At 47.6% G+C, this 72089-nt stretch overlaps 3 non-coding genes across 3 annotated transcripts; 2 read left to right on the forward strand and 1 right to left on the reverse strand.

Annotated features, from left to right (window-relative positions):
* Positions 1 to 22675: 22675 nt before the first annotated feature.
* Trnas-gcu (transfer RNA serine (anticodon GCU)) lies at positions 22676 to 22748 on the forward strand. The gene has a single exon. It is a non-coding gene; the product is annotated as a tRNA-Ser (tRNA).
* Positions 22749 to 41234: 18486 nt separating this feature from the next.
* On the reverse strand, positions 41235 to 41306 carry Trnar-ucu (transfer RNA arginine (anticodon UCU)). The gene has a single exon. It is a non-coding gene; the product is annotated as a tRNA-Arg (tRNA).
* Positions 41307 to 41644: 338 nt separating this feature from the next.
* Trnar-ucu (transfer RNA arginine (anticodon UCU)) lies at positions 41645 to 41716 on the forward strand. Its single transcript has one exon. It is a non-coding gene; the product is annotated as a tRNA-Arg (tRNA).
* Positions 41717 to 72089: the final 30373 nt, after the last annotated feature.

Below are 72089 nucleotides of genomic sequence, written 5' to 3' on the forward strand. Positions count from 1 at the left end.
CCCTGCCTCGATGCCGTAATGTACAGTGCATTCACTAGAAAACTAAAATTATTTGATGGCATGCCCCTTCATGTGCATTGATGAACGCGCGAAGGCGCTCAGGAATACAACAGCAGCCTCTGTTCCTGTGTCTAGAAGGGAACCTGGCACGTCATCATAAACTATCAATGGAGAGTCACCCCATCTAAGCAGTCAATACGTGGTTTATCTGGTAGACTATCCATTCATCAGTGGCTCTTTTTAGAGAAGAGCTATACTAACCTTGTCGCTCCAACTTTCGCCGTCGCAAACATTTGACCTTCATTTGCCCGCAAAAACGCCTTAATGAATCACGTGAATCGGCGCACAAAGCTCCGACTCGGCCGCCGGCAGTGGTTTGCCGCATGCGTACTCTGCAAGTGGGTCGCCGCCTGACCACGTGACTCGCGGAGCGCCTGGAAAAGAGAAGAGCCGCTGTAACTTAGTCAGAACCAGCTTGGCCATGAATGAAAGGATATCCTTGCCATTTTCTTTGTGGATTGCGCGGGAGATGGAGGATTTCATCTGTTGTCGGCAAGCGGCCTGCGACAGACAGACAAATTTTTTTATTAGGATGGATCGAAACCACACGGTTGAAGGAGTGGGTGAATGATATCTGGCCATGGTTGCCCACACACGAAGTGCCACAACGCGGCCAATATATCTTGTGCCGTCTACGTGGTCTGAGCCCGTCCTTATATAAGTGGACCCTCTCGGGATGGTGTTTTGCGCGAAGCAAATCTAGTGCGTCGCAGTACCGAACAAGATGGCTGATTGTTGGGGCCATGATGGTTTTGCAGGTGAAGCATCAGACCGGTCTCGGTCGCGCAGCGGCAGAATCACCGTTGGGGCGGCTGCCATGCTGGGATTTCGGTTGGTGCCGGTAATTCCGCCATCGAGCAACTACGTCGTCTGTTAAGCGTACCCTGACCGCGCCTTGTTGAGGAACACCTGAGAACCTAGGGGCAGCCCAGGAGTTTGGGGTCGTCGCACGGTAGAATGGTAGTTGATAATTCCTGTCTTCATCGATTACATTGATAACGGCGCTCCACATCTGGATCACTGCGAAGCGTAATTTGCCGCACAGCGATCATGACCTGGGAGCGGAGTAATGAACCCTCGGTGTGAAGTCCATATGCCTTCTTGTTTTCTCGGTGTCCTTCATGTCCAGGAATCCAACAGACTATTACCAGTGCCCCAGAGTCCGCCCTGAGTGACTCGTATGTCTGTTTGGTAGCGTGGGCGGTGCTATTGCGGCTCAGTGGACCAATGAGACGATTGACTGCATCGGTGCAGTCAGTCAATTTATGCACTTGGTGTATCCATGTGCAGGGTGATCGGTGACAACCTGGCGTGTAAGGTGAAGTCCTTTTTTTATTGCATAAAGGTGAAGTCAAGTTTAATATCAAGTTCGGCGTCCAGTGAAGTAGGTCGAATGTTCCGGTGGTCATCGGGTTGGGCACTGCAGCCAGTGCCGCTATGCCGTACTCGGTACGTCAAGGTGCGTCTGTAGAAATCTCCAGTCTTGGATGGTGTCGGGAACCAGCACGGGCAACAGCTAGCGAGGCCCGCTACGGTACGTGCCACTGGCGCTGAGTTTTAGAGGCTGCCGGTTTTTGCGCCGAGTAAGCACGTCCACCCATGTAGGTACGTGCTTCTGTATAAGTGGCGGGTCCGGCGGAGGAATGTGGCCATCAGCAGTCGGTAATCGGCGCCCAAGTAGTGTGAGCTCATGGAAATCGCGGGCAACTCGTGATCGGGCAAGGACTATATCTTCAACAGTAGGAAGCCCACCAGGGTGGTAGAGCTCGGTGACCTTCACGTGGGTTGCAAGCCCCATGATGACAGGAAGGGCTGTCCTGTAGGTCGTCTCCAGCTGTTCCGTCGGACGTTTCTCGGGACTGAAGCAGGGGGTCCCGTAGCAGACGTTGCTCACCAGGCTGGCATTGAACTAGTCGCCGGGCGATGGTTCGAGACGCTCCACCTAAGGCATTAGAAAGTCAAAAGAGTGGAAGTTATTATGCGTCCCTGAGGAACTCCTGAATGATCTTCAAATTGCAAAGTTTCTTGGCGGCTGGAGTGGATGCGAAAAGTGCAGTTGGCCGCAAAACTCCGGATGCAATTGTTGAATTTTTACCCCGGTAGGCTTCCGCCAGCGCCTCAAGAGCAGCTGCGTGAGAAACCGTCATATGATCTGCTGAGGTCCAGTGCGACCATGACATGTAGACGCTTAGGATTTGTTTTCCGTAGCATACGCTGCACGGAAGACATCAAATCTTGCATCCCCAGACATTGCCTGAACCCATTTTGACACGGGTGGAAGTACTCAACTTCCTCCTCAAGATGGCGATTGAGGCTGGTCACTGGAAATCGTTCGATTATCTTCAAGACGTGCGAGAGATAGGTCGAACATTGGCCATATCTGACTGGTCTTTTCCTGGTTTATAAATTGGAGCTATTAAATCAGGTTTGAAGCTGGTGGAACTTGTCCGCGTACCCATCTTTGATCTTGGCGTCATGAAGCTCTTCCCGTAAATTCGGTGGAAGGTTTCGAAGAATTTTCCAAGTGAAGCTGTGTTTCCCTTCTGCACTATTATATTTATTGGCTCCAAGGCCTTTGTGAGCTTTGATATCGTGAACAGAGTCTCCATAGGCTGCGAATGGTCCACCTGGGGAGGAGCATATCTATCAACAGAAGATAAGGTAGATGGTTGCGGAAAAAAATAGAAGTTACTTCCGTCCCGAAGTGCTCCTGATCAATATCGGTGCGAAGCATCAGCGCCTACACTGTTCCCTGGAGCTTATCACATCCCCAAAGACCGGAAATTCAACCGAAGCTTACCTGCTCCAGTGTGCTGTGAAAAGGAATCAAATTATTATTTCCTGCGCTGGTGATGGGGTGGTTTCGCAGAATGTCGGATCTTTTCTGTTCGTCGCCGTACGCTAACTAAGTCGTGAATAGGGACGTCAACCGGCGACGTACGCCTCCTGAAATTCGTCCCTGTGCTTTCAAAGATTGGCCAGCTGACGATCTGGTGCTGGGGAGTCTCCTTCAGCATCCCAAACGATATTAGCGGCTTCAACAGCCGCCAGATTGCAACCTACCAATGCTAGGCAGTGTTTCTCTCGTCCGTCGTGACATGCAGGTTCGTTAGGTACAGGGTGTTGCGACGATAACTGGAACACTTTAAAAATTTTTCCAGAGCGATCCGCCGCTCTGTTCGCGCTCAAACTTCACACAAAGGTCGCATTTTGTGGTCCATTTTGTTTGACACCGGGAACAACAACGGTACTTACGTGTTTATTCTGAAAATAAATAAAAACGATTTTCGACTATGGGACAATGGCCGCTGATTTGGACGTGCGAGCCAGCGCAAGTTGATGTTGGAACGACGGAACCACCTGCAGAGTGAAACGCATGTTTGGGATTCACGCACGGAGCCAAATGGTGGAGCACACGATCAGAAAATGCACCTAGAAATGAGCTAACAGACGATCCGAAAACCCGGTTTTCGGGCTCGCACGTCCAAATCGCCGCCATTTTCTCATAGGCGAAAATCGTTTTTATTTATTTTCAGAATAAACAGGTAACTACCGTTGTTGTTCCCGGTGTCAAACAAAATAGACCACAAAATGCGACCTTTGTGTGAAGTTTGAGCGTGAACAGAGCGGCGGATCGCTCAGGAAAAATTTTTAAAGTGTTCCAGTTATCGTCGCAACACACTGTATGTCCCTGAAAAGCTGCCAGTGGGTGAAAAGCACGCGCATCCTATACTTCTTGTCTCTACCGAAGAGCTGGATCCAGATCGGGTAGTGATCGCTGCTCCACAGCATCCACTCGCGAAACCATGTGGCCAGAGCGTCGGCTGTTGCTCATGTCAAGTCTCGGATGGTATCACGTTGTCCGAGCGTTCTCTCCTAGTCGAGTCGGTGGACTAAGTTCGTTTAGAAGCTACAGCGCCACCTTGCGAGCCTTTTCCAGCAGTTGTAGTCCTCGACCTTGCGAAATGTGCTACCTCCCGCGCCTTATTCTGGGCATGGAAATCCCCATCGAACACCACCGCATCATGAGGGTAAAAAGACGGCGCATACAGCAGAAATTCACGCTCGTGGAATCATGCTGAGCGGCTCCTGGGCACAAGTATATGGACGCAACAATGAAGTTGTGACGTCACACGCGCAGCTGACCTTCCACAACATCTTGGACATCTCCACCGAACGCGGCAGTAGGGATCTGGCAGTGTGCTTCTCTCTTGAGGAGGTAAATGATAGTCTGGCATTCTAGAACATGCTGTGAGGATTCTTACCAGGATTAACGTGTCATGTGGGTGCCGTATACGCTCTATAGCCGTATAAACGGTTTACGGTACTCAGCGTTGCTTGGAACAGAATCCCCAATAGCTTGGTGTCCATGCTTTTGATGCGCTCATTCGGTTCGACTGGCGCCCCCGCGGAAGCCACTACAGTTTCACTGCAGAAGTAGAAGCTTATCGCTGTTTTACACGGGTGTTCTCCCCATTATGTGATTTCAAGCTTTCCAGTGTTTCAATAGGAGTAGCTCTTTGAGGATCAGACAAGGGATAAATTCTATTACTATGGATCTCACTGCCGAAACTGCCCAGGGGTAATCCGGGCCCGTCAAGCTGTTCCCAGCTTTTTTTGCTGGTTACCTTGTGTAATGTTTATTAAGCAAAATAAACTGAAATTGAAAATGAAACTGATACAAATCAAGGACGACACAGTCGTTCCTGCCTCTAGAGTGAGAAGGTCCGTGCACAGAAAACACGGGGCTTCTGCACAGTGCGGCGTCCCTGTTCGAGATGGTAAGCGCTTCAGTTACGACTGGTCCGTTTTGTCTCTGTTCTCAATCTTCTGCTTAGCAGGACCTTAGTCAAGCTGCTTCTGAAGGGATCCCAGATTGCGTCGCTTGGAGGCGATCTCTTCCTGCGACATTCTGACGCTTTCTGGCACGTGTGGTTGCCTGGGGCGGCGTAGCGCCCTGTGGGCCCTTAAGGCCTGCTTTCTCCAAACTGCGGTCGACGTAGATGCTGCCGACTGTTCAGCCATTTCAACAGAATTTCAAGCGCAACCTTCGGCAACTGGCGTCACCACCCCGCGAATATCCCCCGGTTAATTGCTTCACTGGAGCTTGTCTACCAAAGCCTAAAGATAGCCATGTCTAGGCACCGGCCTAGGCACAGCCGTCATACCTGGCTTAACGGTTAGTGTATACCTAAGTATGATAATTACAGCGAAATCAAATGTCAACCAAGACAAACCAAGAGGTATCCAGTCTAAAAGGAGCTTTCGGTTTGCATAGCCACGGTTAGATTAGCTAAGCCACAGTCACAGCTTACTAGACGGATGATTCCCTTTTACCCATTAACCTTTTATAATGTAATAGAATCCTCAACGCCATCCTAGAACTTCTCATAAGCAGTACCTCCATCCCAAAATGTGAAAGCGCCAAAGGAGCTAACAACGCAAAAAAAACACACGCTTACTGTAGGCCGCAAGATTGATATTACGCACAAAATTACCAAATAGAAAATAGTAGACTCCACAATAGTAGTAATATGGTTCAATAAACTTGGATGGTAAAAAATAACACCTTGAACTAATCAGTACGCCTCTTCTGATTCTCTACTAGGTGGAACTTCAGGCGACAACTGCGGGGGCTGGACGTTCGTCAGCAGCGCTTTCCCTTTTTGACGCGCATTCACTATTTCGCGCGCACCTACGCTCCTTAATTTCCGGTATTTATATTGCGGACGCAAAAAGAACCGTCGTCACGCGAAGCAATTTCAATCAACGTGTTTGAGCATTCTGCAGAACTATTCCATTTTTGTGATTGAATCTAGCCTAGCTGAAAAAAATGCGCTCGGCGAAAACCAGTCTATCCTTCGTGAATCAAGCAGCCCGTTCCGCAAGGAGAGAGGCATATATGTTGTTATCACTTAAAATAGGGAAATTCTGTCATGTCTCATAGGCTGTATTTTATATAATTTAGCGACGTTTTAAGCTAGGCGCTCGAAAATAAGGCGAAGCACCATGAATTTCCCATAGGAAGCGTCATTACAAACAGCACTGTGAACATTTCGAGTAATCCGAATAATAAGGGCGGACAGAAATTATGCCGCAAAATTGCGGTTACGCGTCAAAGCCGGTCTCATGCAGTGAGCTTATACTACCACGCTTCGATCCTTACGAAGAAGTTCAAGGAGCATTGCAAGACAGTCAAATAAAAATTACACGAAAGCTAAAACTTCGTGAGTGGTGGAGGACACCCAAGGGACAATAATCATGTCGTCCACTGAAGAAAGAACATTTTCATCGACGCCCCCCAAATCCGTTTTGTCCCATTCCAACCTAGACAACAACCCCCGTGTCAGGAAAGGTGTGAGCGATAGCCAGGTTCTAATGTTTGGTACTGTTCGTCTAATGAAAACTGTTTTAATGGAGGGTCCTAAAAGAAGTGGGGCACCCAACAATGGGCGACTTGGACAGTGCAAGGCGGAGTTCACAGGGAAAAACAGGAGGACGCGAAAAAGATCGTTTTGAAATAGAGAACAGATGGCAGTATGTTTTTCGCTCAGTACAAGATGCAAGAAGTCTGCATTGCTGCTTTACAATTACTTGTATACTGGATTATGTGCATAGCATTCATTCGTTACTTGCTACCGAACGCTTCAAATGTGGAAGGATTTAACTTGTAACGCACGTTTCTACTGAACGCATTGTACTAGCGCAAGGATGGAACACACGAGGACGAAAACCATGGGACCAACGCTAGACTTTCAAAGTCCTATTACTCCATGTATTTTTTACTGTCCTCCCCAACGCCAAAAATATAAATAAATAAATAAATAAATAAAAAAATAAATAAATAAATAAATAAATAAATAAATAAATAAATAAATAAATAAATAAATAAATAAATAAAAATAACACGCATTCATAACAGCACTATAAAAACACAAGGAAGTTGTCCTAGGAGCGATTGGTCCTCGAATTTGTTCCCAATCTAGAGAAAGCAATAAAAAAGTAGGATACAGGATGCAGTATTGCTATCGGTTCGCTTAGTCGGTATTCTATGATGTGAAGGATTGAGCGCGAAACCTGGAAATGGAAAAGGGAAATAACGAAATGGTTCCGCGAAACGTTTAAGATGGCGACAGAAAAAGTAAACAATAAAAGTAACAATCTAAGCTCTGCCATTAAATGTATGCTACTTCATGATCCGTTGAAAGAAGCTTAGTCAGGTCTATATTGAGAGAAGGCGACCTCTTAGCCTCCAACGTAGCATCCCGGCTAAACCCGGTAATGGCGCCAAATTCTCCCCTGGTGAGCATGGGGAAAAATAAGTGCGTTGTAATTGCCATAACAACGCCGCCACCATGTTGGCCTTGGAGGCGTTGTAATTCTCATGGCAACAACGCCAGGAGGTCCAAGTAGAGGGAATATGGAGTTAATCTTGTCGCCCTGTCGGGTCAGTAACGCCACCTTTGATTATGCCAACCCAGTCCCGCCCGCCCTGCACACCGGCAACCGCCGCCTCCGCGGCGACAGCCGTGCAGCCGGCTCAACGACGCCATGCCGGCGTACGCCGCTTGAGCAGTAACGACACTAGCTCAAATTGGACTTAGCGTTTAGTGCATTAGTGTGTCAATTAGCGTTAAGTGCGCGAACGCGACGTGCGGTGAGAAACACTGAGGAGCAATACAAAATAGACAAAATTGTCATCAAGCACAGCACACACACGACGCCAGTTTTATTCTCCAGCTCACCTTTACGGCACAGGTAGGGTTTCTCGTTTGTCGCTTTTAAAATGCAAAATATTTGCTTGTTGGTGTATTGGCGCCCCTTTTTCTGCATCATCATGTCCGAGAAAGCAAACACGACACGAGAATTCCCTAACTGCATGAGACGCGCGCGTTGCCCTTTCCTGGCGGCAGCGGTGGCAGCGGTGACCGTTATCGCGCATGCGCTCCGCCAGTCGCGTCGCGTAGAGGCAGAGAGAGATATAAAGTAAAAAAAGGAGTGTTTCCCCAGGTACGCTACGTTTTGGAGCATGATAAGAGAATCAAAACTGGCGAAGAGAAATGTCGGGCTCACACTGCCCCGCACGGTGAAGAGCAGGAGTTCTGATTGCAACTCTGCATTAACAAATGTCTACAACCAGCCGGATACTTTCTCGCGAACCCATACTCCCTTTAGTTTTTCTTCGTGGGCATGTCGTTGGACGGCGTAGTACGAAAGGCTTGCCGTGGGGAGAGAGAAATCGCTCACCTTTCACCTGTAGCTACCGCAACAGCAACATGAGTTGCACAGAAGTATATTTTATGTCTGGCCACAGAGTGTACTTGTGCAGCTCCGAGGCAAATATACGGACAGCGATCCCATGTATTTGTGTTTTTTTTTGTGCTCGGGCAATTTTTATAGCGGAACTTGGGACGTGCCTCTGGCGATTATGCCCATCAAGAAACTTCATGATGGCGTACAACGCGATATGAGCGGAGTTTCGCGAGAATTAGAAAAAAGCAGCTAAACCTCGTATACTTCGGGGATGATTCGCTGCTTACATTGACGTTCTCTACTTCTCCGTCAGGTCGATCGGCAGGCCTGGCGCATGGCTCTTTGCATTTTGCTTTATTCTGCTATCTGCGTCTGTTTGCCTTTGGACAACAGAAGTATGTTTACCACGCACCACTAGCGCCAGCTGCTTGAAAAGAATAGCATTGGCTTAGCTGGGCTATGCCAGGATATACTTAGCGTGATCTAAGGTTCAGCTGGTTCAGCTGGTTATTCTTAGCTTTCATGGTTTATTATGCTTGCTGCTGCTTCAATGACACACACACGGTAAACGCATTATGTGACACATGTATATTTCTCAAGCGGCTCCGGCACAGCGTCACCTATCGCCTAAGACCTAAGCTGGTTCAACAGGCACACGCCGGTGTTGCTGCGACGCCCCAGCCATCGGTTCCACACCCGGCCACCGCTCGCATGATCATCAAGTGAACCGGGCCGCCACGTGCGGAACGGAGGTCGGCGAAGACGCTAGGCGCGTGGGGTGTGTGAGAGACGCCGAGCAGCGAGCAACGTTCTGTGCGCCGTGCGACGTCACTGCTCATCGCGCATGCGCAGCACGTGCCTGAAACAGCCACACGAAACTGCTCAACATCGGCCAGTGTAGCTCACGCTTCAAAAATATCACAAGTTGAAAAAAAAACCCAGCTATCTCTCTTGAGCTCTACCAACGCACCATTACCTCTTGTTGGGACCCCCGCATTATTTGCCTTGCTTCAAGCTTTTCCACTCAAGCGACGTCGGAGCAGGGTAAATAAACATGTTTTATTGCGACGTACCTACAACTTTATGAAGAGGAATCAGCATATGAGATTGGCTACATTTCCTGCACCGTGAAAAGAACAAAGCCTGGTCAACCTTGATGCCAGTACAAACAAGGTCGTTTTACCTGAAGACCGTTCGTTAGTTACGCTGAAAGAAGAAAATTGTGGGAGGGAGAGTCGATTTTGCGCCCTTCCTAGATTGTTCGAGATCACGCCAGACCCACTAGGCTGCGCTCGCGGGGCCATCTTTTATCTATTAAAGAGCGATACCAGGAAGCAGTCATTCAATTCTGTTTAGGTTGGAAGTTGCGTCGTCTATCGGTCAAGTGGAGAGTACATGTGAATTCCAGAGCGGTCAATGCGAAAACCGATTAAAGGAACCCTGCAACACTTTTCGTAAACGCTTTCGCTCTTTCTTTCGCGTCTTGAAGCACTGCAAAAGCTACAGTTATCACCAGCACGGAGCGGCACAGCGTGATTTGCTTGTCGCACCAGATACGCCTTCAATTTAAGCTTTGTTTTTGCGGCTTTGTTTGAATTTGCTATCGAACAGCGTTCGTTGCTGCAACTGAAGGAAAACCGGCCTACAGCCGCTACATGGCCTTAGTGATGTAATTCGAGCCGCCGAAGAACGTCATGACGGAAAAGAGAGAAAAAAATTCCCGCGCCTTCCCGCGAGGGGAACACGAGTAAATGCAGAGCATTGGGGCCTCAGTACTGATTGAAGGCAGTGTTGCTTCCATCGCTTCTTCCGTGATGCTGGAATAGCAGACACGAGTAAACGTGGGCACGAGCGTCAACCAAGGAAGGAAGGAGCAACGCAGTGACTGAAACACGAGTGACCGCTAGCCGCTATATTTGCAGCGCGCGCAGTAGAGGGAGAGCAGTACGAGACGGAGAGCGCGCATGCGCAAGCAGCGCGCGCCCTTCCACGACCCACCGCGCTGCTATCACGCACCTGTTAGGCCGAGACCGCGACGGAGCGAACGGGCTGACTACGACGCATGCGCGCGCCAGCTGCTGTTGAGAGAGAGGAGAGAAGGAGAGGCGCACCTGCTGCGGACGCGAAACTGTTGACACCGTCCGACGCAGGAACAGGCGAGGCTAAGAAATGCTTTGCATTTAAAACCTTTAGAGGCAGTTTACAAGTTATCTGAAGTTCACAGAGCACTAATTTTTGGCTGAGGTACTTCGCGACCCCAAAATCTCAGTACTGGGTGTGTGTGGTGACTATATTCTCGAAGGATTAGGGTTTTCAGAAAAAAGTTGAAAAAGTGTTGCAGGGTCCCTTTAATATGGGCGGAAGATCAGCTCGGGTATATTGCTGTACGAGGTAATGGGCGGGGGACAGGATAGTGCCACTCGGGCACGTTTTCCGGTGTAGACGGGTTGATTGCCGCTCTAGAAGAAAAGAGTTTCACCTTTCAAGCGGGGTTCCCTTTTGGGTGGAATACTAATGTGAGTGGTTTCATAACACCGCTGTTATCGTTGTTGTATTAGCTAAGGCGCAAAGGTGAAGGATGCTGGTCTCCTTTTGTGGGGGAGTCTGCACAGGTCTATTGTGAACATTAGCCGAGATGCATCCCGTAAACTTAACCGCGATGAAGCGGAACGGAGTAGTGTTCATAAAGCATGGGAAACCCCTTGGTAGTAAAACGTGGCCTGCCTACTGATTAGTGTCGCCTATAATTCAGCGTACTTAATCTGGAAAGTAACCATCCACCGTCCAGATGCCACGGAAAACTGCAAACACTTTCAGAAGCACCACACGGCGAGCGAACGCGCGATGGCTTCGAAAGGCTGGCAGCTGAGGATAACGTTTTTTAGGCAGATATATGTTCCCATCGGGGGGTTGTGCTGTGGGTTTTACTTTCGCAGCTATATGCTTGCTTTTGTCTGAATGTAGGGAAAGAGTACAGTTATCTGAATGGCTGTTTTTTTTCGTCATTCCCTTGGTTCTGTTGACTTGACATTATGGAAACGTAGAGCACGGGCCCCTCACCATCGCATGTTTTATTTTTTAAAGAAATGGCCCGAAACACCGTCATTCATGACGGAAGACGGAAACGTGATGGTAAGAGGGCGGGAAAAATATGGCCCAGAAATAATACTTACGGCATCATGTGAATGATAACTTAGCTAATGATATCCTAGATTAAGTGAAACGACGTTTTTCAGTTGTTTCCAGTTGAATGTCTACTTCCTTCACCTATCATACCAGTTTTTAGACGCGATGGCGCCGTGACGGCACGGTGACGGCTGTATGAGTTATGCCTAAGGTGGTAGTGTATATGTGATGGGGTGGACAGTCGAAGCCAACCTGCTCCAATAGCGGTCACCTGGGCAACTACCTTAACGAGTTAACGAAACTTTTCATTGTATTTTTATGCTATCTAATCCTAAATATATTGGCGTTGAGATGTTTCTGCATCCTGTATACTTTACGTTTGTTCACTAGCAGCCTTTTTCGCTTCAGCATGTTATACTTCGGCATTAAAGTAAAGGCGAAAGGTTTTTTCCTCAAATTAGGCGTTTAGGTTTACGAAAATCCATCTTAATTAATTAATTAATTGTGGGCTTTAACGCGCCGACGCAACGCAGGTGATGAGGCGCGCCGTAGTGGAGGGATCCGGGTTAATTTTGACCACCTGGGGATCTTTAACGTGCGCCGAAATCTCGTAGAAACGGGCGTTTTAGCTTTTCGCCTCCATCAGAAAAGCGGCCGCCGCAACCGGGAATCGAACCCGCGACTTTGAGCTCAGCAGCGCAACGCCTTAGCCACTGAGCCACCGCGGCGGGTACGAAAATGCATCTGCCGTGAGGCTATGCAACCAGGGGGACGCAGAATGACGTAGTAATTATTGATGTCGCTGACTCAATTACCTAAAATTTAATACTTAACTTTTTAGTAGCTTCATTAAACAGCCATGTTTGTATTGAAAAGTTGGACGCAATTGTGTTTCCACGCAGTTTTATTCGGCAGACTTCTTCTAGCCCATCCGTATCCTGAGATATCGAACCGCGAAGTTTAATCACCGTTCGCATGATTATGCCCGCAAGCCAGTAAAAACCGGTGCAACGCTCCTTCCTTCTGGGACGTGCGTGCTGTGTGCGGTGTTTAGTTTGACAACAGGGTGGAGGCATGGGAAAAAGTGTGGTACCCTTTCAGTCTTGGCTGGCCTTATCGCAATCTGCAGTACGCGGAACTGCCATCGAAACACAGAACAAAGGGGAGGAGCTTTGCGCCGGTCTAAAGCGTCGGGCATGCGTAATCATGGGCACGGCAATTAAACTTCGCATTTCAATATCTTGGAGTACGGATGCACTAGAAGAATTCTGCAATGAAACTGCGTGGAAACACGATCACGTCCAACTTTTTAATACAAACATGCCTGCTTACTGCAGCTACTGACAAGGTATTTATTCAATTTTACTTAATTAGGCCACCGACATCAATACTTACCACCTAATTCTTTATCCCTCCCGGTCGCAAAACCTTACTGTAGAGCTGGTCTTCATGTAAATCGAAGCCCCTAATTTAAAACAAAACCGGCTGACTTAATTTCGGTCACTGTGTATATTTGCTAAGCTGATGTCTGCACTTTTTGCAGCAGGGAAATAGCCAAGCGGGTGTTTCGGTGTGACACCCCCCTCCCGTTGCTCCCCCCAAATTTTAGTGCTGAACCCCCTTCTCTACTCGTTTCGAACTTTTTCGGGAACTGCAACAATATATATGCTTTTTTGTTGGAGTGTTTGTTTATGTGCCCTAACAAATAAACTCCTAGAATCAAGTCTTCGATCACTTTTGAATCAAGTCCTGAGAGTTTGGTGTGCGCTGGTATTTTTATGCAGATGCTACAGAGTACAAAACAACTAACCTTTCACCTTTATCGGAGCCGAATGATGATTAAGATATTTTTTGGCTGCAGGATCTGCTTTGTAATTTTTTATCACCTGCGCCGCAAAAATCTGTCCAACAATTATTTCTGCCCATGCCACTGCTTTGTACCGCGTCAGCGGGCGGTAGAAAACTAAAGATGGTCACAGCAGTGGGGAATTTCGAAACGCCTTTCACTCTTTAAAAAGCTAAGTAAATTTCAAGAAAAGGTGGCACATGTGTGAAGAATTGCAACTTTAATTTGGTAAGGTTGGATATTTATTTTCATGAACTTTGCCTAGGGCATTACTAAGGCGTCTCGTTATGGGCACTTCCGCAAGTTTTAGGTAACATTCTCTTTTTAGGTTTTGGGTCATATTCAGTGTGGCTTTCTTTCTGACTCAGTTTGTCTTTCGGTGCCTTACTTCCGGGATTCAAAGAATCGGCTGCCGGGGGAAATTATGAACACGTGATGTAAATAAATTCTTGAAACGTTTTTTTATTGTAGTAGAGCTCAAAGTAACGCAAACGTTAGCATTGTAATGATTAAGCTGGAAATTCATGAACCTAAAACACTGGCATAGTGGAGCGGATATAAATGAAGATGAACTTCTTCAACACCTTTGCTGTTTCTGTGATTTCCGCAAAACGTTCTCATTTCTTGAATTAAAAGCAAGCGATGGTGAACTTTGCCTAGGGCATTACGAAGGAGTCTCGTTATGGGCACTTTCGCAAGTTTTAGATAAGATTCTCTTTTTAGGTTCGGGTCATAATCAACGTGGCTTTCTTTCTGACTAAGTTTGTGTTTCGGTGCCCTGCTTCCGGGATTCACAGATTCGGCTGCCGGGGGAAATTATGAACGCGTGCAGTAAAATGGAATTCTTTAAACGTTTTTTATTGCAGTAGAGCTCTAAGTAACGCAAACGCTAGAATTAAAAGGATTACGCTGGAGATTCACGAACCTAAAACACTGGCATGGTGGCGCGGTTACAAAAGAAGATGGACTTCTTCTGCACCTTTGCTGTTTCCGTGATTTCCGCAAACAGTTCTAGTTCTTAGGCTTAAAAGTAAGCGATGTAGCAGTAACGCCTAGTTGTAAGATACTTTTGTTCTACAAAGTACAGTATCCAAATGAAACAGGATTAACAAAGAAGACAAATCGAATCTGCAGATAGCAAAACAAGTACTTGTTTACCATTACGTATGTACAGGCAACCACTTTTTTTTATTTGAAAACCGCAGCGTGCGGGTTCTTCTGTCAGCTTCTACATTTTGTGGCCAAGTGGGAACCATAAAATGCGGCCGTTTGATAAAATCCTTCTCCGCAGCTCATTATAACGCATGCAGTGGCCCTCACTTTGCCAGCCTTTGCCAGCCTTGCGCGAACGTCCCGGAGGAAGGAGTATTCTTCTAATGTAGTGGACGCGTGTGCCAAGATTATAAGTGGTCTTCGGAAAAGGCTGCATGGAAGGGATTATATCGGGATGAGTCGGCATAGTTTTTGTCGACTTGGTGTTTTTGTGAACCCATTTTACTCCCAAATAACAAGGGCTGCCCGGAATCTCAGTACAAGTTGTCTTCGTTCAACCTATTCGTGAAGTAAAATTTAATGTACGTCAAATTTTCTTACTCTCACAGATATACTCAACTTTTTCGTGCACCATTCGTGGCTCGACTACGGTACTGTAAAATGACTGTGAACATGCCGATTTGAACAAAAACTTCAAGAGTATTGTTTAAAGATGGCTTGACCTACAATCACTGCTGTATATGTGCCACTCTGTCATTTTAATATCGTACAAGGACAATATCTGGTACAGTAAGATACAACAAGAAATAAGAGTTACCGTAGGCATACCGTACGCGTGCCTGAGTGGGTATTCGACTGGAGGGCAGATGGGGCTCCAGATATAAAACTACGGTACTAGCGTGGTCGTTTTCGTCCGTCGTCAGTGTGGATATGCGTAATGAATTTTAGGAGTTCGGTTGCAGAAGCAAAGACAGCTATCTGTGTAAACGTTTATAACTGCGATGGCATCTTCAAGCTGTTTTAGCCTTTGAATAGGCCCCGAAACGTTACATCAAACCGCTATTTTCGCATTTTTACCAGGACAATAATGGCGGCCGGGTTGTTATGAGATCTGTTCGCCCCCGCTGCTTCCGACAAAACAAACAAAAGCTGTTCTTTTTTATTTCTTGCCGACATCGCATTGCCTTCATACCAATGTACAATTGGTTGCGCACATACTGTGATGAACAAACCACGACCGGCACTTCTAGTTAGGTGGCTAGTTAGTACCGCAGGTTTTAGTAGTGCCTTCACTAGGACAAATTTAAAGTTTGGGAGCGTTGGCTTATTGCGATACGACTAATTATTTATTTGGGAATGCCCAGCAACAGGGCTAGGCCTTCGTTGAGTGGTGCACCAGATGTACAGGGCGACATACCGAAGAAACAAACAATGAAGTAGGAATACTGGTGGCAAAGGGCCGTGACATAAACACACACACATCCATTCACGCAGCTCTCTCTCTCTCTCTCTCTCTCACACACACACACACACACACACACACACACACACACACACGCACACACACACACACACGCGCGCGCGCATGCACACACAGAGGCACACATGCATACGTAAACACACAAGCACACAAGTTACACACACATACATAAACACAGAAGCACAAGAATTACACGAATAAGATATGAACACTGCGTTCGGGTGAATTAGCGTGTACGGACACACGGTTCATGAAAAGGTACAGGCACCTGCAAGCACTCATGCTTTGAACATTCTAATAGTGTTATCATGCTGGAGCAAACAGATATCATGAAATCCATGCCAAGCATATTTAAATGTACAGGCAACACATACGCGCCCATGAACACATGCACACACATACAAACAAAAACAGGAGATTAGGATACCTGATCTACCATACCGAGAGGGATTGAAAATCTTTCGATTCTTGCATTGTTAAGAGCAGGTTTAAAAAGCTTAATATTTCCTGAAAAGACATCTAATGATACACAACAATCAATATTATACACGCATTACACGCGGCATAGAGGTGACAGCATCTCTGTAGTATTTACATCAAAGCGCAAGTGGGGATGCACTGCTCGTATGGGTGCCTTTAGCCGAACAGAGCTCACTAGTTTCGGGCTACCGAATCTCGAGTGGATACACTAGAACAGAAAAAAATACATGGCTGTTCGTGCGTCTACATTGTAATTCTTCTAGATTAAGCCGCTTGAGGACCCGTTGTAAGCGTATTTTACCAACGTTGGAATCAAAGGTTTTCCGCATATTTTCGTTGCAGTCGTAGTATTTCGGCTCTATTGACACCCACAACAATTACTTTACGAGAATGCCTCGTTGGTATATTTCGCGCTTGCTTAAAAATCTTCCGCGACGAGCTGTAGAGTACGCACTCTTCAGTTTTTGTTTTACTGCAACCGACCGTTCGGTTGTTTTACTGCAACCGAACGCTATTTAAAAAGTAACAAAATGCCGCATAATTTCGGCACTAAACTCGTCGGGGCGAAGTTTTGGCTTCGCGATCCATTTTCGACGACCCGTCGGCAGACCGACCGTCACCCAGTTTCAACGACGTATTCGGCAAGCAACCTGTCACACTACGCGGAATTTTCATCGGCCGAAATATTTGTGGTGACTTTGGCACGACAGCGCGTTGTGCAACTTCGAAAGTGTGCCAACAATTTGGTAACTTGTCGGTGTCATGCCGGCATGATGTGACCGCTCTTTGATTGAATAAATTGTCGAGATGTTTTTGACAGTTTCCGCCTTGTTTTGCTAGCATAAACAACGATTACAAATAAGCCCTCGGTGATTCTATTTTCCTTTCTACGTTGCATACCAGATGATGCAAAATAAACGCTTGCGCTTTAAAGCTAGACCACAGTATTCACATCGTTTTGGAACCAAGTGAAGACAGTGACACAAAGACAAACTGTAACAGGTTGAATCAAGGACCTTGAAGATGCCCCGTCCTCATTTCTTCCATTGAGGGATAACACTCTTTTGGCATACTTGATATTTTTCAGTAAGAAAAGGGACAGACAGGTAAAATTTCCCACCGGACCTAGATCTCATGAAACGGGACACCACACTTCGAGAACACGGGCACCTGGTTTTTTTTTATATTGCAGTGTTGCCACAAACAACACAACGCCCATGACCGCAGCCCTTGTGAATCCAAGGTCATCGCTAGCTTGCACAACACGTGACCAACGCCTCCCTTATGCCCTGCTCTTAGCGTTTTGAACGATTCTCGAAATAATAGCACCACTTAAGTTCACAGCTTTTCACTGTCCACGCAATCGTGCAACTTGGTGGATAAACTTACGTCTCTGCTTGCTATTTATAAAGGCCTTTCGCGTATTCATGCACTGAGACCTACGATTCTACGCATCGTGAATGATCTCAGGAAATCTCGAAGATTGTTTCGTGTTTTGTGACTATCACACCGTTCAGTGTTTATCCTGACGACGAGGAAAAAAATCAGGCGTATAAATAACCATAGCAGGGTTGCGAAAAGGAAGCACTCCCACAGTTAAGAATTGCTTACAGATATTATTCACAGGTATTGTGCAAACAAGGGTACTTTACGGCCGTAACATCAGGGGAATCAACTGGCCCTTCTACTATAAAAACCACAACGCCCGTGTGTGTCATATATGGCAAAAAATTCCGGGAATAAATGCACCTGAAGTTTTTTAGAGTATTCCTAACCTAAACAAATGCAGGAAAATAGGGACAAAAAGCTTGCCATGCGGCACCTTCAAAAGGTCCCAGTACCCATGGCGTACAGCAATGGCAGAAGAAGATAGGCAATGCAGAAGAAGGATAAGCAAGGCAATGTCATCACAAATAGGGATAAAATAGTCACAGTGGCTGAGGAGTTCTATAGGGATCTGTACAGTAGCCGGGACATACAGGATAATGCCGAACGAGACAGCAGTTCAGAGGAGATAGACATCCCACCAGTAACGACCGAAGAAGTAAGGAAGGCTTTGAAAGAAATGAAAGGGGGCAAAGCACCTGGTGAGGATCAGATAACAGCAGACCTCTTGAAGGATGGCGGAGAAATTGTACTTGAAAAACTGGCAAACCTGTATACGCAATGCCTAATGACCGCAATGGTACCAGAATCTTGGAAGAACGCGAACATCATCCTAATCCATAAGAAAGGCGACATGAAGGACTTGAAAAATTACAGGCCGATCAGCTTACTGTCAGTCGTCTACAAGGTATTTACCAAGGTAATCGCTAACCGAATCTCTGCAACCTTAGATTTCAGTCAACCTAAAGAACAAGCAGGGTTCCGTAAAGGTTATTCAACAATGGACCATATTCACACGATCAATCAGGTGACAGAGAAGTGCGCTGAGTATACTGAACCCCTATATATAGCCTTCATAGATTATGAGAAAGCATTTGACTCGGTCGAAACCCTAGCAGTCATTCAGGCATTACGGAACCAGGGGGTAGATGAGCAATATGTAAGAATACTAGAGGATATCTACAGTGGGTCTACAGCTACCATCATCCTCCATAGGGAGAGCAGTAAAATACCTATAAGGAAGGGTGTCAGACAAGGAGACACAATCTCTCCCATGTTATTCACAGCATGCTTACAAGAAGTATTCAGAACGTTGGATTGGGAACAGGTGGGAGTAAGGGTTAATGGAGAATACCTCAGTAACCTCAGATTTGCTGATGACGTTGCCTTGCTAAGTAACTCGGGGGACGAATTGCATTCCGCACTGGGCGAACAGAGTAGAACCGTGGGCCTGAAAATTAATATGCAGAAAACTAAAGTAATGATCAATAACATCGGGACAGCACAGCAGTTTGAGATAGGTGGCGAGGCAGTGGAAGTGGTAAGCGAATATATCTACTTAGGCCAAGTTGTGACCCCGGATCCCAACCATGAGGCAGAGATAATTAGAAGGATCAGAATGGGGTGGGGTGCATACGGCAGACATTCTCAGATAATGAATAGCAGCCTACCATTGTCGCTGAAGAAGAAAGTGCATGACAGCTGCATCTTACCGGTACTCACCTACGGGGCAGAAACTTGGAGGCTCACTAAGAGGGTTCAACTTAAATTGAGAACGACTCAGCGGGCAATGGAGCGGAAAATGATAGGTGTAACATTAAGGGACAAGAAGAGAGCAGAGTGGGTCAGGGAGCAAACTGGTGTTGAAGACATATTAGTAGAAATTAAGAAGAAGAAATGGACGTGGGCAGGGCATGTAATGCGAAGGCAAGATAACCGCTGGTCATTAAGAGTAACAGAGTGGATCCCTAGACAAGGCAAGCGTTGCAGGGGGCGGCAAAAAGTTAGATGGGCAGATGAGATCAAGAAGTTTGCGGGGATAAATTGGTCACAGTTGGCACAGGACCGAGGTAATTGGAGAATAATGGGAGAGGCCTTTGCCCTGCAGTGGGCGTAGATAGGCTGGTGATGATGATGTGTACGCATGGAAAACTACTCAACTAAATTAATTACAGATTTGTTTGCCTCAGTAACACATACCAAATTCAGTGATCTAAATCTGAAAAAAACGCATATAAAATATATCAGTGTTTTATCTCCCGGGTAACAGGAAGCCATGTATGTTATTTATACAGTGAAAACGACGCATATAAAACCATACAGGTGCTTATCTCCTCATTCTTACAAATTCATCCAAGTGATGCCAACAAATTAAGACATAAATTTGGTTTACTACAGTAAAGCACATTTCCATGTTTTATTTTGGAATTGACAAGGTGCCAGGAGAAGTCAAAACGTTATAAAATATACATGTAAATTCCGCACTAATACTTTACACCATAGCAAGAATATCATCTCACACAAGGGAATAAATTTGGAAAATATACTTTTATATATTTATGTATGCACACAAATATGATGACGAGTACCCGGAGTTTGGATACTGCATGTTAATGCACGCATATAGCCTTCATAAATGAGGTTCCACAGACGTATCGATGACGTATCTGTAATTCTAATTTTAGGTCAGCTGTACTTATGTTCAAGATATTTATATTTTCTTAGGGATAGTCATTCGACAACCTTCTAATTTAAACCTCGGTTCGTTCTAGGAAAAGGAATCAACCGCTTTGTGTGGTTGCGGAAACTGTATGGAGGTGCTGAAGCCCCTTTGAAGTTACATAACTACAAAAAACGCCTGGTCAGTATTTTAACGCTGTTTTATACATCAGAATAAGCCTGGAGAATTCTCTGAGCAGTCCTGCGAATGCCCGCATGTCGAGAACTGACGTTGTGATGTGCGGCTTGGAGAATTGACTCCCTAAAAATCTTCGGCACTACCACCTGCTTCACCGTCTTCCCATTCGCAAATTGGCACTCCCTGTATAAGAGGTCCTCGCTTTCGAAGAAAGTGTAGCGGTGACCTCGCGCGGACCAAGACTTCCTGCCAACTTTTCGGTAACAAGACTTAAAAGTGTGGTCTTTGCGCTGCTCTTGGGGTAGTCTACCCCGGTTGACCTGAGTGCGCGAGGACGGTGGCACGTTGAAGCATGTGGTCGGCAATGGTTCCATTTTCACGGCTGTCCTCGGAGGCTCGTAGATGGCGCATGTGATCACTTTGTCTCCTGATACGCTTCCACAATTTTCGGGACTGTGACCTGGTCAGTACACTTAGAGCAGTTTTCATGCTCCCTGATCACAGTGCGACAGTCTCGCGCGCGGTGTCCAGGACGATCGCATAAGAACACTTCTGTGTTGCCTTTCCCCGGTGTGTTGGCTGCACCCTTCGTAATGTCCGGCGCGTCAGTTGGAAGCTTCCCTAAGTTACCAAAGCTCTGCGTCTCCAGGAAACGGTCCGTGACGACTGCCAAGGCATCCAGGGTGGCACACTCGCGTTCCTTCAAGAAGGTGACGAGTCTCGGGTGGCAACAACAGTAGGATTGCTCCCAGAATAATAAATCGCGGAGACCTTCGTAGGTCTTGGAAATGTTGGCCATTTCCGCCCAATGATCGAAGTAGCTCGAGATCCTCGCCGCAAACTGCTTTCCCGTCTCGCCATCTTCAGCCCGGGCCTTCCGAAACTTCTCCTGGTACGCCGTCGCCGTCAATCGGAACTACTGGAGCAGCGCTTTCTTGACCTTGCTGTAGTCAAGCGAGTCCTCTGTGGTCATACTACCAATCACGGTCAGCGCTTCACCAGACAAGTACATAGTGAGCCAGACGACCCGTTTTTCCAGCGGCCACCCTTGCCCAGTCGCCACGCGCTCGAAGCGCTGCAGGTACGCGTGTAAGTCATCGCGTTTTTCATCAAACTGGGGCAGGAGCTCCTGCGGATTCCCGAAGGGCACATTTGGGTTTGTTGCGTTCCCGGCAGTAACGGTGGTGATGTTTTGCGACCCTTCTTGAAGACGAATCTTCAACTCCAGGATTCGCATTTCTCTCTCAGCAGCTTCCTTGGCTATCTCGGCAGCTTCTCGCCGTCCCTCTTTTTCGCGTTGTGCGGCTTCACGGAGTGCCTCTCTTTCAGCTGCCCTCTCGGCACGCTGCTCCGCCCGCTGGGTGTCGATCCACTGGCGAAGTTCCAGTCCTGAGAGACCCAGCTGCGTCCCGATCGCCACTAGCTTCTACACATCCATGCTAGTCTTCATTGACGTGTTCTCACAGCACTCAACTTTCTGCAGATGTTATGGGTGGTATCCTGGTAGGCTCGCCACTTTTGTTATGAATGGGCTGAGGACCACGCAGGCAGGCAGTAGACGAACGGTGTTTAACACGTCGAAGACTATATTTAACGGGACGGAGGACAAGCCCAGGACGTGAGCATAGTAGAGGTCGGGACGTTAAAGACAGGACGGGGGGCTTGGGTCACACATACACACAGTCTACAGTTCAAAGATACACAAAATAACCTCGCAGTTCACAAGGTCCGAGAGCAATGCCCAATAGGCCAGTCAGCTCACTCTCAGTCGCGACGCGTTCCTAGCCATTTCAACAGCAGGAACGGCAGCGCCCAACAGCCGGAATGGCGCGTCAGCAGTCGGCGCACCAGCACCTCAATGACGACGCCCAGACGACCTCTCGAGCCTTGGTGGAGGGTAGCGGGGTCCCGTCTAAGGTGGCCCAGGTGTCTCACGGGGTATTTCCCACGGACCGCGCCCTGTTCCGCCGCTAGTATTCCAGCCGTTGCCGTCCCAGCCTCCGCGATCACTTCCTCCGCCTCGTCCTCGTCGCTGTCGTTCTGCTGGCTCACCTTCGCGGCCAATCACTGTGTTGGCCATTCATCACAGTCCCCTTCACCCCGAGAAGTCAGAGTGGCACTGGCTACCACTCCCAAGCACAGGAAAAAAATTACATTGTCATAAATACCCCAGAAAGCGGGGAGGAAAATCGCCCCGCCGGTAGCGTAGTGGTTATCGCACCAGACCGCTATTCTGGAGTTCGTGGGTTCGGATCCCACGTGGCGGGCATTTTTTCTGCGCTTTTTTTCTTTCTTTCCAAATTCTTTATCAATGACCTACGATAACCTCTCCTTTGCTTTCCGAGGTTTTCTTGACTGCCAACCCTTATTCCCTATTTCTATATATATATATATATATATATATATATATATATATATATATATATATATATATATATATTGTAATGAACAATTGGAGCAGGGAACGGGATGTGCGGAACCATGGCCAATCTACGCGCGGGTATGTGCTGCGGACCTGCAACGGTCATCATCAGTGCCTGTCTGTGCGTCTTGCAAGGTTATCTCTGGCTTCGCCGTTTTTTGAAGCGACTGCTCTTCCTCGCCTCTCGCTTGGACAACTGATCGAATTAAACACCATTGGAAGTGGTGGAGGTGCGGTTTCAACGTCAGCCAGCACGAATCCTGGAGCTTCGAAGCCGCAGGCTCCCAATGCCCACTACTCCCGTTGACGCTGTTGATCAACAAGCACCAGCAATGCCACAGATCGTCTGCGCTGGTTCCATCCGTCAGCGCGATCCCCCATTCTTCAATGGCGAGGGCGATCATGATGCTGAGGATTGGCTGTCGAGATACGAGCGGGTGAGTGCTCACAACAAGTGGGATGATCCCGCCAAGTTAAGCAACGTCGAGTTCTATCTCACGCAATTGGCTCAGACGTGGTTTTTGAACAACGCACGTGACTTCAAAATATGGGGCGATTTTAAGACCCGCTTCCTTCAAGCATTTGGCAGCCCGGCCGTACGCAGACTACAAGCAGAACAACGCCTCCGCGGAAGAGCTCAGACGCAGGGGGAGAATTTCATCAGCTACATCGAAGAAGTTGTAGATCTGTGCAGGCGCATCGACGTGGCCATGTCTGAAGCATATTTTAAAAGGCATCGATGATGATGCGTTCACTATGTTGCTTGCCAAGGACCCGAACACCGTGACGGAGGTCGTGAGCCTCTGCCAAAGCTTTGATGAGCTGCGCAGGCAACGAGTGCTGGTCCGGCGATCTCTGGGGACAAATGCAGAACTCTCCGCTTTGACTTTCACTTCCGAGCACTCTTCACTTGAGACGAAGATAAAGGACTTCGTCCGCGAGGAAGTAGCACGCCAACTATCGATTGTGCCGTTCGTTCAAGAGCCACGCCAGCGGACGGAGGCACCGCCTTCATGCCTTCCTTCGTCTCTTCAGCGCACCATCCGGGAACAGGTCACCGAGGCCCTGCCAACTAATCGCCAAGTGGTAGCAGCTCCTGCTCCCCTTACTGTTCCCCAGGTAGCTACTGTTGCTCTTCCCCTGGCTTCACCGGCTGCATTAACCGGTCCCCTGACGTATGCTGAATGTGTCACACAGCCACCCAGACCGTTTACCCATTCGTTCGAACCAACCATCCCAGTGACTGTGCCGTCCAGCTATCAGCAAGTCTCCCAATTTCAACGTCCAGTGCAAGTGGTCGCGCAGCAATCCAATCCGTGGCGCACGCCGGACAATCCCCCTATATGCTACTCTTGTGGATACGCCGGACATGTCGCCCGTTACTGCCGCCGTGTGGTGCCGCATCCTGAGGTTTTCAAAACTCCAGGATACACGCCTAGGCACGTTCAGCATCGCGTATCCTCGAGGCCTTCCCCAACGTCATTTGAGCCCGACCAGCCGACGTTCACCAGTCGCCGATCGCCTTCTCCCCGCCGCCGCTCCTTGTCGCCTATGCGCCGTCAGCCTGCTCCTCCGGAAGTGGGAAACTGATACCCGCAGTTCCAGAGGCACGAACTGCGTACTCAGCGAAAATTCAAAGTCCTCGTGCCTATCCACCGAACGTTATAGATGTAGTTGTTGAAGGAGTCCCTGCCCTCGCTCTAGTCGACACCGGTGCCGCCATATCTGTTATAAGTGCTACACTCTGCCGCTCGCTGAAAAAAGTAATGACGCCGCTTTCTGGACTTTCGCTTTGGACTGCGAGTGCAGCACACGTGTCCCCGATAGCAGCCTGTACTGCTCGAGTGAGTATTCAAGGCACCTGCTATCCCATTGAGTTTGTTGTCCCATGATGTCATCCCCATGATGACATCCCCCATTCGTGCTCCCATGATGTCATCCTTGGCTGGGATTGCCTCTCATGTCATCACGCTGTTATCGACTGTGCCCGAGCTGAACTGGAACTTTTTCCACAGTGTGACGTCTCTGGTGACACAAAATTCGTACTTTCCGAAGACGTCGATATTCCGCCGCGAAGTTCAGTGTTAGTGGCTCTTTCTTGTGGTACCCTGCGGGATGGCCCTGTTCTATTTACGCCATCCGACCTTTTTGTTCGCCGAAAGGATTTATTTCTTCCGTTCGCCGTCCTTACGCTGCGTGCTGAACACACCACGATGTTTATTACCAACCTCACAGACAACCCTGTCAGTCTGCTTCGCAGCGAGTCGATTGGCCAAATTGAACCTACCTCCTCCATTCTCAGCTTCGACATTTGCAATGACGCGCCTACCCTGCCGCTAACCGCCCTGACGTCATCCCGTCTCACCGACCAGCTTCTATCCGACGACGTGTTCACGAAGTCTCTCGACACCGCTTTGGATTCTACCCAGCGCAAGCAGCTACCGAACCTTTTGCACGCGTTCCGTTCTTCATTTGACTGTCAACAAGCTCCCCTGGGTAGAACGTCAATGGTAGTCCACCATATCGACACTGGGACGCACGCACCTTTGAGGCAGCGACCTTACAGAGTGTCGTCGTCAGAACGCGGGATTATTAATGAACACGTCGAAGACATGCTGCAACGCGACGTCATTCGTCCGTCACAAAGCCCCTGGTCGTCGCCAGTAGTTTTGGTTACAAAAAAAGATGGGTCCCTAAGGTTCTGTGTCGACTATCGACGCCTTAACAAGATTACCCGTAAAGACGTTTATCCCTTACCTCGGATCGATGACGCTCTCGATTGTCTTCACGGTGCCGAATTCTTTTCCTCCCTAGACTTCGCTCCGGCTACTGGCAGGTGCCGGTGGCTGAGTGTGACCGGCCCAAAACGGCGTTTGTGACCCCCGATGGGCTTTTTGAATTCAACGTCATGCCCTTTGGGCTATGCAACGCGCCAGCCACCTTTGAGAGAATGATGGACAACATCTTGCGCGGCCTCAAATGGCATATTTGCCTTTGCTACTTAGATGATGTCGTTGTGTTCTCTCCTGACTTCGAAACACATCTTGCTCGTTTGCACCAAGTACTGAGCTGTCTCACTGCAGCTGGACTACAGCTCAATCTCAAGAAGTGCCGTTTTGGTGCACGTAAACTAACCATCCTGGGCCACGTTGTTTCGAAAGACGGCGTGTCACCCGATCCCGAAAAACTGCGTGCCGTTGCCAACTTTCCCAAGCCTAATTCAATGAAGACCCTCCGCAGCTTCATAGGGCTATGCTCTTATTTCCGGCGCTTCGTTCGCAATTTTGCTTCCATCGTGGCCCCACTCACGCGGCTGCTAAACGGCGACAACAGTCTATCCGCGTGGTATTCTGAGTGTGACGACGCCTTCACATCCCTGCGACGTCTACTAACCTCACCACCTATTCTCCGCCACTACGATCCCAGCGCTCCTACTGCAGTGCACACGGACGCCAGTGGTGTTGGTATCGGTGCCGTGCTCGTTCAGCGCAAGCCCGACTGCGACGAAAATGCCGTTGCGTATGCGAGCAGAACTCTCACCAAGGCTGAGCGCAACTATAGCGTCACTGAAAAAGAATGCCTGGCGATAATTTGGGCCCTTACAAAGTTTCGCCCCTACCTTTACGGCCGGCCCTTCGACGTTGTCACCGACCATCACGCCCTGTGTTGGTTGTCGTCCCTAAAGGATCCCACGGGACGACTGGCCCGTTGGGCCCTCCGCTTACAAGAATATGACATTCGTGTTATCTATCGGTCTGGACGCAAGCATTCTGATGCCGACGCACTCTCGCGCTCCCCTGTGCCTGTTGATGCTACATGCATCGACGCCACGGATCCCCTATTGTCATCGCTGACCCTCACAGACATGGCCTCCCAACAAAAGAAGGATCCATGGATTGCTGCCATCGTTGACTTCTTGTCGCCAGCTTCAAAGCGAATTCCGTCTAGGTCCATCCGTCGCCAAGCTGCCCTCTTCTCTATTCGAGACAACCTCCTCTACCGCCGGAACTACATGTCAGACGGTCGGAAGTGGTTGCTAGTGGTGCCACGTAGCTTACGAAAAGAGGTGTGTTTCGCCCACCATGCGGATCCGCAGAGCGTCCATGCAGGAGTCCTGAAGACTTATACTAGGCTGCGCCACAGGTATTACTGGAGGGGAATGTACGCCTTCGTGCGCAAGTACGTTCGCGCATGCCCCGAGTGTCAACAACGCAAGACACCTGCCCCGAAGCCAGCTGGCACGCTGCAGCCCTTGCCGTGCCCCGTTCGTCCATTCGAGCGAGTCGGTATCCACCTCTACGGCCCTTTACCACGCACCCCTTCTGGCAATCGCTGGATCATTGTGGCTGTAGATCACCTCACGCGCTACGCTGAAACAGCCGCGTTGCCCGCTTCCGCTGCGCGCGACGTCGGGGGATTTATCCTCCGTTCCCTTGTTCTACGCCACGGTGCACCCCGGGAACTGCTCAGTGACCGGGGGCGGGTATTCCTCTCTGACGCTGTTAAAGCGCTTCTGACCGAATGCAACATTGTGCATCGCACCACGACCGCATATCATCCGCAAACGAACGGGCTCGCCGAAAGGTTCAACCGTACGTTGGGGGGACATGCTTGCGATGTACATCGCTTCGGACCATTCGAACTGGGACGTGGTACTCCCCTTTGTGACGTACGCATACAACACGCAGGTACAGAGCACAACGCGTTTTTCACCTTTCTTTTTACTTTACGGCCGCGAACCTTCTTGTACCATGGACACTATCCTACCATACAGCCCTGACGCTTCCGAACGACGCCATCTTTCCGAAGTGAGGCATCATGCCGAGGAATGCCGACAGCTTGCCCGTTCGTTCACGGCAAATGACCAGGGTCGTCAGAAGCAGCATCATGACCAGAGCCACTCCTCGCCCACTTTTCATGCTGGTGATCTAGTTTGGCTGTGGATACCTTCTACAACGCCAGGTCTTTCTACGAAGCTGCTCTGCAAATACCACGGCCCTTACCGTGTCATCAGTTCTCCATCACCTGTAAACTACGTGGTTGAACCGTTAACTCCGTCAGCCGATCTCCGCCGTCGTGGTCGCGAAACTGTTCATGTCAGCCGCTTAAAGCGATACTACGACCCTCTCGTCCTGGACTCGCCGTAAGTCACCAGGATGGCTCCTTCTTCGGTGGGGGGTGATTGTAATGAACAATTGGAGCAGGGAACGGTATGTGCGGCACCATGGCCAATCTACGCGCGGGCATGTGCTGCGGACCTGCAACGGTCATCATCAGTGCCTGTCTGTGCGTCTTGCAAGGTTATCTCTGGCTTCGCCGTTTTTTGAAGAGACTGCTCTTCCTCTCCTCTCGCTTGGACAACTGATCGAATTAAACACCATTGGAATATATATATATATATATATATATAAATATATATATATATATATAGAAAGAAATCACGGCAGTCTAAAACGCCAAAGAAGGCATAGGGGAATGGTTTACAATTTTTTTCCCGTTAGTGACGTTACATTATTACTTTTGATTAATTACGTGAGAAAGAAAGAAAGAAAAACACGCGCCCAGAGTGGGGACCGAAACCACGCCTTTCGATTAGATCTCGAATGCCTTACCAATTCGGCTATCTGGGCGACTGTGTTCTCCTTCACTTTCTGGGGTATCTACATTTACTACAACTGTATCTGACGCTTGAGGGTGGTAGCCAGCGCCACTCAGACTACACGGGGAGAAGGGGACCTTCTTTTCAACCCCCAGGGCGTGACTCGATGGTCTACAGCCTGTCATAAGCGGGTAACTGGCGGGAAACCCTCTTATGCTACCTTGGCATCAAAGCTGCCAGAACCGAGGCCCTCGCTAAGCTTTTGCACGATAATATGGTTCGGAATATGGTTTGGATATATATATATATATTGTGAGACCAGTGGTAGCTTCGTTTGTGGAAGGTCGGAACGCTGAATGCAATGTCCCAGTGGAATGCCATCTTCACTGGCGCTCGGTTGCGGCCATGGCTTCTTCATCTCTGTATATACTCATCATCACCGATTCTTCTACCTTCTCGAACTATCATCATCGGTAACCTGGTTCGGTCGCCATCTTGCCGCCTTGCAGCTCGGCCTGCGAATAAAGCGGTTTGTGCGTACTGGTCTGCCTCGCCTACCATCGGCCTTACAAGTGGTGGAAGGTGCGTTTCGGTCCCGTAATCCACCTCTCAAGCTGCCCCACTGGAGCTCCGTTCGCGTCGCCGCCTAATGCCGGAAACTACAGCGATGACGCTGGAATCGGTGAACGCCACGGCCCCACCAACCCCCCAGTGCATCATAACCCGCCCCCAGCGTGAACCTCCTTTCTTCGCTGGCCTTCGTGACGATGATGCCGACGAGTGGCTGGACAACTACGAAAGGGTGAGCGTATTCAACCGCTGGGACGATAACCTCAAGCGGCAAAACGTTTAGTTCTCCCTGACCAAGGTTGCCGAGACGTGGTATCTAAATAACCGGCATACCATCACCGACTGGGCCGATTTCGTTGCTCAGTTCCGCCGGAATTTCGGCTCTTCTAAAGCTCGGAGCGACAGCGCGAAAAAGAGACTCGAGACCCGTGTGCAACAGGCGCATGAAACGTACACCTCATATATCGAGGACGTTCTGGCACTGTGTCGTCACGCCGACAATAACATGCCGGAAGCTGACCGTGTACGCCACGTTCTAAAAGGAATCGGTGAGTTCGCGTTCACCACACTGGCAACGCAGAACCCCACAACCGTGTCGGACGTGATCTCCACTTGTAAGCGTCTCGACGAACTACAGTCCATCCGCCTACGTCAAGACACGGCTCCTACCCACCATCTGGGAAATGAAGACCTGCGTGCGTTGTGACGCTCTATAATTCGCGAGGAGATGCACGCCAATATTTCCCAGTGCGCACACTGTGTCCGCGAAGCTCCTTCTGTGCCTGGCCTACGGGATATTGTTAAGGAGGAGCTCGCGGCTATGCCCGTACTTCCGCCTCTCACCCAACCTGTTTCTGTGGCAACGCCATCCTACTCAGATGTGGCTGGTCGGCATCCTCTACCGCTCAGTCCCATTACGACACGGGCCCCGCCCGGCTACGTGGCCGCCATGCCTCGATTGCATACCACGCCGACTTATTTCCCGCCACACCAAGACCCCAACGTTGGCCGGCCAGTCTGCTATTATTGTGGCATCCGGGGCCACATCTCCCGATTTTGTCGAAGGCGCCAACGTGACGAACGACGCGGCTACGCAGCCTACGAACGCGATTATGTACGTCCGAATTACTTCGACTACGTGCATCGTACGCACCCGTCTTTCTCACGCCGTTCACCATCGCCACCTGAGCCACCAACCGACTTTTCTCGTAGGCCGCGCGATACGCGACGCCGCTCACCATCGCCAGGCCGTCGGGCGCTGTCACCCTTCGGCCTGCGACCTACGTCACCGACCAGCACTCGGAAAACTAGTTAATGCAGTTTTGGGAGGGGAAACTGCATCACGTGGGAAACTTACAATGCCTCCAGAGAGTCCATCGAACATGTTGTCAGTTTTGGTTGAAGGTGTTTGTGTAGATGCCCTTATTGACACTGGTACCAGTATTTTGGTGATAAGTATAGAATTGTGTGCCCGACTACGCAAGGTTCGAACACCCTACAGTGGACCTTCTTTGCATGGCGCCAATAGCAGCACGATCAGGCCATCCGGACAGTGCACGGTACGAATTTCAGTCGGTCAACTTCGTCATCACGTTCAGTGTGCAGTGTGGTCACCGTGTGCGCATCACCTCATCTTGGGCTGGGACTTCTTGTCATCTGCATCCGCCGTCATTTCGTGCCAGCAACCGCAAATTGAACTCGCAGATACGGAGGACACCAACATTCTGGAAGAAAAGCCACAACTGAATTTGACAGCAAGTGCCGATTACGTTTTATACCCGGGCCACGATACAGTCCTTTCAGTTCACTCAACCCAAATTCGTGACGTTATGCGTTAATCGTTCCTTCTGCGCGTTTTATTCCCCAAGGAATCATTATCGCGACCTGCTTTGTCCGTTTTGCACGTGGGTCTGCGCCGCTCATTGTTACAAATACCACTTCTGAGACGATACTCCTCCCTGAAGGCACCACGCTCGCTTCCGTTGTGGCTGATGACGGTCTGTCTCTGGTTCCCCTCTGCTCTGTGTCTTCCGTTCCCCTGTCTTCAGATTCCGGGTCCTCACGTCCCACCCTGGTAACCACGATTAGCGAAGACCTCACGGTGTTCGAAACGAGACTCCTACTTGAGCTGCTCGAAAAACACAAAAACTCATTTGACTGTATCTCTACCAACCTTGGACAGACGTCTGTTGCAGAACATCGTATTGAGACAGATGGGACTCACATTGTTCGCCGCCGCCCGTACCGTGTGTTGTCGTCGGAACGGAAAGTCATAGAAGAAAACGTCGCGGACATGCTTCAACGAAACGTTATTCGACCTTCCTCGAGCCCGTGGTCTTCTCCTGTTGTTCTGGTGAGGAAAAAAGATGGTTCCGTACGCTTTTGCGTGGACTATCGGGCTTTTGAATAGGATTGCCCGGAAGGATGTGTATCCGATGCCGCGCATAGATGACGCGCTGGACCGTCTACAAGGGGCTGAATATTTCTCTAGTCTGGACCTGCGATCTGGCTACTGGCAGATCCCCATGCGCGAGTCTGACAAAGAGAAAACGGCGTTCGCGACTCCAGACGGCTTGTACGAATTTAACGTAATGCCTTTTGGCTTATGCAACGCCCCAGCCACATTTGAGCGCATGATAGATACGGTCTTTCGCGGGCTTAAATGGAAAACATGCCTGTGTTACCTTGACGACATCGTCATCTTTTCGTCAAGTTTTGTGGAACATCTGCAGCGTCTGGACGAGGTGTTGACTTGCCTGGCAAAGGCTGGTCTGACTCTGAACACCAAGAAATGTCGTTTTGCTAGCAAATCGATAAAGGTTCTTGGTCACGTCGTCAGTAAAGATGGCATACGCCCCGACCCAGACAAAATTTCTGCTGTAGCCAATTTTCCTCGACCTCAGCAACAAAAAGCGCTGCGTAGTTTTCTCGGCCTGGCGTCCTATTTTCGCCGTTTTGTTCGCAATTTTGCTACTCTCGCTGCACCTCTGAACCAGCTATTAAATTCTGATACCCCCTTCGACTGGAGTGATGGCTGCGAAAAGGCCTTCCAAGACCTCAAGCATGCGCTTACTTCCGCACCTGTATTATGCCACTTTGATGAATCGAGACCAGCGATCCTCCACACCGACGCTAGTGGGCATGGCATTGGCGCCGTTCTGTTGCAGCGCGATGCTCACCACCGCGAGAGGGTTGTTGCTTATGCCAGCCGCTCTCCAACACGAGCGGAGACGAATTATACAATAACGGAACAGGAGTGTCTGGCCGTTGTGTGGTCTGTGCAAAAGTTTTGGGCCATATCTCTACGGCCGACATTTCACCGTCGTCACAGACCATCACGCTCTGTGCTGGCTGTCTTCATTGAAAAACTTGTCGGGACGCCTGGGACGCTGGATTCTGCGATTGCAAGAGTACGACTTTACAGTTACCTACAAGTCCGGACTCAAGCATGTAGACGCAGACGCACTCTCGCGGTGCCCACTGATGCCATCATCAAACGACATGGCGTTGCTTCCTCATACACCGCCATTATGAGTTGCACCTGTCGACTATGCACCGGCTGACGACCGCCGCGACTTGGTCGATCATCAACGAGCAGACAGTTACTGCCAGAAAATAATGGATCGGCTCGCTGGTTCGACACGTTCACCGAATAGCCGCCTACGTCGCCAACTGCGGCAGTTCCAGCTCATAGACGGTGCACTGTATCGCAGAAACCACCACCCAAATGGCGCCACATGGGTCCCAGTTGTGCCTCGTTCTCTCCAGAGTCGCGTCTTGCAAGCTTTTCATGACGGCGCCACCGCCGGCCACCTTGGCTTTCAAAAGACGTACGACCGCATTCGAGGTCGCTTCTTTTGGCCAGGACTCTCGACCAGTGTGGTGAAATACGTCGCATCCTGTTCACCCTGTCAGCACCGCAAGCGCTCTACGGCACCCCCTGTCGGTCTCCTCCAGCCTGTTCCGTGTCCAACTACGCCGTTTGAAGTGGTCGGTATTGATTTGTATGGGCCCTTACAGACGACGTCCACTGGTCACCGCTGGATCGTCACGGCCGTTGACCACTTGACTCGCTTCGCGGAGACAGCGCCACTTCCCTCGGCTAGCGCTGGCGACGTCGCTGCCTTCTTTTTGCGACACATCCTGCTACGACATGGAGCCCCTCGCGAACTGTTAAGTGACCGCGGCAAGATATTTCTATCCGAGATCCTTGCCGAAGTCCTTCGTGCCTCTAATACCTCCCACAAACTGACATCAAGCTACCATCCACAAACGAACGGGCTCACCGAACGCTTTCACCGCACGCTTTCTGACATGATATCAATGTACATACGACCTGACCACAGAAATTGGGACGCTATATTACCTTCAGTCACCTTTGCCTATAACACGGCAGTTCAAAGCACTACAGGGTACGCGCCTTTCTACCTTGTCTACGGCCGTCATCCATCGCACGTGCTTGATACCTGTTTCTTTACCGCTCCTGTGTCCGCTTCTGCATCGTTTCCGGAACAATTTGTGTCTCGGATCGACCACTGTCGGCGCCTGGCCCGCATGCGCACAGAAGCAAGCCAACAAGACCGAAAAGAACGCTACGACGCTGTTCGCCGGTCCGTTTCTTTCCGACCTGGTGACGAAGTCTTGGTCTGGACACCGGTTCGCTCTCCAGGCCTCTGCGAAAAATTCCTACACCGGTTCCTTGGTCATTACAAGGTTCTTGAGGCTACCTCACCGGTGAACTATCGCGTCACCCCCGTTTGTGGAAGGTCGGACCGCCGTCATCGTGGCACGGAGATTGTCCACGTTTCCCTCCTCAAGGCTTTCCACCGGCGTAATTCGCAGTAAAACGCGACCAGGCGGCCGCTCTCGCCCCGGGGGGGAAAATATTGTGAGACCAGTGGTACCCTCGTTTGTGGAAGGTCGGAACGCTGAATGCAATGTCCCAGTGGAATGCCATCTTCACTGGCGCTCGGTTGCGGCCACGGCTTCTTCATCTCTGTATATACTCAACATCACCGATTCTTCTACCTTCTCGAACTATCATCATCGGTAACCTGGTTCGGTCGCCATCTTGCCGCCTTGCAGCTCGGCCTGCGAATAAAGCGGTTTGTGCGTACTGGTCTGCCTCGCCTACCATCGGCCTTACAATATATATAAATAAATAAATAAATAAATAAATAAATATATATATATTGTTACGTGGCGGCAGATGACACGGACCATGTAGCGATGAAGCGATGTATTTACATAATGGTTAAAGAACTATTTACATAATGCCAAAACGGAGCCCGGCCTGGCAGCGCGGCGCACACAGCTCTTCTTCGTCGTCACCATCCTTGATGGTGGGCCATGGCGCCACGGGGATTGTCCGCCACGTCCCGTAACATCACCCCGCCGGTGGAAGACGACCGTCCCGGTCGACGCCGACGACAGTTGGCGAATCAATGCGGATGAGTGTGCGATGAGAAATGCAGACGAATCGCTTACCGCCACGAATGACGATGATGGTGTTGATTGATGCCTGGCCAAGCAACAGCAATGGCTTTAGCCGCGACGAAGCGCCAAAGGTCCTAAGGCCACGTCGGACGGAAGGGCGGGGGAATCCATCTTCGGCTTGTATGGGCACGGCTCATCTCGGCTTGTCGTCACTTGGGTCTTTCGGGCTGGGGACACGAGGCGGGGGACATCGTCGTGTGGTGGTCTCTGCTGGGCTGGGGCTGCCCGGCGCGGCTTCGATATACCTGTCGGCAACGTTCATACCGATGAGATGCGATGCTGGGACCAGGATGGGGATGACGAACCCGCACGCTCCACCAAATGTTACGTGGCGGCAGATGACACGGACCATGTAGCGATGAAGCGATGTATTTACATAATGGTTAAAGAACTATTTACATAATGCCAAAACGGAGCCCGGCCTGGCAGCGCGGCGCACACAGCTCTTCTTCGTCGTCACCATCCTTGATGGTGGGCCATGGCGCCACGGGGATTGTCCGCCACGTCCCGTGACAATTGGTGGAGTGTGCGGGTTCCCGTCCTCACCGCAGCCTGGAGTTACGAAGCAGAAGTCTCCGTCGTGTCCTGTCCACTGACGATCCTCGGGAAATGACGTCTCCCTCGCAACCCCCGATCGTCTGTTCCGGTGCAATCCGCGGGCGAGACCCACCCATGTTTTATGGCGATGACGACCAGGATGTCGAGGATTGGCTGTCATCGTATGAAAGGGTGAGCGCACATAACAGATGGGATGACAGGATGAAGCTCAACAATGTCCCATTCTCCCTCAAGCGACTCGCTGAGACGTGGTACCTGAACCACGGAGCCGACTTGCAGTCTTGGTCAGCTTTCAAGACCGATTTTCTGAAAGTGTTTGGCCGCCCAGCCGTGCGGAAACTTCTCGCCGAACAACTTTTGCGAGAGCGGTCGCAGAACAAAGGCGAAACATTCACGAGTTACATAGAAGACGTTATCGGCCTGTGCAAGCGGGCAGACCCTTCTATGAGCGAGGCTGACAAGATCCAGCATCTCCTTAAGGGGATAGACGACGACGCCTTTCAGATGTTGCTGAGTAAGGATCCAGACTGTCGGGGACGTCATCAACTGGTGTCAGAGCTTCGACGAGCTCCGCAAGCAGCGGCTTCTCACGCGGCACTCAGCGTCACAGCCGGGAGAGCCCCTTTCGGGATAGGTCGTCTGCAGCAAGGAGTCTTCCCTGATGCCACGCATTCAAGATTTTATTCGCCAAGAAATCGCGCGTCAACTATCTCTTCTATCGTGTGCACCCGCTACGGTGCCAGCGCCCCCATTGTCTTCAACACTTCAGCAAGCGATACGGGAACAAGTCGCCGATGCTCTCCCTTGGGCCTGCCCATCCGGGCCTGTGGCTGCTCCCATATCGTCGCCGCTAACCTACACAGCAGCATTGTTACGACCTCGCCAGCAGGCACCGCTTTGCGCCCCACGATGGCCGCAGCTTCCGTCAATGTCGCCGCCCCGACCAGCACCTCATGCGCCCAACGTGTGGCGAACGCCTGATAACCGCCCTATCTGCTTCGTGTGTCGTGTCGCCGGCCATGTCGCCCGTTACTGTCGCCGCCAAGCCATCTCATACGATCAGTCGTTTCATTCGCCGTCCTACGTCGTGTATGAGCCGCCACTTCGTCAGCAGTCCCATTTATCCCATTTATTTCCTGTCCCCTAATGTACACAAAAAAAAAACTAAAAAAAAATCGAGGACAAAACCCGCACCAACAAAGCTATCGCAGGTTTAAACCAATTCAAAATAAATAAAAAAGGCACATGGCCTATTTTATTTATTTTGAATTGGTTTAAACCTGCGATCACTCTCATACGATCAGTCGTTTCATTCGCCGTCCTACGTCGTGTATGATTCGCCACTTCGTCAGCAGTCCCCCTTGCCGCCGTCGAACTCGCCTCCTGCTGCCCGACCGACATTCAACAGCCGCAGGTCGTCCTCACCGCGTCGCCGATCTATCTTGCCAATGCGTCCCCGCCTTGACCCAACACAGGAGGAAAACTAGTCGCCGCAGTTCCTGAGGCAAGAGCTGCGTCCACGTCGAAAACCTTAAGTCCTCGATTTTCACCCCATAATGCCATTAATGTTACTGTTGAAGGACTCGCCGTAATCGCCCTTGTCGATACCGGTGCTGCCGTGTCAGTAATCAGCGAAACGGTCTGCCGCAAATTACGCAAAGTGACGACGCCAGTGTCCGACCTCACACTCCGCACCGCCAGCGCACAACACATCCCGCCTGTTGCTGCGTGCACAGCACGGGTCACCATTGAACACATCACTTACCCCATTGAGTTTATCGTGCTCACTTCGTGCTCCCACGACGTCATTCTCGGTTGGGATTTTCTGTCGACCCACCACGCCGTCATCGATTGCGCCCGTGCTCAGCTGGAGTTATTTTCAGTTCAAGACGCCCCATCGGACGAACACCCTGCCTCTTTTCGCCTAGTTGTCGCCGAAGACACGGACGTTCCTCCTAGCTCTGCCGTACTTGTACCCGTTCTGTGCGACTCAGTTCCGGACGCCACAGTGCTGCTCAGCCCTTCCGAGCTGTTTTGCCTCCGACAATGCTTCCCGCTGCCGTTCGCAGTTTTAGAAATGCAGCATGGGTTCAGCTCCATGTTTATTTGCAACCCCTATTCCTCTCCAGCTACACTGTTTCGTGGTGAGTGCCTGGGTCGTGTAGAAGAGATTGACAACCTCCTCGTCACCGACGTTCCCGATAACTCATCGGACGCTTCACTTGCTCTCCTCGACCCCTCCGCTCCAGCCCCGGATACCTCAGTTTTCCTTCGCTCAATCGACGAGAGTCTTCTTGCGCCTGAACGAAACCGACTTCTCGCCATGCTTCAAGAGTTCCTCTCGTCTTTCGACTGCCAGACATCCTCCTTGGGACGCTCATGTACAGGTACTCACCACATCGACACAGGAACTCACCCGCCATTACGACAACGGCCGTATCGTGTGTCAGCCAAAGAACGGGGCGTTATTTACAGTCATGTGGACGACATGCTTGAACGTGGCGTCATACAGCCTTCGAACAGTCCGTGGGCGTCACCGGTTGTTCTCGTCACAAAGAAGGACGGATCCATTCGCTTCTGTGTTGATTATCGCCGACTCAACAAAATAACACGCAAGGATGTCTACCCTCTCCCTAGAATCGACGACGCCCTCGACACTTTGCAAAGAGCCGATTTCTTTTCTTCCCTTGATTTAAGGTCTGGCTACTGGCAGGTTTCCATGGCAGATGCTGATCGGGAGAAAACGGCCTTTGTAACACCAAATGGCTTGTACGAGTTTACCGTCATGCCTTTTGGCCTTTGCAACGCGCCTGCAACGTTTGAACGCATGATGGACAATATTTGGCGCGGCCTAAAGTGGAAAACCTGCCTCTGTTACCTTGATGATATTGTCGTCTTTTCTTCCGATTTCGACACGCATATTACCCGCCTCCGACAAGTCTTGAAATGCCTCACTGATGCAGGACTTCAGCTTAACCTCAAGAAGTGCCGCTTTGCTGCCCGCAAACTTACAATTTTGGGTCACATTGTGTCCAAAGATGGCGTCAGTCCTGATCCTGACAAACTTCGTGCGGTCGCCGAGTTTCCTAAGCCCACCACCACCAGGCAGCTCCGAAGCTTTATCGGCCTCTGCTCGTACTTCCGACGATTCGTGAGGAACTTTGCGTCGATAACAGCACCTCTAACGATGCTTCTGAACGTGAACGGGTCCAACGACATCGCTCATTGGTCTTCAGACTGTGACGAGGCTTTCAAAAAGCTCCGTTCTATGCTTACGTGTCCACCGATCCTCCGCCATTTCGACCCGTCGGCCCCCACTGAGCTTCATACTGACGCCAGCGGTGTTGGCCTGGGCGCTGTGCTCGCCCAACGGAAATCTGGCTTCGACGAATACGTCGTTGCTTATGCGAGCCGGACACTCACAAGAGCGGAGGAAAACTACTCTGTCACAGAGAAAGAGTGCCTGGCTATTGTGGTGGCCATAAGCAAATTTCATCCCTACTTGTACGGCAGGCCCTTCGACGTAATCACCGACCACCACGCCCTATGCTGGCTATCTTCTTTGAAGGATCCGTCTGGTCGTCTTGGAAGGTGGGCCCTTCGCTTACAAGAGTACGATATTCCAGTGCTCTTTCGATCTGGCCGCAAACACACCGACGCCGATGCGCTCTCACGCTCTCCTGTGACCGCCGACAGTGCCTTTTTGTCATCCATAGACGGAATTCTGTCCTCTCTGTCACTTGACGACATGCCTCGCGAGCCGCGCAAGGATCCCTGGATAACTTCTCTTTTGGACTGTCTGACAAAGCCCGCTTCGCCAAACGCCCCTCGAGCTGTACGGCGACAGGCGACTCACTTCGCTATTGGTGACGAGCTTCTGTACCACCGAAATTATAACGCAGACGGCCGGAAGTGGCTCCTCGTTATTCCCCGCCATCTCCGTTCAGACATTTGCGCATGTTTTCACGCCGATGCGCAGTGTGGTCATGCTGGTGTACTGAAGACATACCGACGTCTCCGCATGCGGTACTATTGGCGTGGAATGTACACTTTTGTCACCAAGTTCGTCCGTTCCCTCGAAAAATGTCAACGCCGCAAGTCCCCACCAAACCAACCGCCGGCTCCGTTGCAGCCCCTGCCGTGTACAGTACGACCTTTCGACCGCGTAGGAATCGATTTGTATGGGCCGCTCCCCTACACGGCTTTTGGAAACCGCTGGGCCATCGTCGCGGTAGACCACTTAACGAGATACGCTGAAACCGCCGCACTACCAGCCGCTAACGCCCGCGAAATCGCTTCATTTTTCCTACGCCGGTTCATTCTTCGTCACGGTGCCGCTAGAGAGTTGCTCAGTGACCGAGGCCGTGTGTTTCTATCTGAAGTAATTGAAGCCCTGCTCGCAAAGTGCAACGTTATCCACCGCACCACTACTTCTTACCATCCACAGACCAATGGGCTCACGGAAAGATTTAATCGGACACTGGGCGATATGTTGGCAACTTATGTTTCGGCAGACCACACCGACTGGGACCAAGTTCTTCCGTACGTAACTTATGCGTACAACACCGCCACTCAAGCAACTACAGGGTTTTCGCCTTTCTTTCTCCTCTACGGCCGCGAGCCGTCATGTCCGCTCGACACCATCCTGCCGTACCGACCAGATGCATCTGAATGTACCCCCGTGTCACAGGCATCTCGACACGCCGAAGAGTGTCGCCAGCTCGCCCGGGCCCTGACTTCTGAGGAGCAATCTCGCCAGAAGCAGCGTCACGACGATGGAACACCGCCCCCTGAGTTCGCTCCCGGTTCCCTTGTGTGGCTGTGGATACCCTCGACTGTTCCTGGTCTTGCTCAGAAGTTGCTGTCCAAATATCATGGTCCTTACCGTGTAATCGAGCGCCCATCCCCAGTGAACTACGTAGTTGAGCCGCTCACGTTGTCTCCGGACCTTCGTTGTCGCGGTCGCGAAACTGTGCACGTTGACCGTCTCAAGGCTTGTCCTTAGGTCGCCAGGATGGCTTCTTATGTCCGCGGGGGGTAATTGTAGTGCAAAAGATTTGCCCACTTAGAGTATGCTATCAGGCACTGCGAAGGATGCACTATGCCCCGTGTGGGTATGCTCTGATACGGTGGCCATGGGCAATAATGGGTACGTAGTGAATGGGGACTGTGAAGACGACGAGGAGGTAGCACCGCACCGGCCTCGGAGAGAACGCGCCACGATCTCTGATAGCTCGCTGCAACAAGATCATCGCTCCGGCTAGTCTCAGTGCCTACATGAACACCGTCACCTGGAACGCTACCATTCCCTGCCAATAAAAACCTCTTCAATATATATATATATATATATATATATATATATATATATATATATATATATATATATATATATATATATATATATATATATATATATATATATATATATATATATATATATATGTATATATAAATATATATATAGGGTTTAGAAATGAGGGGCTCGTTAGGAAATACAGAAAGAAATGCCGGCAGTCTACAACGCCAAAGAGGACATAGGGGAATGGTTGGACCATTTGTTACCGTTAGTGACGTTACGTTATTATTATTTTTTATTAATTAGATGATAAAGAAAGAAAGAAAAACACGCGCCCAGAGTGGGGACCGAACCCACGCCTTTCGATTAGATCTCGAATGCCTTATCAACTCGGCTATCTGGGCGACTGTGTGCTCCTTCACTTTCTGGGGTACTTATATTTACTACAACTGTATCTGACGCTTGAGGGTGGTAGCCAGCGCCACTCAGACTACACGGGGAGAAGGGGACCTTCTTTTCAACCCCCGGGGCGTGACACGAACGTCTACAGCCTGTCATAAGCGGCAACTGGCGGGAAACCCTCTTATGCTACCTTGGCACCAAGGCTGCCAGAACCGAGGCCCTCGCTAAGCTTTCGCACGATAATAGGGTTTCGAAATGAGGGGCTCGTTAGGAAATACAGAAAGAAATGCCGGCAGTCTACAACGCCAAAGAAGACATATGGGAATGGTTGGACCGTTTGTTACCGTTAGTGACGTTACGTTATTATTGTTTTTTATTAATTAGATGATAAAGAAACAAAGAAAAACACGCGCCCAGAGTGGGGACCGAACCCACGCCTTTCGATTAGATCTCGAATGCCTTACCAACTCGGCTATCTGGGCGACTGTGTGCTCCTTCACTTTCTGGGGTACTTATATTTACTAGAACTGTATCTGACGCTTGAGGGTGGTAGCCAGCGCCACTCAGACTACACGGGGAGAAGGGGACCTTCTTTTCAACCCCCGGGGCGTGACGCGAACTTCTACAGCCTGTCATAAGCGGGCAACTGGCCTGTCATAAGCGGGTTCTGGCAGCCTTGATGCCAAGGTAGCATAAGAGGGTTTCCCGCCAGTAAAAAAAAACTTCCCGTGTAGTCTTTGTGGCGCTGGCTACCACCCTCAAGCGTCAGATACAGTTGTAGTAAATATAAGTACCCCAGAAAGTGAAGGAGCACACAGTCGCCCAGATAGCCGAGTTGGTAAGGCATTCGAGATCTAATCGAAAGGCGTGGGTTCGGTCCCCACTCTGGGCGCGTGTTTTTCTTTCTTTCTTTATCATCTAATTAATAAAAAATAATAATAACGTAACGTCACTAACGGTAACAAATGGTCCAACCATTCCCCTATGTCTTCTTTGGCGTTGTAGACTGCCGGCATTTCTTTCTGTATTTCCTAACGAGCCCCTCATTTCTAAACCCTATTATCGTGCGAAAGCTTAGCGAGGGCCTCGGTTCTGGCAGCCTTGATGCCAAGGTAGCATAAGAGGGTTTCCCGCCAGTTGCCTGCTTATGACAGGCTGTAGACGTTCGTGTCACGCCCCGGGGTTTGAAAAGAAGGTCTCCTTCTCCCCGTGTAGTCTGAGTGGCGCTGGCGACCACCCTCAAGCGTCAGATACATTTGTAGTAAATATAAGTACCCCAGAAAGTGAAGGAGCACACAGTCGTCCAGATAGCCGAGTTGGTAAGGCATTCGAGATCTAATCGAAAGGCGTGGGTTCGGTCCCCACTCTGGGCGCGTGTTTTTCTTTCTTTCTTTATCATCTAGTTAATAAAAAATAATAATAACGTAACGTCACTAACGGTAACAAATGGTCCAACCATTCCCCTATGTCTTCTTTGGCGTTGTAGACTGCCGGCATTTCTTTCTGTATATAGATATTTATATATAAATATATATATATAAATTGAACCAGAAATGGGAGAGGAGGGGCTCGGTGAAATAAGACAGAAGATAAGGGTTAGCAGTCAAGAAAACCTCGGAAAGCAAAGAGGAGCTTGTGGTGGGTCATAAAAACAGATGAAGAATTTTTTGAGTCAGAAAGAAAGTAGTGAAAAAGCTCATGTGGCCACGGCGAAAGCAACGGTAGCGGTGCGATATCCCTGGTTGGAAAGGATGGGGCCTGAGGACACAACTATTGAAAACGTAATCCCTATTTCATATTTTCCGCGCTTTCGAGGCGCTTTTTCAAAGAAAGTGCTACGAGTTGTGCCGCGCTTCCGCCAGATGGCGCCACGGGTCCCGCGACCGAGAGAAGACGCAGTGAAACATCCCCCTCGCGAGGGGCACGATCAAATGCAGAGCATTTCCGAGGGCGCACGATGTTAAGTAGTTTGCGTTACGTTAATGTTGTTGCACTTGTGGCAACTGCTGACGAGAGAGCGCTCGTCAGCAGTAATTTGAATGAGTCAACGATATAAGGCGCGTTCGTAGCGTCCCATTCTGTGTCGGCTTTGTGACGCAGTGGGTAGAGCACCATGTACATTGCATTCCGCCCGCAGGGTCGAGGAATCGAAACCGGGTGCCGGATAGTATTTTTTTTTATATAGTACGCAGGGGTGCGGTGCGGACTACGGACGTCAACGCGGGTGACATCTTGAGTTACTGAAACGCTCTGCATTTAAAAATGCCCGCTGGGTGGGATCTGAACCCATGACCTCCAGAATACCGGTCTGGTGCAATGACCACTACCCTACCGGCGGGGCTGTTTCCCCACCACTTTCTCGGGTATTATTGTTAAGGTATTTTTTGTTTGCTGTACATGGGGGTGGTAGTAGAAAGCGCCACTCGGACTAGTCGGGGTATACTGACTGCCAACCCTTATTCTATAGATATACATGTATATATATATATATATATATATATATATATATATAGTAAGGAAATGAGGGGTTCGTTAAGGAAATACAGAAAAATAGGCCAGCAGTCTACAACGCCAAAGGAGGCATAGGGGTGTGGTTAGGCTCTTTTTTTCTTTTTTACTACGGTTAATGAAGTAAACATTTTTTTTAACATACAGAAGAAAGAAAAACACGCGCCCAGAGTGGGTACCGAACCCACGCCTTTCGATTACATGTCGAATGCCTTACCAATTCGGCTATCTGGGCGACTGTGTTCTCCTTCACTTTCTGGGCTATTTATATTTACTAGAAGTGTATCTGACACTTGAGGGTGGTAGCCAGCGCCACTCTGACTACACCGGGAGAAGGGGACCTTCTTTTCAACCCCCGGGGCGTGACTCCAACGTCTACAGCCTGTCATGAGCGGGTAACTGGCGGGAAGCCCTCTTATGCTACCTAGGCATCAAGGCTGCCAGAACCGAGACCCTCGCTAGGCTTTCGCAGAATAATATAGTAAGGAAATGAGGGGCTGGTTAAGGAAATACAGAAAGATAGGCCAGCAGTCTACAACGCCAAAGGAGGCATAGGGGTGTGGTTAGGCTCTTTTTTTCTTTTTTACTACGGTTAATGAAGTAAACATTTTTTTTAAACATACAGAAGAAAGAAAAACGCGCCCAGAGTGGGGACCGAACCCTAGGCAGCCTTGGCAGCTACCCAAGGCCGCTACCTAGGCAGCCTTGATGCCTAGGTAGCATAAGAGGGCTTCCCGCCATTTACCCGCTCTTGACAGGCTGTAGACGTTGGAGTCACGCCCCGGGGGTTGAAAAGAAGGTCCCCTTCTCCCCGTGTAGTCAGAGTGGCGCTGGCTACCACCCTCAAGTGTCAGATACACTTCTAGTAAATATAAATAGCCCAGAAAGTGAAGGAGAACACAGTCGCCCAGATAGCCGAATTGGTAAGGCATTCGACATGTAATCGAAAGGCGTGGGTTCGGTCCCCACTCTGGGCGCGTGTTTTTCTTTCTTCTGTATGTTTAAAAAAATGTTTACTTCATTAACCGTAGTAACAAAGAAAAAAAGAGCCTAACCACACCCCTATGCCTCCTTTGGCGTTGTAGACTGCTGGCCTATCTTTCTGTATTTTCTTAAACGAGCCCCTCATTTCCTTACTATATTATTCTGCGAAAGCCTAGCGAGGGTCTCGGTTCTGGCAGTCTTGATGCCTAGGTAGCATAAGAGGGCTTCCCGCCAGTTACACGCTCATGACAGGCTGTAGACGTTGGAGTCACGCCCCGGGGGTTGAAAAGAAGGTCCCCTTCTCCCTGTGTAGTCAGAGTGGCGCTGGCTACCACCCTCAAGTGTCAGATACACTTCTAGTAAATATAAATAGCCCAGAAAGTGAAGGAGAACACAGTCGCCCAGATAGCCGAATTGGTAAGGCATTCGAATTGGTAAGGCATGTAATCGAAAGGCGTGGGTTCGGTCCCCACTCTGGGCGCGTGTTTTTCTTTCTTCTGTATGTTTAAAAAAAATGTTTACTTCATTAACCGTAGTAAAAAAGAAAAAAAGAGCCTAACCACACCCCTATGCCTCCTTTGGCGTTGTAGACTGCTGGCCTATCTTTCTGTATATATATATATATATATATATATATATATATATATATATATATATATATATATATATATATATATATGTATATATACATATAAAGATAAGAGTTCGCAGTCAAGAAAACCTCGCAAAGCAAAGGGGAGGATGTGGTAGGTCATTGAAACAGATAAAGAATTTGGAAAGAAAGAAAGAAAGTGGAGAAAAAATGCCCGCCAGGTGGGTCGTGTGTTCGGATCCCATCTGGCGGGAATGGGCATTTTTTCTCCACTTTCTTTCTTTCTTTCCAAATTCTTTATCTGTTTCAATGCCCTACCACATCTTCCCCTTTGCTTTGCGAGGTTTTCTTGACTGCCAACTTTTATTTCTGTGTTATTTTCAACGAGCCTCTCATTTCCTATTCTGATTCGCTAAATATATATATATATATATATATATATATATATATATATATATATATATATATATGTGTGTGTGTGTGTGTGTGTATGTATATACACGCATATATATATACTTGTAGCTGGTATTACTAATAGCAAAGTTCTACTTATCTGCATAGGCAGAATACATGTGCAATTGCCATTGCCCCGAAGAAATGTTTTCACGCGACAACTCGCTGTAAGGTCCACCTTTTTTAACCGATTTACAGAGAAAAGATCGCGGCAACAGGGAGATACCAGAAATATGCGACCACGTCTTCAGGCGCTGACATAGCTAGGTTAACCTGGAAGTTCTTCCAGCGTTCCGGGGATAAGAAAAGGCCGGTGTCATTTTCGTTCTGGCAAAATCTACTGAAAAATACGTCTTATTTAGAAGTGCACGATCACATTATGGCACTTTTTCACCTTCTACGCAATTGCAAAATAGTATACGTGAGGCGCTGCTTTTGCTTTACAACTATTCTTACGTGTGTTCTGCAGAAGTTATTTTTACTTGGATTTCACGAGTCCCGGCAGTGCGTAGGTTCAACACCCCTGAACGAAAAAGCAGGCACTGCGAACATGTTGAAGAAGAGTTTTCAGGGTTCCCAGAATTTGGGGCCAAACAGAACAGCCAGATGCTCAGGTCTGGGTATTGGTCACGTGCATTCGTTCCGTGTTTCCCATATTTTCCACAAGGAGAAATAGACGATGCTCGTGATTCACTGTACATTCCAGCTCGCGTCGTTGGTTTGAACAAAGCTTTCTCCGCACGACCGCGCATCGTGCTGAGGGAGGAACGCGATGGTTTTTGAATTCCAACCCAAGTGCTAAAAGCGCACTAAGGTTTGAGAGCAAATCGAGATCAAAAATGAGGGTTTTTTTACACCCCAAAAAATGACGACGTGACCCACAATAGATATTAGACACCTAGATGGGTCGCCAGAACTGCGAAAGCATGCTGACGGAATAGCAGGAGGCGTGAAGTGCCGTGCTCTGGCAGCAAAGAGAAAGCTCAAAGTGTGTTTTTTGACGGCGCTTGTGACGCTCTAGAAAACGACGCTTTTGTGCATGCACAAAAAACAGCCCAGCGCATCCGCTAGGTTCTTCTGTAGAATTTCTTGCTTGTTTGCATATTAAGAAGTCACAAACCTGTTCTCCAAATCCTAATATTTCTGTTGACACTCCTGTATTTGCCCCATTCGTGCAAACCATTTTGATATTACGCTCCTTTGGATCATTTTAGGTACTGTTTTTTCCTCATGTTATTCCTTTTCTTTGGTTAACAGTAATTTCCACCTCTCTATGTGCCATAGGATGTACGGTTTCTATTTATTGCAGCTAAAAATGAAACACTACTTCACTTAAACCTTCGAGCAACAAAAAATGTTCGTGTACTCCCGCCAATCTTACGTGATCTGGTTCACTGGGGAAAACATCCTTTGTGAAGCGTCCCGCACTTCCAAGTTTTAAACTGGTTGAGCAATGTTTGGTGTGCACTACACGTATTAGGGCGTCCTAGTCTTCATTCACTAGGTACATAAACAAGCCGATTTTTAATTCACCATAACATTGTATGTTTCGTGACGCAAGCAATGACGCTTCCATAGCGGGTATCTAAAACTAAGAATTGATTAGGGCTGCTATCATCTCACAGATGGCCGTTTGTTGTCATGTTTATAGTCCGCTTTCGTAGATTACGCTGCAATACTTCTATACCTGCCGTACTTTTATTCATATTGAAAGCGCAGACCAACGATACACAAGAAGAAGGCAACACGAGCACTTCTTGTGCTGTATGTCTCCGCTTTAACGATTAATCAGATCCAACAACCTCAACCTTCCGTTCTGCCGTCTTTTCACTACAGTTGATAGTAATCATTTCATGAAACGCTAGCTATGACTCGACGAACAGGGTCACGTAAGTGATCGTTCCGCCTATTTCAGTTGGCCGGTGTCGTGTCCGACAAGTTCAACGCCCCCGAAGGCTGTGTTAGGCAGTGTCAGTCGGGAAGTACCAAATTAACTGCTTGTACGTTGACGTGTTCTTACGTAACTTTTGTTGCTTACCACGTCACTGTTATTGCTAAAAAAAGAATATGCACTGGTTTGATGCACTTGAGATTCAAATAGGCTACTATGTACGTTTTTAATTACTGTTTAATTGCTATTGGATTTGTGGGCCTCAGGCAATCGCAACGAGCTGCCCATAATAAGACCAGTGTTGTACACGTTCATCTAAAATGGGAACCACAGCTCGTTCCTCGTTCCTTTGCAATTTTGAAACGAGTTCCTGTTAGAGGTTCCTTTATTGCGAAAGGAACGCGTTCCAGTTCCACTTCAAAAATTGGAACGTGTCGTTACATTAACGTTAAATTTCATTTTAAAATTATTATATGGTTTTGGATAATCCTGAGGCGAAATAAAGTGAGAAAATGAAAACTCACATCGAGCAACCTATATTATACGAATATGAACACCGCCTGCACCAGATTATATAGAGATCAAAAGAATACAAAGAAACGGTTTTAGACTAAGTTTCTCAGGGTGCACCGGACAAACTCGAGGCATGTCTAACTGCACTCCTGATATGCAAAGTTCACATAATATACAGAGATATGCCTGAATGATCTCAGCTAAACATATATAGCCCACGAGGCGCTCCTCGTTTACTCTCGTTCGGTAAACTGACCGGACTCAAGCTTCCCTATCGACTTTGTAGCTCTCGCTATGACTTCCCAAGAACACCAAACACTTGGGTTTTATTCCACGAAAACCACGCTTCGAGGACCTAGTAACTCACACGCACGGATCCACTGATTGGCCAGGTAAACAAAACCCTAAGATTTGTACACGAACAATTGAGTGATCCAGGCTATTTAACACGCAGGTATTCATAAAAGCACTAGTGTAGCACAGGTTGAAACCTGGGTGCCGGAACGAAACAAAAACCGGAAACCAAAAACAGAAAAAAAACATCTTTGGCCGGAATGAAAACGTAACGAAATTTTTTTTTTTCGTACAAGAGCGAAACCGAAACCATTTCGTTTCGGTTTTCGGTTTGAGTGAGAATTCCGGGTATTTCAGGATTCATTTCGATTTCCAGTTTGCGAAATGGGAAATTGCCGTTTATTTGCTGTCATTAAATCGTCTTTCTTCTCTCTGGCACCCACTCTTCCTCGGAAGGCTTGCTGCCTGCTTAAATACTCTCTCTGTAGGCGCGGTGCTGAGCTCCACGTGTGTATTGTCACGGGCATCTGGCTCCGATGCAGACATCGGGGCCTTATTTATTTATTTATTTTTTAATTTTTTATTTATTTATTTATTTATTTATTTATTTATTTATTTATTTATTTATTTACTTATTTGTTTATTTATTTATTTATTTATTTATTTATTTTATTAAAATACCCACATTAGCCATACGGCATTGTTTAGGGTGTGTGATACATAAACAATCACGAATATTCTAAAATGTGACATGAGAACAAAGAGCAAGGGATACAATTTTTGTAATAATAATAATCACCATCACCATCATCATTTATTATACCCTTAAGGGCCCCTTGCGGGGTATTACATAAGGGGGGAGCAAGTACAGAAATTCCACAGCAGGTGATGGTCGATGGTACAGGCGCAGAAGTGAGGAAAATTCATAAAGAAATGGCAGCAACAAAGCAAATATATATACATATGTACCTAAAGGAACTGTAAGAATAAAAATAAGGAGCGAAGACCCCTTCCAAAATAATTAATATGAGCAATTGATTGGCCACATGAACCAATCAATCCCACAGATGTCCCCTCCCGCGGTCACGTTACCCAACACTCACTCTCATGCACTCATAGCACTCATAGACAGAGTCACTGACCGCGCGGAGTGGTCAAACCATTTCGCCAGGCGGGCAGCACATACACAAGGCCAAAGCCGAACGCCTAGCGCAGTCCCCGCGCGGACAACATCCCAGTGACCTCGCCTCGACGCCCCGCATGAACAAGGGCATGCCCCACTAGCACCGCAAATAGCAGATTACAGCCGCGCACTCAATGAAAACAGCTACAAGTCATGTTGCACTTGTAGGCAAGTGCTGCCAGAGCACAGCGGAGAGTGTTTTATAAGGAGCGGAAGAAACAGCGTTGGGCAGGGCACTCTGATCTATTATAGGTTTTAGAAAAATACGCTTCAATGCGGATGAGCGCAATAATTATTCCCAAATTTTCGCGCTGTTATCCCTTTGTGAAAATATATAGGGTTGTATTTCCCCCTGCCCTCCCCCCCCCAAAAAAAAATATTGGTTTGCATCACCTAGCTTTACGCATGACCTTTGAGATTCCAAATTACAGTAAATCATGCTTCTGATTGCACGTTCCCGAAGGGAGTTTGAATCCTTAGTGGTTGAGAATGTAGCTGAAGGTTTCCGTCCTGCCAAGAAAGAATTGTCCGCGTTAGAACTGCATTTTTCACATCTTGTTAAGGTAACTCAAGGTAACCCAACAGAAGCCTTGAGACAAATCGAACTTTTATAAAAATACACGAATCATTTAGGCACAAAGTTGCGCAGAGCACATTCACCCGTCAGCCAAAGAAACGAGCATGTGCAAAATGAAGCGGCTGGTGGAGCTCATGCCCGGATGCATATCTCGTCGTTCAAAAAAGCAGGGTTCATATATGGCGTGCATCAGGTCCTCGCACCTGTTAGCATATTCCGGATGTCCAGGTTAGCGGTAGTACCTCCCTCTGCTAACCATGATTTTGCGGATGTCACAATGACGAGTAATGGTGGGTAGCAAAAGCCGTCTGGAGTCGGGCCTCAGGGCTTCGAGCACACATCCTATACGCGAACACTGAGCAGAAATGACAAATATTTTAGCCGTCTGCACACCCAGAAATACTGAAGATTTCCAGAGAAGGTCTAGCAATTATTCTTTGAACGTGTATTGTGCACAGCGAGAAAACGAGTATATTAAAAGAACTAAAATATGGATTCGGTGATCCCAAGATTAAGAACGACTTTTATGTAAGGTTCATGTCAAACGTGCCGAGAGAATAAATATCGATGCTCCAGGGGGATACAAAGTCATATATAGTACCTTATTTAAGGTGCGAAGTTCAAGTTTCCAGTTTGTTTGTTTGAGCGTGCATTCGAAAAACGCGCGAACAAAGACAACAGTCCCCCCACCTAAAAGAGCTCTGCACCTAAAAAAGCACACTGCTCACAATTTCCATGCACGATTCCCCTGCACTGCCAGGATGCATCTGTTGTAGCGAGGGAGGCCTTGATATGCTGAACTTATTTTCTAGCTGAAACACGAAGCATGACGTGACTGGTTGCCACTCAGGCGCTGCGCATCGTTACACGAATATATGGGGAAAAGCCAGTAACAATGCAGGAGAACAGATATTCAGTTAGTTTTCTGATTTGCTTTTTGGCGTTGTCAGCCCCTAAAAGAACCCTTAAGGTGCACAAATATTTCTCTTCACCCGAAACTACTATGAATAACTCGTGAAGGCTAGCCACGTCTGTTTAGAGATTCCTCCAAGCTGAAATTTATGCTTACCGGTCCCTAACGCGGTATAGCAAACAGATGACCGATCGCCTTGCCATTTTCAAATAAACGTGGCCTGTCAAACACACCTATAATGTGGTAATAAAAGACAAGACTTCGAACAGCCTAGTATTCCTCCTTCTTGCGGATGTGTTGTTTTTGTTTCGCATTTGGGAATGAAAAATGTTGTGATAAATTCAACGCGTTCGATTTACACGTCTATAACTGAAAATGCATAAAAATAAGACAGATGAAGTTTTAGTACCAAACCCAAAGTTCGGCACCTTCCATTCCTGCTCAGTTAACACTTATCGATCATTTATATATTTTCTTGATTAGTAACGTGCCCATCGCAGACAAAGGGGAACGAGTGCATTGTGGGCTTCCAAAGAGAAATGAATACACAGAACAAACGTTCGTTTCCGGAGGAACATGAAGCATGGTACGCACAATATCAACAAAGAAATAACCACACAATGAACACCTAAAACACGGCCAAGCAAGAAAGCAAGAAAAAAAGCGCCCTATACTGTTTGATTCCTTGAGGTACCTGAGCTCACGTAAAAATAAAAAGGCAAAAAGAAACAATCTTTCACAATAACGGCGCCGCAAGTCCAGTAAATTTCTTTCTTCGTCTCGACGGGGAGATGTGCGGTAGGGAAAAATTAGATGCCGCTGAGGCTTCGCCTTTAGGGGTGTAACGCGATAGCTTCAGTGAAATTGGCGATGCGGAATTTGGTTGGGCGGCCAGCAGAGATATACAGCAACCGATTCATAACAAGTGCACCAGAGAGAGCGCGCTATGGCGCATTCCGCCCTAACACTGACACTGGAATCTACACCGTACCGCGCGCCTGCTAGTGATAAACACGGTCCGTGTGTGCTCAATAACCTACCGTTAGGGTGGCTCTTTGCGATTCACATAGATTCAATAGGATCCGCAAGGTCCGCCCGCTGTTGTTTTTATAGTATGTAAATGATAAAAGTACTATTGAAAGCCACCTGTTAAGATAAAACTTTATGCTGATGATTGTTTGATAATATGGCTGTAAGCTGTACTGATAATCAACTCGAGTTGTAATTGTGGTGTGGCGAATGGTATATGCAAATTAACTTTAAAAAACAACATATGCACACATCACCAACAAGAAAAATGTTCTCAATTTTCAGTAAAACATCGCGAGCAACAACCTCTGTAAGGCATCCTATTTTTAATACTTAGGGGTGACAATTACAAACAACGTAACTTGGCACCGTCATATTGAATCGGTTTGTTCTGAGTCATTTAAAAAGCTATGTTTTCTACGAACGAAGTTGCGTAAAACACCGAAACACGTTAAACCGCTTGCATACCAAACATATATTAGATCTAGACTGGAGAACGCATCCGTGGTTTGGAGCCCTCACCAGAAACACTTGGTCACCAAGTTAGAACGTATTCAGAGGCATGCAGCATGGTTTGTGTGCTCTACATATAAAAGGCGGGATTGCTCAATTCATTGCGGGATTGGTCTACTGATATGCTCAATTCATGCAATTTAGAATCACTGGAAATTTGAAGACGGAAACAAAAACTTAAAACATTATTTCATAAAATTCAAGGGATAATAAAAATACCTAAAGACGAGTACATACGTCTTCCCGCAAAACGTAGCGCTAGATCAAATCATGATGCCCCCATTAAACCTTTTAACTGCGTTAGAACGGTGCTTTGGGCTAGTTGGTGGTGCATAATAAAATTCGAAACAGCGCAAACAGAAAAGAAGTGCATCGAACATTAAACACAAAATACAAGATTGATACACGTGCGTTGATTAAATGGTAGCAACGCTGATATGAGACGTGGCCAGACGCGCGAGGCAAGGAAGACATCCTGAACAGTTGAGCTTTGTATGAGTCCAGATAGCGGATTTCCTTTTTTAGTAATTCAATGGACGGCTTACTCACACAGTCGCTGCCTGCCTTATAAATGAGGTAGGCTTCATAGATCTCACGCTCACGCTGACCCTTATACGTTCTTGCAACACGGGTATCGTGGAATCTGGGCGAGCAGCCGTGGTCTTTACAATGTGTGGCAAGATTGCTGCCAGTACCTGTTTTCAGTGTGTTTGCATGCTCGCGGAGACGATCGTTCAGACAGCGCCCGGTCTGACCGATATAGGTCTTCCCGCAAGACAAGGGAACTTCATACACAACGGAGCGCCTACATTCTACATACGGTTTAGTGTGGCCTATTTCGCAAAAGGAGCCCCTCGGTTCATTTATGTTCACTCAAGTGAACATAAATGAGCCAAGGGGCACAAAACGAGCATGCAAACACACTGAAAACGGGTACTGGCAGCAATCATGCCACACATTGTAAAGACCACGGTTGCTCACCCAGATTCCACAATACCCGTGTTGCAAGAATGTATAAGGGTCAGCGTAAGCGTGAGATCTATGAAGCATACCTCATTCACATGGCAGGCAGCGATTGTGTGAGTAAGCCGCCCATTGAATTACTAAAAAAGGAAATCCGCTATCTGGACTCATAAGAAGCTTAACTGTTCAGGATGTCTTGCTTGTCTCGCGCCTCTGGCCACGTCTCATATCAGCGTTGCTACCATTTAATCAATGCACGTGTATCAATCTTGTATTTTGTGTGCAATGTTCGATGCACTTCTTTTTTTCGGGGTCTTTTTTGTGCTTGCTTCTTTTTTTCGTGTTGCTTCTCGCCTTCTTTTCTGGGTATATTTCGCAACCCGTGCAATAAACCGACCAGTTGTTAGCGCCTTGTGTCGTCGTTTCCTTGTGCCGTCTTTTTGCGCTGCTTCGAATTTCAGTACACCTTTTAACGCTCGCACTGACATCTTTCGGTGGTCATTTTTTCAGTATGCTATAGAACAATGGAACTGTTTACACCACCAAGATGTCAATAGTACCGATGTCCAATACTTTTGACAGAGAAATTGATGCTTATTTGGTCATGGTGGAACTACTGCCAATTCTGTTGTCCTGTGTGCATTGCTTTGGGATTACCCTTTGTTCTTTTTTGGTTTTCTGTTTGTACTCACTATTGTAAGCCCTCCCTGTTATGACCCTCAAGTGAGGTTGACAGTATTAATAAATAAAAATAAAAAGGTGTCCCATCAGGATTTTTCGCTCTGGCCAATTTTTCGCTCCCGAGCAGAGCTGCGACGAGGCTACCGTGGATGTATATGCAATGTAGATTTTGCGGTGGGTTTGATAGAGTAACTTAATAAGAATCGCGCAGTTCGCATGCGTATTCAAAGTTGGGCCTCACGTTTGTAAAAAACGACAATTCTTATGTGTCGTGGTACTTCCAAAGTTTCACTGGTTGTAATGTTTAGCAAGTTGCAAGCTTTGTCTACCACTTCTGCACATGCCTGGGCGCCGGTAAATTAACCGAAAAATGGGCTCTGAGAGACGAAATTTTAATGCAAGAAACTTAACTACCCCATTGTGAAAAAATACGCCGTTGTATTTGTTTTTTTCTCTGGTTAAGAAAATAGCCGTCGCACTAAAGACGAAATAGTTAAACAACACGTGGGATTTGATAAGAATTTAGCCCGAGTCGGCGAAATAGCATCCCAGCGCTCTTACACTGTGCTATCTCCTCGCGTTTCCGATATAGAACAAAAGTGGTGGTCGTTCTTTTGTTCTTCGTGGTCCATCGCACTTGAGGGATTGGCCAGGAATCAGGAGCTTTGAGGGGCAATGTGCTGCTTTACACAATTCCCCAAGCTAAGAATTCGAAACGTAAAAGTGGTGCTGCGTAACTCCTGGACGTGAGAGCACGTTAGTAGTACAGGTTTACACCAGCCTTGCAGAACCGTGATGCTAGTAACTCACCGCGGTGGCCAAGTGGCTAAGGCGTAGCGCTGCTGAGCCCAAAGACACGGGTTGAGTACGACAGCGGTGTGCCTAGATTTTGGCGCACATTAATGATCCCAAGAAAAATAATCCGGAGCCCTCCACTACCGCACGCCTCATAGGTAAGGTCTAGATTCGGCGCGTGAAACCCCACCATCAAATGTGATTCTAGGGAACCTCTGGCGTGTGCCGCTTAGCTTGCTCACGTCATTTGCGCTGTAAGCCAAGAAAGCAAATGCAACGAAATAAACATTCACGGTATAGGAGAAAAAACGGCGGGTGAAGTATTTCGAACCAAAATACAAAGAAACGACAGGGATCAAACTAGGACGTTGCAGCAAAAGCGTTTTATAACAGTCAGGGTTTCGCCTCTCAAACCACTCCAGCGCACCTAACTACCCATATGAATTTTCGCCAACATGCCTCATCTATCGCACACGCAATAAATTTAACGTCAAGGTATTAACGATGTTGCCCCATTGAAAGAAGACGCCGCCCTTTTGTTTTGGGTGACCATAAGCGCCATCATGTTTATCTAGTATAAAGTAGATTCATGTTTACCCTGTACTAAAATTTTAAGCAGTACATGGTCACAGAACCACGGCGACCTTGAAAAATTGATTTCCATGCCACGTTTGAGGTTTATAATTTATCTTGACATTCATTTTCGTGAGCAAATTTTAGGCAAGCAATTTTTTAAGTGACTGTTTAGCCATTGCCTCTTTTCATTATTGTCTTCCCTGACTGTGACCTTGTGGAAACAGGTGAATAATAACAGTTACTTCGCTGTAGGTGCCCTTCCAAATACTAACCGGGAGTAGACACCTTCTCTTTCTACTACCTGACAAGATGAATTTTACCTTTATTGGCTAACTCATTGTCGTGTTGAATGATATTCCTAAAACTTACTACGAATAGTTCAGTGTCACTTAGAACACGGAGCACCAACATAGCTTGATACATCCACCTTTTAGGAAGTAGCTCTTACGTTCGATCGTGGTTCTTCGAATTATGCACGGGATTTCTTCTGTACAAAGGCAATAAAACTGCGCAATAAATGTAGCACTTCAAAGTGTTCACACTATGATATCGGTCGCTCTTTTATTACACAAGGATATCTGATGATGAGAAAAATGGGGAGAGATTTTTTCATCGTCGCTCCCAAAACTATAATAGAAGTTGGAAAAGTCAATGGGACACCACGGCGCAGGGTTCCGAAGCGCATGTTTTTTTTATTAATATTTCTAGTTAGGAGCTTTGAAGTATCGCCATTTCAAACCTTCGCTCCATCCGCCTCGAGATCTGTATTCTTGTCAGGCTCTTTTTTAAAAAATACATAACAGGGGCAGAACGAGGGCTGCTTTTTGGGAAGTGTAATTCAATAGGCTTTTCTTGAGTTGCGCCTCGGACGAGGATCGCCTAATACTTCGTTTGATGTTATCCTAACGTTGCGACTTGTGCATCTCTGCTTAGCGGCATCCAGCTTTCCGGAATATTCCTGCCGGATTACTGAGTAGTCTCCACTTGCACATGTGACTGATTGTGGCGCGATAACGTAAGCCATTTTTGTACATCTTATATTTTCTTTATTTAATCCAGTTCCTTTTTGTAGGACCGTATTGGCAGAGGGCAGCGGGCAAGACTGAGCCTTTGTCGAACAAAAAAGCAATGTAACGCTTAGTGCCTCTTCAACGTCCGCGCTCCATCTTTCTGAGTGCCTAAACTCGTACCGCCAGAGGTGCGGTATAACAACATCGCCTCCGCTTGCGTGGCGAAGCATTCGGTTAACCTTTCGCCAGACTTCTCTCAAGCACGACATGGGACGAATTTTCTTGTGCCTACAGGCTCGGTTTGTATAAAAACAGAAAAGTACGTTTTCATTTTTTATGCTGCAGAATGATAACTCAAGATGCTAGCGCTTGCTTTGGCGAATAAAAAAGTCCTTACACCCTATTACCTCTACCGCAGACAAAAATAGGAGTAACAAAAAACGAAAACAACATAACAAATGAGGGAACACATTTCGCTCCATTCTTTCAAAATATGCTCCCTTCGTTTATCTCTTGTTGCCTCGTTTCTCGCTCCTCACCATGCAGTCGCGGCTGTCTGCATCTCTCTTGTGCGGACATAACTGCCCTCGGGTGGGCGAACGAATGGCATTAAACAATACGTATTTGACTGCCCACGAAAAATCTGGCCATTTTCTGCGCCGGTTTTGTTTTCTACCGCACCCTTTCATCTGCATCTTAGTTCTCCGCGTCATTCCCCGGTGATTGTGAGAGGATTTATGCTCCCTTGAAGCACTTGAAAAAAAAAGCGAAGAAACATTTGCTGCTTGCTTCCATCAATCATAAGCACGTGCGCCATTAGAAAGAAAACTTTCTGAGGACCACGGCGTGCCCACAAGCTGTGTATATACTAAAAACAGTTGCCATGACAACCTGCTAATGTTGGCATCCTCTTACAAAGTGTTTGAGTAACGTAGGCACTGACTGAGGCATTTGGTATATTGCCCTCACGTGTTTAAAATGAATTTTTGTTTACACGACACCACACGAGAGGCTAAATAGTAGCAATTGGGTCAAAAAAGCGCTGGATTAATCGTTTGAATTACTTCCAGCAAATTTCTGTTTCAAATCATAATTTATAGAATACAAATATTTGTTTATGCTCAAGTAACTTTTGTTATCTGAGACGCAATTATGTCAAAATAAGCAAGTTACGTTGAACTAAATGAAACAAAATCAAATTATTTGCGTAAAACGAGAAGAAATTGTTATTTTGATTAAAACACTCAGTGCAAACATAAGAATTCGTCGATAATATCTTACATTTAGTGAGCGTAAGGTCTCGCTTGGTTATGTTGCCCAGATATGTAGCTGAGCTTCGTTCGTTTACTTTTGTGCGTAGTCCGCGTTTTTCTAACCCTTTTTTCCGCATCTATGGCTAAGGGAGTCCGGCAATCGCCAAGCTAAGTGTGTTAATTTAACAGACATGTTTTTTAGGCTTGTGGTTGGTCCTGCGAACGTGCGAAGGAAATAGTCGCCGAGCGATGACGTCATCGCACTCGCCTTACTCTGGGGGGCCCCGTGTCGCCACCTGTAGGAGGTGTGAATAAACGCGTACAAGCGTGGTTTTGAAAACAGGTCAGGAGCTGCTCGCTCTATCGCATGTGGCGAGGGGTGGTGCAGTTTTGACGGTGCAAAGAGAACAAATATTGGCACAATGAAAGAAGCCAAAAGGACGAGAAGCAATAATGCGAATCAACTTCTAAATTAGCCTCGCACACACCAACCACACACGTTGAAGGGTCGCACCCGAACAAGTTAAAAATTTTTCAGCAAAGGCTCCTGCCGCTGCCCCCTTCTGTACATTTGTAGCGTCAACGCAAAGCCGGTGGGCACGCGTGGGCACCTGGACACTCGGTCATTGAACCACGTACTTTAATGACCCAGTATTCAGAGCTTTTTGAGGGGCTAATAATGACATTACGCAGAATACTGGACCGAGTCTGGAAGCATAACCCCGCAATAAAGTTGGCGGAGTTTTGAAGCTTAACCGCGCAGGAATTTAGCCAAACCAAGAGTAAGCTAGGCGATACCGCCAGCGTCGCTCAGCGTCGCTTATAGATGCGACGCTAAGAGGAGCATCTCTTGCCGGCAGCCCTGTCTTGCATCCGTCGTCGTCGTCGTCCGCGTCCGCACAGCTGCGTCTCTCCTCGGGTCACCCCTCTCCACTCGCCGTGATAGCGTGCTCTTTCCCCCAACATCTGTGGCGCGCGCAGTGCGGCGCGCTCTCTCACTTCGCCGGTGGGCGGCGCTGCGCGCGGCGCAAGCGCGCTGTGGGCATGTGCAGCGCCCTCTCTCTCCGCGGTCTCCTCTCCTTCGGGCGTGCTGCGCATTAAGCGGAGTGCCGTGCTCCGGCCGGTCTCTCAGTCGACGGTCGTCCGCGCTACGCTCTCTCTCTCTCTCTCTCTCTCTCTCTCTCTCTCTCTCTCTCTCTCTCTCTCTCTCTGTCTCTCGCATTACCCGACGATTGCTCACGCAATTCGAGTAATCGACCCAACGGAAACACACAATGCAACTCCCTTCAGCGTCGCATCACACCAGGGTTCCCGCGCGGGAAGGTGGGCGTAATTTTTTTGTGTTAGGTACCGTCATGTTCAGCACAGCGTTGCGCGGAGCAACACCATGCTTGGTGTACGTCAGCCTGTGGAAATGGGTTGAAGACTCTTTTCCACGAAAGCGCAGGTTATGCCTAACCCGCTCAGAACTAACCAGGGATCACCAAGCAGTCTTGGACCCAACGCACACTCGCATTCGCAGACACACTACGACTCACATGCAAAGGTGACGTCGGACCGGCGCGTACCCACTTCAGCGGCGAATGGGAATCCGCCCTAGCGGACAAAAAAAAGTGTGCCCACTTTTATTTTATACCGGTACAACACGGCGTTCGTAAACTTATCCAAGTAAAGCTTCAGCGATGCCCGCGCAATAGCATTTATTACTATGGCGTGCCCGGTAACGAAAACTCTGAGGAGTGCAATGAAAGGGCAACACGCACATTCGGAGAGAGAGAAAAAATATTGCACCTCAAGGAAAGCCCACAATTTCATTGCTTTTCTCCAAAATTCTACTATACCAAAAAACAGACCACTATACGGTCATTGAGTTCACCTAACAAAGAAGCTTACGGAAGGCAGAAGTAAAATGAATTAATGGCCTTCGTACTTAGATTGTAGTGGTTGAGTTCTGCTACGGCGAAAAGCAATGGCGCGAGATCATCGCGATGTGCAGCCAGGCTGCCTGCTCACACGCAGTGAAGCGACTAACCAGTCACAGAATTGGGACTATCGAGCGCCTGCGCCTGTGAGATAAAAGTAAACAATAGCTGGTTTTAAAGCCGCGGAAACATCGCAAGAAAGAGCGCAGAAAAGCGCCTGCACCACTCCGGCACGCCAAAAGCACAAGAATCGGTTACAAAATAAAAGTTAGCGCAGAATAAACACGCGTCAAAGTACAAAGATTTTGTCGAAAAAATAAAGGCAGCATCGTGTGAGCTACTTCATTCCAGGTAGCGAAGCTCTTGACGCTCAGTCATGGACTTGCGATCCGTAAATGTCTTTCGGACACTAAATATATCCAAAAATACCACGCAGGCTGTACGGCGCGAAGAACAAAATGCAAAAAAAAAGTCTAAGCAAACAAATTGTGCACACAGAAAGGGAAATGTAAAAACAATAAGGGGAAGATTGATGCACTGGTTCGCGGCAATAGAGGTAGGTGCATAAGAATCGATAAAGTTAATGACGCGGGCCGCTAGACTCGGGTGCTCCTACACCGGGTGTTAGTGCCAGCTTTAGCCACCAAACAGTGTTTGTAGGAATGGCGAGGCGTGTAAGACCTTGCGCGAAGCGGTTATTGGAGTTATTGCAGTGACAGCTGCGCCATTACAGAACAGCTAGGCTTTTTGTGTGCGGCTCGGGTTTATAAGGCACTGACGTCTGTTGTAACAATGCATACTAGAATTCCGCTATCGTAAAAAAGGCTAGACCGCCTGGGCCATTGTTTTGCCTTGCCCATTCACTTTAGGCACAATTTCTTATGACTTACGGACGTCAGCGCATACGCCGCACGGCTAGATATATTTATTTGATAATATGTTTGCCCTTTACGTCTAGGGTTTCAAAATCTCCAATGCTCACATTAGTGACGCAAAAGGAAAAGCTCGAACTTTGAAGGCGTCGACAGCATTGAAAAGAGACACACTTGAGCAACACCATTGCAGAATTTATTCTGTGAACCTTGAATTGTGAAATGTTTTCCATTCTGGCGTTTATTACAGATAAGCTACGCTTGTAGACTTGAGCTGCATAGCAATACAACGAATTAGTGCATTTGTTAAACTCCAATATTTAACCAAGAGCAAGACTTCCCAAACTTTCATGTATAACCGTTATATAGAGTCACATTCGTTCGTTCGTTCATTCATTCATTCATTCATTCATTCATTCATTCATTCATTCATTCATTCATTCATTCATCAGCCTATCAGAGCCACTGCAGGAAATCGCAGTCTACAAATGTGTACGCGTATAAGTCTGCCTAAATACGTATGGCGTCGGACAATCGGTGAAAACGCAACAAAAACGAGCAAGACACGGATTGAATGGAGAGCGCTTTAACTTTGACTAGCAAAGAAGGACGAGAAAGACTACAAAACAGGACGAAGCGAAAACTAACAACAGATTTATTAATGTAGATGAAAATATATATACACGTTCTTGTATTAAAAAGATACAAAATCGTACACAAAAATTTGAATGTATGTGATTACAACTGCTGTGAATAACATTGGAGAGATTGTGTCTCCTTGTCTGACACCCTTCCTTATAGGTATTTTACTGCTCTCCCTATGGAGGATGATGGTAGCTGTAGACCCATTGTAGATATCCTCTAGTATTTTTACATAATGCTCATCTACCCCCTGGTTCCGTAATGCCTGAATGACTGCTAGGGTTTCGATGGAGTCAAATGCTTTCTCATAATCTATGAAAGCTATATATAGGGGATCAGTATACTCAGCGCACTTCTCTATCACCTGATTGATCGCGTGAATATGGTGTGAATGTTATTCACAGCATGCTTACAAGAAGTATTCAGAACGTTTTATTGGGAACAGGTTTGAGTAAGGGTTAATGGAAAATACCTCAGTAACCTCAGATTTGCTGATGACGTTGCCTTGCTAAGTAACTCGGGGGACGAATTGCAAAGCATGCTTTCCGCACTGGGCGAACAGAGTAGAACCGTGGGCCTGAAAATTAATATGCAGAAAACTAAAGTAATGATCCATAACCTCGGGACAGCACAGCAGTTTGAGATAGGTGGCGAGGCAGTGGAAGTGGTAAGCGAATATATCTACTTAGGTCGAGTTGTGACCCCAGATCCCAACCATGAGGCAGAGATAATTAGAAGGATCAGAATGGGGTGGGGTGCATATGGCAGACATTCTCAGATAATGAATAGCAGCCTACCATTGTCGCTGAAGAAGAAAGTGTATGACAGCTGCATCTTACCGGTACTCACCTACGGGGCACAAACTTGGAGGCTCACTAACAGGGTTCAACTTAAACTGAGAACGACTCAGCGGGAAATGGAGAGGAAAATGATAGGTGAACATTAAGGGACAAGAAGAGAGCGGAGTGGGTCAGGGAGCAAACTGGTGTTAAAGACATATTAGTAGAAATTAAGAAGAAGAAATGGATGTGGGCAGGGCATGTAACGCGAAGGCAAGATAACCGCTGGTCATTTAGGGTAACAGAGTGGATCCCTAGAGAAGGCAAGCGTTGCAGGGGGCGGCAGAAAGTTAGATGGGCAGATGAGATCAAGAAGTTTGCGGGGATAAATTGGTCACAGTTGGCGCAGGACCGAGATAATTGGAGAATAATGGGAGAGGTCTTTGCCCTGCAGTGGGCGTAGATAGGCTCGTCATGATGATGATGATGATTACAACTGCACGCGGTGCTAAACGGAGCGCATGCTCAGTTTTTAGGGCGACAAGTCTATTTCTCTTTTTGATAATGTGATAGATGGTGCGCCGATGTATAGTGCTCCTTTGCAAGAGAACATGCTGCAAGTTTCCCATATCTCTCGCTGCATCCTGGATCTAGACCTCAGGAGCACTGACGTTTTGTGGTACTCAGGAATGAATACAAGCACATTTATTTATTTATTTATTTATTAGCAATACCCTCAAGGCCAATGGCATTATAGAGGGGAGTGGTTACAATCATGAGTAGAACAACAAAAAGCAGCAAAGGTAATACAATAAAAATACATCTTTAGACAAAATTAGGCAGAAGCAAAAAAAAACGCAGCAAGCAAACACAAATGCACACAACAATAAATGGTTCATACAATGTTGACTGTGGCATTTTTGAAAAGCGTATGGAGAGATTGTGTCTCCTTGTCTGACACCCTTCCTTATAGGTATTTTACTGCTCTCCCTATGGAGGATGATGGTAGCTGTAGACCCATTGTAGATATCCTCTAGTATTTTTACATAATGGTCATCTACCCCCTGGTTCCGTAATGCCTGAATGACTGCTAGGGTTTCGATGGAGTCAAATGCTTTCTCATAATCTATGAAAGCTATATATAGGGGTTGCTATAATGGTTGCTATTGGTGAGGGAAGGCGATTCCATTCTAATGATGTCCGGAGAATAAACGACCGGGAAAATGCGTTCGTTCGGCTCGATGCTATGCCGACCTTGTGAGTATGGTCAATGCGAGAAGAAACGTACAATGGAGGGAAAATGAGTTCATCATGCAGGTGTTCGTGATGAAATATTTTATGGAACAAAGAAAGGCGGAAAATTTTACGTCGAACTGCTAGGGATGGAAGGTTAAGGGTAGATTTCATTGCAGTTACACTAGCAGTTCGGTTAAAGTTCGACAAAATGTAACTTGCAGAATTATTTTGAACCATTTCAAGTCTGTTAATGAGATTGTGAAAGGAAGGATCCCAAACTGAACAGGCGCATTCTAATTTAGAGCGGATAAGCGTTTTGTACAACAGTAATTTAAGGGATGATGGTGCCTTTGAAAAATTACGTCTGAGGTAACCGAGCATGCGATTTGCATTGTTAACAATATATGCTATGTGAACGGACCAGGTAAGATTGTTAGTGATGTTAACACCGAGATACTTATAAGAAGAAACAGAGTCTAGGGCGATGCCATCAAGATAGTAAACAGGTAATGTGTTATTTTTCCTCGATACGCGCATGAACTTACACTTATTAACGTTAAGCTCCATCCGCCACTTTAAGCACCAAGCTGAAATAGAATTTAGGTCAGTTTGAAGGTTAGTTAAGTCATCATCACAAGTTATTTCCCGGAACACTACGCAATCATCGGCAAATGTTAGATGAAACACAGTTAGATGAAATTCATGTTAGATGAAACACACGACGTCAAATCGTTAATGTATATTAAAAAAAGCAGAGGGCCGAGAACAGAACCTTGTGGTACACCAGATTGGACAGCAGTGTTATTACAATTTTGGTCGTTAATCGCAACAAACTGCGATCGATTAGTGAGAAACATCTCGAGCCATGCAAGAAGTTTTGTTTCAATGTTAAGCTGACGTAACTTGTGTAGTAGTAGTAGTTTATGGCACACCTTGTCAAATGCTTTCGAGAAGTCAAGATATAAGCAATCAGCAGATGATGATCGATCAAGTATGGCATGAAGCTTATGTCTGAAAGATACCAACTGTGTTTCACATGAGTAACTTTTGCGAAAACCATGCTGTGATCGCGTAAAAAATGAATTTGATTCTAAGAAATTAACAAGGTGGGAAAAAAGAACATGTTCAAGTATTTTACAATGGATGCTAGTAAGTGAAATGGGTCGGTAATTAAGCGGCGAGTTTTTGTTTCCTGATTTATGAAGCGGAATCACCTTCCCCACCATCCAGTCGGCAGGCAAACAACCGCTGTCAAGTGATTGCTGAAAAAGCTTTGTTAAAATGATGGATGAATAGGCGCAAGTGTTCTGCAAGAATTTAAGGCTGATATCGTCACAACCAGGAGCGGAAGAAAGTTTGAGCGATTTAATTACCTTGGCTACTCCACTTGGTTCTATAAATATTGGAAACATATCGGGGTAGTTTAAAATTTCAGTACGGGGTAAGCAAACATTATCGGGCAAAGAAAAATTACGCACAAAGGTTTCATTAAAAGTGTTAGCGCATGCCTCTGGAGGAATAGCAACACCATCGCTGTCGGTTAGGTGAATGATATCGTTATCACGAGGATGATAGTACGCCAAAACTTTTTAGTGTCAGGAACTAGCATATTGGGTAATACGGTACGCAAAAAGGTTTCTTTGGCTGATCTTAGAGCCGCAACATAGAGCCGCTAACTTTTTTCTTAAATAGGCTCCAGTTATTTTCAACAGTTTGATCTGCAAGATCTTCTAAGAAGGTTTCAAGAAATTCGCATAGTTCGTTGTTAATGGCCTCGAAGTTCGCACGGTTATAGTTACGGACAGGTTTACTTTGTTTCATTGTTTTCGAACGTAATGAATTTAGATCGAATGTAAGTAAGGAATGATCGCTCAAACCTGGTAAGTGTGCAAGGTTAGAAACCAGGTCAGGCATGTTTGTAAGTACTAGATCAAGAGTGTTAGCTGTTCCGTTCGTTATCCTTGTTGGTTCCTTAATTAACTGAGTTAGCGAAAAAAGAGAGCACATATCTAGGAATTCTTGAGCGAAAGTAGAGAATGGAAAAATAATAGGTTGTTCATCAGCCCATTGTACATTCGGCAAGTTAAAATTCCCCAACAAAAACAGGGGTGACGTGGGATACCGGGAGACAAGTATGTTTAAAACATCATGTAGCTCTTTTGCAAAATCAGATGAGTCAGTAGGGGGTCGATAACAGGCACAAATTATGAACTTTAGGGACCCTATTTCAACAGGGGCGCACACAATCTCGAGATTACTGATAACGTGGATGCGCTGCGACGAAAAATCTTTGGAGACACCCAACTGTCATGGCAAGAAATCGCCACGACAAAAAGGACGACCACGACAGGAAAAAAAACGTGCACCGATGACGACGATGACGAAGACGCGAGGACGTGCTCTGCGGGGTACGTGCTAAAGACCCCGAGGCCACCATCATCATCATCGCCTCGCGGGGTCATTGACCCCCTACTCATGAGCCCGCCAATCGCAAGGCGCCAGGGAGAAAAACCGAAGAAGGAGGGACCCCGGAGAACACCGAGAGAGGGGAGACTGAGAAGCGTGGATCGCGACCGGGATGCGCGGCGGTCGGGCGACCGGACCCGTGCCGTGCCCCAAGAGGTCATCCACGACTGCAAACTCCAGGAGGTCTTCGCAAGGAAATTGTCTCGCCGGGCGTCGGTGAAAGACAGCGGTGCGCCCAGAGAGCTGCGTTCGTCTTGATCATGGAACGGGAGCTCGGAGCACGCTGCACCGTTACGGCCACGACACACTACATGGACCTTTGAACGCCCGAAACACACCACGACTGCGTCTCTGGGACGTGAGGTAGGGCAACTCCGTTCCAGCTGCGTACGAATATTGTAGACGTTCCCTTACCGTACTCTGTTCTCGCCCTTCAGTCCCGGACTTTGACTGTTTTCCCCCGTTTGAACCAATTATCGTGTTAAATACCACATTGTCGCAGTTTCCTGTTATTCTTTGGTTTAGCTCTGTCTTCTACTGTGTGATTTTGAGTTGAGTTTTGGGTTATATAAACTAGTCTCGTTTCCAAAGTTTCTCTCTTCTATTTATTATTGTCCAACGAACCTGACAATAATTGGCGTCCGCGACAGGACGGGACTATTTTGTTTTAGGTACCCTTAAAAACCCGAGATGGACACACAGGAATTATTTGAACTGGGGACGCGGTTAGGACTAAGCGGTGATGGGCTTGAGCAGTGGGTGCTTGAGGAGCAGAGATACTGGCGGGAAGACAAAGAGTTAGAGCTAGAATCGCTCAAAAAAATTGCCGAAATGGAGGCAGCGCGTGCGGCAGTAGAGAAGGAGCGGGACGAGCATGTGCGAGCGCGTGAAAAAATTGAAAAAGAAACTTTGCCGCTAAAGCTACGGCTCGCGGAACTTGAAGCCACGCTAAAGGCGGCACGTGAATCTAAGGATACCGGGAAAACCTTTTATCAAGCAGCTTTCTCAATACCGTGCTTCAGCGCGGACGAACCTTTGACCCCTTTTGAAGAGGCACGAGATGTCGACGAACCGTGTGATCGCGATATTATGGAACATCAGGTGGCCGTTAAATCAAATGATGATCAAGAAACTTCAATTAAAACGCTTGTGGCAGCGTCGCACTTGACGGTTTGCGGGTCTGCTGAGTCCAAGATTAACGATAACCGTAAATTGGTCCTGCATGACACCTTGCCTGATAATGACCGCTCTGTATTGGAAAAGACCCCGACTAAAGACAGGGATGCCGAGCAACACCAGATATTAGACCAAAGATACCAGGTAGTCCCAAGAATAAAGCATCCTCCTTGTTGGCTAAGAATGCGCTACTCTAGTCAGACAAAGAGGCGGAACTCAAATTCTCAGAGCGTCTATAGGACCGCGAGAACAGCTATATACAAACCCAGCGGTAGCTCGCAAAATGCAAAAACTACTAAAAGAAATGCTTCTCGGTATGGACAATGCCCACAGTCTGGCAGAAAGTTGGAATATCCACGTGAAGTGTGTGAGGTAAAGGCAAAATCTACTGGCTATTTTGCTAGACGCGTCTATGCAAGAGGCAGAGAGTGGCACCGCAGCCACTGCTGGAAAAGGAAAGAAATATTTGCCAGTTTGCCTGTTTGACGATTCTGGACTGCCTACTCAACTTGGACCTGGCGCATATCGTGGACATGAACATGGTGTCTTCGTTTCTTATGTATGCTGGTCTGTTTTTTATGCATTTGTGCTTTATCGCGGGGCTATTTCAAGTGCAGTGATGAGGACAAAATATTCTGTGACTGTTCATCTCAGGGACTGTTGGTTTGGTGTGGTGGACTACTGGAAAAAGACATTTTTCTTTGAAAAATGCTTAAGTGGGGGGACATGTCATGGCAAGAAATCGCCACGACAAAAAGGACGACCACGACAGGAAAAAAAACGTGCACCGATGACGACGATGACGAAGACGCGAGGACGTGCTCTGCGGGGTACGTGCTAAAGACCCCGAGGCCACCATCATCATCATCGCCTCGCGGGGTCATTGACCCCCTACTCATGAGCCCGCCAATCGCAAGGCGCCAGGGAGAAAAACCGAAGAAGGAGGGACCCCGGAGAACACCGAGAGAGGGGAGACTGAGAAGCGTGGATCGCGACCGGGATGCGCGGCGGTCGGGCGACCGGACCCGTGCCGTGCCCCAAGAGGTCATCCACGACTGCAAACTCCAGGAGGTCTTCGCAAGGAAATTGTCTCGCCGGGCGTCGGTGAAAGACAGCGGTGCGCCCAGAGAGCTGCGTTCGTCTTGATCATGGAACGGGAGCTCGGAGCACGCTGCACCGTTACGGCCACGACACACTACATGGACCTTTGAACGCCCGAAACACACCACGACTGCGTCTCTGGGACGTGAGGTAGGGCAACTCCGTTCCAGCTGCGTACGAATATTGTAGACGTTCCCTTACCGTACTCTGTTCTCGCCCTTCAGTCCCGGACTTTGACTGTTTTCCCCCGTTTGAACCAATTATCGTGTTAAATACCACATTGTCGCAGTTTCCTGTTATTCTTTGGTTTAGCTCTGTCTTCTACTGTGTGATTTTGAGTTGAGTTTTGGGTTATATAAACTAGTCTCGTTTCCAAAGTTTCTCTCTTCTATTTATTATTGTCCAACGAACCTGACACCAACAAAACGCCACCGCCTCGCCGTAACGTGCGGTCACATCGATGGAACAAAAAATGACTTTGTTGTGGAATTTCGTGATCACGAACTTGTGGGTGCAACCAAGTTTCAGTTAGTACGATGATGTCAGCTTTACAAGTGTCAATGACAGATGATAAAGCATCCCGTTTGTTAATAATGCTCCGAATGTTCGTGAAAAGCACGGACACTTTTGATGATTTTATTCCACTTCCCCTCGCGCGTTCCTATGTTAGGGCACGTGGTGACGCTGAATCGCAGTTCACCTGATTAGGTTTTTCTTGCGGACCTACTTCGTTAATGCTATCGCTGGAAGGGTCGTACGTGTAGTGCTTTTTGTTAATTATAAGCTTAGTATGGTGTAGCTTGAAAGGCGGTGAACCGGGTTGGCTTTTGGCAAACGCCACGAGCTTTCCTCGAGCCTGACGCGTAGCAGGAGAAAAATCTTCGGTGACGGCAACGTTTAGCTCTTTTAATTTAGTACGAACAGAAAGAATTTTGTCTTTAGTTTTGTAGTTGGAAACTTCACTATCATAGGGCGACATTTGTTTTCTTTGTATATACCGAGACGATGGGCGCGCTCAATGTCGTAATCTGCCACGTTAATAGCTGCACTAGACAGTATTTCTGTAATGTGCTGTTCTGATTGTTCCCATGTTTCTTTTGAATCCGGTAGACCATGAAAAAGTAGGTTATTGCGTCGTGATCGATCTTCAAGATCATCGAGACGAGCTTGTAATAGCTCATGTTGGGTGCCCAATGTTTCAACAGAAATTTGAATAATAGTCATATCCTGTTCGAAACGATCGACTGCCTTCGTTTTTTCTTCGAGCGTGTCCAAGCGTTTCTCGATTGCACCGATCTTGTCTTCGATTTTTTTCTGACTTGATTTGATTTCTTTAAGCTCGGAAACCACTTCGCTGTGATTTTTAGATGACTCTACTGAACGCGCCTGTATGTCTTTGAGGATGCGAAACACCACTTCCATTTGCTCGGACGGATCTGTGGGCAAGGACTGAAGTGCTAGCAAGCTGCTGGAGCGAGTTCCAGGCCCTGGATTAGTTTCAATATCGCCGGCGCACAAAAGCAAAAACAACATTGAAAAACAATCACTCGCAATGTCGCACAGAATTCCGGGGCACGGGAGCAGAAATAGACAACGGTTGTCACTTTTTCTACTATACAGCGAAAAGCAGTTACAAACCTGTAACGGGCAAATGCGCGGCATATCAGAAGTGTTGTCGACGCTGCTCCCATGCCCACTGAAGGGGCAACCGCTCTGCAGGGCTCTTAAGTCGAACTCAGCAACCGACGTCACTGATGACGTCGATGCGCAGACGGTCGCTGGCGCAACCACAGGCAGGTTCAGGAAAACTGCTTGTTCTTGGTGACTGGCTCCTTGGTGTGCGGGTTCGAAGATAATCAGTGCCGCAGATTTTCCAGTAGCTTGCGCTGGAGGCCATAGCAAGCACAGCGACAGAAAAGCCCGTAACGGGCAAAGGCGCGGCATATCAGAAGTGTTGTCGACGCTGCTCCCATGCCCACTGAAGGGGCAACCGCTCTGCAGGGCTCTTAAGTCGAACTCAGCAACCGACGTCACTGATGACGTCGATGCGCAGACGGTCGCTGGCGCAACCACAGGCAGGTCCAGGAAAACTGCTTGTTCTTGGTGACTGGCTCCTTGGTGTGCGGTTTCGAATATAATCAGTGCCGCAGATTTTCCAGTAGCTTGCGCTGGAGGCCATAGCAAGCACAGCGACAGAAAAGCCTGTAACGGGCAAAAGCGCGGCATATCAGAAGTGTTGTCGACGCTGCTCCCACGCCCACTGTTCTTCTACGTTAATAAATCAGCTGTTAGTTTGCGCTTCATCCTGTTTTGTAGTCGTTTTCATCCTCGTTTATTTACTAGTCAAAGTTTAAGCGCTCTACATTCAAGCTATGCAGCACCAAGTAGCCCCACAGATACCCTGTTAAGACACAGATGGTGACCATCACTAAGGTCTATTCTAAAAACTGTCGGTTCTTCGGCAGTGACGGAATTTGTTATAAAGTTTCGCAGTGGATCTCTGATTCTGTAAGTAGTATGGCGGACAACGCCAGTGAAATAAATATTAGTGTATGACGCCATCGATAATTTTCTTCGGTTATCCAATACCGCCAATTCTGTTACTAAAAAGAACATGTTCGTTCTCTAAAAGGAGCTTCGGAACAAAATTTATTTGTTTGATGCCTGCCACACTCAGAGAACACTCCATTACCTCGAACGCATTCTATTTACATTTTCAGAATAACATTAAATGGGGGTAGGCTTCGTTAAACGTTTTCCGAATGTGTAGATGTCCTTTTAACGCAAAAAATGTTAAAGTCAATACACTCTCAAAAAAAAAACGTGAGCACCGAAACATTTGGCCACGACACAGATGTTATACGGAATTCGGAACGAAGGTAAGAACTCATTCACGGTGAACTAATTGCGACGAGTAAATGCAATACAGCGCAATGACAAATCGTCTTAGCAACCAAATGTTGTAGAATGTTTATTAGAAAATCTTTGGTAAAACAATAATGACAGGCTATTTCTGCGACCGCATTTGTTCCTAGATAAGCGTCGATTGACAGCAAAGGTGAAATGTTTAAACATTACAACTTTATCATAAAAAAGACACTATAATAAGTGGAAGTGCGAACATGCATACCATTTTTTTTTTGGAAAGTTTTGATGAAACGAGAGTTACAGAGGTTTCTATTTAGGCATTCACCCCAAAGATGACTTTGCTTCCAGTTGTCTCTCCACACGCTCAGAAAAAATCTGTAGAACCCCGGCAAAATATTGCTTCTGTTATATAAGTGTGATAGAATACTTTGATAGAACAGATTGCTAGGGATCGGTTCTTGGTCCCTTATTGTTCTTGATTTTTATAAATGACATTGTTACCGGACTGTCAGTTGGTGTCAAACTATACGCTGACGATTGTATACTCTACAACGAAATTATGTGTGCTGAGGATCAGACTAGGCTGAATCGTGAGTTCGAAAAAGTTGTGGATTGGTGTCGGCAGTGGCAAATGAGCTATAATTTTGACAAAACCGTTTTTATGAAAATAACACACAAGAAAGCCCCTTTCTCACACATCTACACTGCTGGCGACATTAGTCTCACAGAAGTGAACCAATATAAGTACCTGGGCTTGTGGATTTCGAACGATCTTAACTGGAATGAGCACATCAATACTGTCTCGGCTAATGCTCTTCGAAAACTCTTCTTTTTAAGACGTGCCTTAAAATATGCAACACCCTCTGTGCGCCTCCTAGCTTACAACACAATTATTCGTCCCATGCTAGAGTATGCCGTAATTATTTGGGATCGATACACACAAAGTAATATTAAAAAAAAACTAGAAAACATTCAAAAGAAGGCGGTAAGGTTTATATACAATTCTCACAGGCGCACGTCGATAACTGCACTTCTCCATAAGCGCAATCTGCCCACAGTATCTGAGAGGAATCGAATCCTAAGCCTTAAATTTTTCTATCAAATGGTTACTGGACAGTATGCTATTGACACCTCCAACATCTTTCACTTTTCAACTGGTTACGATACAAGACGCCGACATACGCTAACAGTCACACCGCTCAATCCACGCAACAACTGTTTCAAAATACTCATACTTCACAAGAACCATTGTCGATTGGAACATCTCTAACAATGCGGCAACCCAAAAAACCCTATCTGCGTTCGAGTCGCACCTGCTCACATGGTGCATCTTCTTCTGTTTTCTGTATATTTTGGTCTATGTTTGTGTGTGTGTTTTGCCGCGAAAGTTACTCAAGTAAATTATGTGTCTCTCACCCTGCTAAGATCTTGAACAAAGATCGCAGTAATTTAAATAAATAAATAAATAAATAAAC

The sequence above is a fragment of the Haemaphysalis longicornis genome, unplaced genomic scaffold (genome assembly GCF_048455015.1).
Source record: "Haemaphysalis longicornis isolate Haplotype H1 unplaced genomic scaffold, Haemaphysalis longicornis Haplotype H1 scaffold_4, whole genome shotgun sequence".
In the NCBI taxonomy this organism is placed as follows: Eukaryota; Metazoa; Arthropoda; class Arachnida; order Ixodida; family Ixodidae; genus Haemaphysalis; species Haemaphysalis longicornis.